The 63,893-nt window shown below is 38.4% G+C and overlaps 1 protein-coding gene across 2 annotated transcripts; it reads left to right on the forward strand.

The window, feature by feature from the left end:
* Nucleotides 1-6,626: 6,626 nt before the first annotated feature.
* Stam (signal transducing adaptor molecule) lies at nt 6,627-56,753 on the forward strand. 2 transcript variants are annotated; one of them, XM_069990444.1, is made up of 14 exons: nt 6,627-6,646; nt 20,049-20,133; nt 27,372-27,447; nt 27,528-27,623; nt 29,493-29,639; nt 32,643-32,733; nt 33,987-34,179; nt 35,762-35,856; nt 46,991-47,079; nt 49,410-49,497; nt 49,850-49,904; nt 50,424-50,574; nt 53,545-53,720; nt 55,488-56,753. In XM_069990444.1, the coding sequence occupies exons 2-14, from the start codon at nt 20,066-20,068 to the stop codon at nt 55,720-55,722; spliced, it is 1,560 nt and encodes a 519-aa protein (XP_069846545.1). In that variant the 5' UTR covers nt 6,627-6,646; nt 20,049-20,065; the 3' UTR covers nt 55,723-56,753. The 2 variants fall into 2 exon arrangements, with proteins under 2 accessions (XP_069846545.1, XP_069846544.1); XM_069990443.1 differs by lacking the exon at nt 6,627-6,646 and adding an exon at nt 6,722-6,834.
* The last annotated feature ends 7,140 nt before the right edge of the window (nt 56,754-63,893 follow it).

Raw genomic sequence — 63,893 nt, forward strand, 5'->3', positions numbered from 1 at the left:
CTTGACCTATTCTCTTTCATTGGTCTGTTCCTAAGTTATGTTGACTATAATAAACAAGTGGAAATAGTGTTGCCCTGAGTTCTGTGGGCCACTCTAGTAGATAATATAATCCAAGAAGTCAGTTATGGATCATCTGATTTGTAGCCACTCAGCCAGAAGCACAGGTGACAAGGAGTCATCTGAAATGAGGCGTCTAGTAGGAATATAGCATTTAACTTATGGAATTGGATGTTGTGTCCAGGTAGATAGTGTCAGAACTGAGTTCTTGGAGGATACCCAGGTGATGTTCAGAGAGGTGAAGAACTGCTTCGTGTGGAAAACAAAAAAGTGATCTGGGTACAGGGTGAGTATATAGAAGTATTCTTTTCCCTGTGCATCTCCTGAAATATCAGACTGGTCTCCCCCTTCCTTTCCTCTCTCCTCCCATTATGTGAGCGTCACATAATTCTAATACCTCTTGGGCCCTACACACACACACACACACACACACACACACACACACACACACACACACACACACACACACACACACACACACACACACACACACACACACACACACACACACACACACACACACACACACACACACACACACACACACACACACACACACAGCTGAGTTCATCTGCAGATCGCTAGTTCTCTCTCTGCCTTGCTAAACACTTCATGGCCTTGGGCTCCCAGTGACTTCTACTTCTGTTTCCCCATCTCAAAGAGACTGGGTATCAGAGCCACAGCATGGGAAATCTACCTAGGCACAAGCTAAGAGAATCATTGGACACACTTTATTTGTATCTCATCTCCTTATGGCCTGAGAACTGTTTTATACAATTGATCCAGAGTTCTGTTTCAGACAAGAGAACAAATCTAGTCTTTTTTACTCCATCTTGGCCAGAAGCAAAGGGCCCAACTCAGATTCTTTTGTATTTCAATTTTTTTCTTCCTTGTAGCACCAGCTAAGTGCCTTTACAGTACTGAATAGAGTATGAAAATGGGCATTCACCTACTGCTGCTTATCATAGACACACCTTTATCTTCTACCAACCACTAAGAAGGTAGCTAAGTTTTCTTGGAGATGCCCTTCACCTTAGTTTGCTAAGAGATGTTAATCACAAAGCTGTTGTATTTTGTCAAGTGCTTTTTTTTTACTTGAAGTCATCATCAAACAAGGTTACATTCTGTGTACAAGATGTATTGTGTTGATTGATTTTTCTTTTTTCTTAATTTACTTTGGGTCCAGTAGTGGGGCCTGAACTCTGGGCCTGGGCGCTGTCCCTCAGCTCTTCAGCTCAAGGCTAGTGCTCGCTCTCCCACTTGAGCCACAGTGCCACTTCCGGCTTTTTTTCTTTTTGTTTATGTGGTGCTGAGGAATCGAACCCAGGGCCTCATGCATGCAAGGCAAGTGCTCTATCACTGAGCCACCTTCCCAACCCCTTGATTGATTTTTCAAGTGTAACAGTAACTGTACATTCTTTGGTTAACTATCTGGTCTTGATGTAGTTAGTATTTTAAAATATATTTAATATTTAAATAATCATATATCTCAGGTCATGAGAGTTTGTTTTCTTATGTCTTTGATTTTGTCCTCTGTATCATGTGTGTTTGTGAAACTGAGTAGGGAATTATCCCCTCTTCCTATGTAGTTAAAAATGTTTTTACATATTTAATAGAATTTGTTGCTGAATTCATAGACTTGGAGATTATTGAGTTTTTTTTCAACTTGATTTGTACCTTTTCAGATTTGCTGCTTCATCTTGACCCATTTATGGCATTTGTTACATTGTCACGTATATTAGTATAAGCATCAAAAAAATTAGTTTTTTTCCTTTTGTATTGGGGATTTAAACCAGACTTGTGCATGCCAGGGAAGCACTCTACCACTGAGCTATATCTCCAGCCCTTGAAAACAACATTCTTTCCCCTCCTTTTGTTTAATACAGTTACGAAAACAGAGTAATGGGATATGGGTATTTATATCTGGAAAACAATTTTTTTTTTCATTAGTAGGTTTCAACTTTTTTTGACTAAAAAGTTTGAATGGTTGATATTAGTGTGATGTTTACAAAGAGTAATTATGATTACTAGTGTCATTGTAGTTTTCACTGTAATTTAGTGAAAGCTGTGTACAATATAGTTTGATCAATTTCACCCGTTACCCCAGTTTTTCAAATAGTATTTACTGAGTTTCATTATGCTATCTACACACACAAACACACACACACACACACACACACACACACACACACACACACACACATTGATCCATTAACCTTCTTCTTCCTTCTTCCATATTGCTGATTTCTCCACCCCACAATTTTTCTTTTATGCTCTTTCCCTAGCATCATCATCATCATCGTTTTAGAACTAGATTCCACAATATAAGCAAAAACATGAGGTTTGGGTTTTCTTGTTCATGATGATCTCCAGTTCTATCAATTTTCCTACAAACAATATAATTTAATTCTTCTTTATACCTAAAGAATATGCCATAGTGGACATGTACTAAATATTCCTTATCCATGTATTCTCCCATATATTGAATTGCACTCTTTCAGCTATATGCCCAAGAGTACTATTTTCCATAGTGGTTGTATTAATTTATATTCTCACCAACAGTATATAAGTATCCCTTTGTCCCTGCAAAACAATATTCTTTACTCATATTTGAATATTATTATAATATCTGTAGTTTAAATTCATCTTAGGCTGGGCGCAGTGGCTCACGCCTGTAATCCTAGCTACTCAGGGGACTGAGATCTGAGGATTGTGGTTGAAAGCCAGCCCAGGCAGGAAAGTCCATGAGACTCTTATCTCCAATAAACCACTAGAAAACTGGAAGTGGCGCTGTGGCTCAAGCGGTAGAGCACTCGCCTTGAGCTGAAGAGCTGAGGGACAGCGCCCAGGCCCAGAGTTCAAGCCCCATGATGGACCAAAAAAAAAAAAAAAATTGCATCTTAGGTATTGCCTATTTTTTGATTTTTAGAAGTTCCATTTGCTTTTTTAAAATTAAATCATTTGTCTTCTTTATAACCCCCTCTTTTCTCCCTATCCTGGGGCTTGAACTCTGGGCCTGGGAACTATCCCTGAGCTTTTGTGCTCAAGGCTAGTACTCTACCACTTGAGCTCCACTTCTGGCCTTTTTTTTTTCTTCTGTTGTTTTAGTGGAGATAAGAGTCTCAAAGATTTTCCTGCTTAGGTTGTCTTCAAACCACAATCATAAGATTTCAGCCTCCATTACAGGTTTGAGCCATCGGTGTACCCAGCCTCTATAACCATTTTTTGTAAACCTTTGAATGCAAACCCTGATTAAACCTGGTTACAGTTATACTAGCTTTGAGAATGTTTTTATGGTAGTTGAATCATCTTTTTCATTTCATGGTTTGTTTCTATTAGACTGATTAGACTATTTTCATTCCTTAAAATGTAGGCTATTGGTCACATTTCCTTTCCTGTCCAGTACTGGGGACTGAGATCCGAACCTTCCACATGCTAGGCAAGTGCTGTACCCATCTCTAAGTTTAAAATTTTTGAATGCTCATTTTTTTTCTTTTGGTGAGGGGGACTGCTACCGTTTAAGCATACCCCCTCCCCCCAACCCGTTACAAGCTTGTTCTCGAGTATCTAGCTTGGAAGTACTGGGAATCAGAGGACCCTTTAAGAGGTAGGGCCTAATGAGAGGTCTTTAGGCCATAGACTCAGCTTTTGAAGGAGATAGTAGGTCTCTTACCTCTTTTGCTCACTGGCCATGAGGTGAGTGGTTTTAATTTACTTCAGTAAAAGGTCATGGGCTGAAACCTCTATACTGTGAACCTAAATATATCCTTTTTTCTCTATAGATCAGTTATATCAGATATTTGTTAGGATCTTCTGGAATTGTCAGACTTACAACCATACAATATGCTAGGAGTTACAAAGGGGATATACAGGAAGTTTCTTTTAGGTGTCTGGCTGATAGCATCAATGTTTTAGCCAATGTGAGCATCAGACAAAATTAGCAACTTTTCAGATATTGTAGTCTTAGTTGTGGAGCAACCTACTGCTGACAGTGTTTATAAGAAAGCAATTGTCCCTGCTGAGCTCTGACCAAATTTCTGTTTGTAAGCAAAATAAATTATTATTTTTGCCTTAAGAGGTTAAGTTTGTTATGGTCTTTATGTGGTAATCAATATCTGGAACAGATATCATACCATTAAGTGCTGTGATAGAAGTGGCCAATCAGCCAATTATTTAACAAGTATTTAGAATGTACCTACTGCTGGTCAAGTACTGAGTCAGAAAATGCTAATTTAAGTTTGACTGTAAAGTTAGAGACCTAAGATTTATCTAAATAGAGCAAACAGTAATAGTTGCTTGTCAGAAGATATGGAAGGGACATTTGGGCATGTCAGTGGGCTCTCTCCCTGCCCCCACCCCCAAAAAAGAAAAACAACTAGAGAGTATGGGGAAAAAAGCTCTGGGGAGATAAGGCACTCAGGGACCAGTTCCTTAATTAAATATGTAATACTAAAGAATTAGGGTTTAATCCAGAAGGCAGGAGAGACTCTGTATTTGTAATCAAATACTTAATGACTAAGTCTTCCAATAAAGGTTTATACTCCAGTAAAAGTTAAATCACATAAGTCTCCTTATCCCTATGTCATTTCCAGAATCTAGACTAGATCCTGGGATGCAGGAGTTAATAAATATTTATATAGGCCATATAAAAATTTTAATATTGTATCAGATTTGTGTTAGATAAGCCATTCTTTTGTTGTTGTTGTTGCTCATGAGGCTTGCACTCAGGGCTTAAGGCACTGACTAGTGCTCTAGACTAGTGCTCAAGACTAGTGCTCTTCAACTGTGGAGCCACAGCTCTACTTCCAGCTTTTTGGTGGTTAATTGGAGATAAGAGTCTCAGGTACTTTCCTGCTGGGGCTGGCTTCAAACTGTGATCCTCAGATACTCAGGAGGATTTACAGCTGTGAGCCACTAGCACCCAACATGCTTGCAGTCATCTACAGAATTGTTCAGATATCTGTACTTGTGTTAGAGTAGTCTTCCACAACAAAAGACCAGACTGACTGAAATAGCACAAATTAATTATTTTACAGTAATGGAAGCTGGAGGTATAAGATCAAGATATGAGCAACATTGAGTTCTGGTGAGAACTCTTAATTGCTTGTAGATAGCTGCTTTTTCACTGTCTCACAACATAGAAAACAATGTGGTATCTCTTTTCACAAGGGCACCAATCTAGAGCCCCAAGCTTCATGACCTCATCTAAATCCAATTATCTCTCTTAGGACCCACCTCCAAATACCATCACACTGGGATGAAGGTTTCAATATAGGAATTTTGAGGTATACACTTAAAATTCCATAGCAGTGGACAAAGAGAAAATGTAATAGGAGATGAATGTTACTGTAATTTCTTCCACTCCCTTCACCCCTCCCCTCATATCCCAAGAAATCCAAGAGTGTCTGAAACTGTATATAATATTGAACCATGTAAGCCACACACGTGTGTATATAATATCTGCATCAAGTATTTTCTCTCCAATTGACCACCAAAAAGCTCAAGTGATAGAGCACTTGCCAGTGAGCACAAAGAAATTTCAGGGACAACACCTAAGCCTTGAGTTCAAACCCCTGAACAGGCAGGCAGGCAGGCACACACACATACACACACACACATCCCGACACGTACTTACCCTGTAAGCAAGCATTGTATAGTGATACTAATCCGACGGCTGGCATGCCAATATTGTTTTCCATGTTATGTCTGGAATTATGATTTGTTTATAGTTTACATGATGGCAATTTACATGAAAGAGGAGCTTCCAAAATTTGTGCAAAATCTCCAGCTGGTGTTCCTTAAAATTTCTACATAATAAAGGCTATTTAAAAAAATTACCCCTGTAACGTTATGAAATCGACATTTAGAATTGCTAGCCATCAACTGCTACTCCAGGTCTCAGTTTCCCCTTTCCTTTCTCAGGTTGGGGCGTCTAATCCCGGGCGGGGGAAACTCCTTCTCCTCTGCCCTGCACGCTGCCGGGTGACAGCACCGTGAGTCAGGAGGCGTCGACGCCCTGTCATCCGTGACTCGAGCTTCTGGGATCCCCAGTAAGCGCGGTGAGGTGACCTCGGCCCGACACCCCCTCTTTGGGGCCGTAGAGCCAATTCCTTCCTGTGCCCCCGGTCCCGAAATCACACTCCTCAAGGCCTTTTTACTCAGCACACCACCCCCAAAGACTTTCCATCTCCCCTTCCGAGGACTGCAAGGTTACACCAGCCGACCACAGTAAACAAGTAGGCGCGGGGTGCAACCCGGCGCTTGGCTGGACCCACACGAACCCTCCTCTCCCTTTCTCCTCCGTCGGAGTCACTCCGGGGGTCCTTAGACGGCTTAGGCGCGCCTGAAGGACCCTATCCCTCGGAGACTCCTGGCCCGAAGGAAAAACATTCCGTCGCGGTTACACGCACGAGCGACCAGAAGCGGAGTGGGGAAGGGGACCCGCTTGGGTGGGTCCGGAGCTGGTGGGGACGGGTTCTTGTCGGGTTTGTCTCCGGCAGAGCCGAGGTCGCCTGGGTTCCCGACATGCCCCGCGCCGGGGTCCTTGTTCGCTTTGCTGTTGCCGCCGCGGCCACCGAGGTTGCTCGGGGTGGGTGAGAGGTGGGGCTGCCGGGGCGTCTGAAGGAAATTGGCCCCGGGGGAGGGTGGGAGGGGGAGTCGTTGGTTTCCCTTCTTCTCACCCCGACTCGCGTGGTGTGGAGGGGGAGGCCCCGCGGGCCTCTCGGCACGCCGTGGACATGCCTCTCTTCGCCACCAATCCCTTCGACCAGGATGTGGGTGAGTGTCTGGCCGCTCCCGGTCCCCACCACCCCCCAGGGCCGCCAGCCCCCCCTCGGGCCGACGCCGGGGCCTTGGGGTCAGCTCTTCCCTTTCTCCTCCGAGGCTCTTTAAAGAGGAAAGCTTGGCGCTCCCCCCACCCCCTTTAATTTTGAGGATTGGGACCCCCCCCCGAGAAGCTCTGCGGGGGGGGGCTGGAGCTCGGGCCGGGCTGACCCCCCCAACTTCGGGGCCGGGGGGGAGTCGCTGGGACTTCGCCTCTGGAAGACCTGGGAAGGGCTGAGGAGTTTGTACCTCGGCTCGAGTAACCAGACTGCAAGCCCCGGAGCAAAAGTTGTTTATCCCTCCCCCCCCCCCCCCCCCCCCCGCCCCGGCCAGATGCAAAGAAGAAGGAGAAGAAGAAAAGCATTGGAAAGTAGCGGAATGGTTTCCGAGGACGTCCCTGCGTTTAGAGAGGTTTCCGATCTCCCTTGTTAACGGTCCCCGGAGGCTCGGAAGAGCGCGGCGCGGCGCCGGGGTGTAGGCTAGAAGGTTGGGAAAGACGAGATAACTTGGCCCCAGCTTGTGAGCACGGGGCGAGACTGACTCGTAAGACGCCTTTCTCTCAACGCTGGGTCTCGGTGCTTTTTGAAAGGAAGCGTGGAGGAGGAGGACTTTGAAGTCTCACCCAAGTGTTGTTGTCCGCAGTGCTGAGTCTTGGTTGTTTGGGGAATGAATCTTGGGTGTTAGGGACTGCTCGTAACCGATTCAACAGGTTAGCTTCTCGGTTGGCTGGTTTGTTGTGTTTTCCTGGCCCGAAGATAATCATTGTTGGATGTGAGTTTGAGGGTGACTCGAATGCACTTCGGGATCATCTTGACACGAAAGTGTGCAATAAAAGCCAGCCAAATGTCATATTCAGGTCCTGTGAGGCAGGATTTAACAGTTCCTATTATAACTAAAGAATATAGCAGTTTATGCATCTTTATTCTTTGTGCCGCTCCTGAGACTTGAACTTAGTCTGGGCGCTGTCCCTGAGCTTATTTGCTCAAGATAAGCACTCTGTCACTTGAGTCTCAGCTCCACTTCTGGCTTTTGGGCGATTAATTGAAGGTAAAGAGTTACACAGACTTTGCTGCTTGTGCCAGCTTCGAACTGCGATCCTCAGATCTCAGCTTCCTGAGTAGCTAGGATTACAGGCGTGAGCCACCAGTGCCTAGCTGCATCTTTATTTTGGTTGAGGTTTGGATTATCATTAGAAATGGTTCAATTCAGCCTCTGCTGTCTTATAACTTGCAAGGCAATGTAGACTCTTTGAGTTCCAGTGTTTCATCTTTAAGGAAGGGAAAACAATTTTGTTCTGTGATTTAATGAAATAGTATATGTAAGAGCCCTGACTACAGTGCCTTTATATAGCAGGTACTCCACAGATGCTTATTTTTGTTGTAGTTTGCATGTCTTGATCTTAGCAGTGGATGGAACTTCAGAAATCCCCAGTAATTCAAAATAAGAAATGAATTGGCAAATTATACATAATTAGTACTTGGCACACTACATAGTGCTCATTGATCTAAGAGACTTAAGACATATGATAAACAAGACCTGGCTGCTGCTCTTAGGCAGCTTTACAACTTACTACATCCATCTCGAGGGCAGATACTAAAATAAAACAACTTGGTACTTGCTGCACCTTACTTACTTCCAGCACCTTCAGTGTCATTTTGGGGCGGCTATACTAACTGGCTACCACCTAGCCAATTGCCTTTATAGCCTAATGACTTGGTTTGTTTTTATGATGCTATGAATTGAACCTAGGGCCTCATGCATGTTCCTACTGAGTTTTTTGAACACACATCTGCATTAGATTCATATAAATTTCTTTTTTTCTTTTTTGGGTCCGGTTGTGGGGCCTGAACTATGGGCCTGGGCGCTGTCTCCCTCAGCTCTTTAGCTCAAGGCTAGTGCTCCACCACTTGAGCCACAGCGCCACTTCCGGCTTTTTTCTTTTTTCTTATGTGGTGCTGAGGATCGAACCCAGGGCCTCATGCATGCAGGGCAAGCGCTCTACCACTGAGCCCCCTTCCCAGACCTCATATAAATTTCTCAATGTCAAACCTGTTCTGTATCTACACCACTCAATTCAAGTACAGGCTCCTTCTTGCTTTCCTGCTTTTGTTTCTTCTTTCTTTCTGCATATCCTTGTGTTTTAAGGCTACCTTGGAATCCAACTGGTTATACCTGAATTATTTCCTGATTATCCTAACCTGCAGTTTCTTAGTAGCAACATGATTGATAGGTCTACATAAATATCCTTGGGTTCAGGCCGGGAAAGATTGTGGTCTGTCCTTTACATTGTAGATTTTATGTGTTGATTCATCCTCGTCCTTAATAGATTTGTGTGGTGTCCCTACTGCCTGTCACTCAAGGTTTTAAAGGTTTGTCAAAATAGCTCCCAATTGAGAGCCGAGAGCCACTGCTATATAGTCTATTGTAATTTTCATGAAAACCAGTTTAGCAGGGTTTTTTGGTTTGTTTGTTTTTTGTCTTGAACTCAGGGCCTGGGAGCTATCCCTGAGCTCTTTAGCTCAAGGCTAGTGCTCTACTATGTTGAGCCACAGTGCCACTTTCGGTTTTCTGGTGATCAAAGTCTCACTGCCCATCTGGCTTTGAACTGTGATCCTCAGACCTCAGCCTTCCGAGTAGTTAGGATTAAAGGCATGAGCCACAAGTGCCGACTTTTATGTTTTGCTCCTTACTTTGGTGGCTACATAGTGGACTCTTTCTTCCTTCCCACAAGGGCCTGTGCTTGCTAGACAAGCACTCTGTTATTTGAGTAGAGCCCTAAGTCCATTCATAGAAGGTTTTAAATAAATGGTTGTTGTTTTGTTTTGTAGGTTGTAGGGCTTGAACTCAGGGCCTGGGCATTGTCCCTGAGCTCTTTTTGCTCAAGGCTAATGTTCTGATGCTTTGAGCCACAGCTCCACTTCCAGTTTTTGAGTGGATAGGGGAGGTGAGAGTCTCTTGGGGACTTTTCTGCTTGGGCTGGCTTTGAGCTGCAATCTTACAATCTCAGCCTCTGGAATAGCTAGGATTACAGGCATGAGCCACTGGCACCCTGCAAATCAGTTTTTTTGAGTAGAGAATATGTACATTGAAACTGCTAGATTTTTTTTTTCAATATTGAAGTTTGATCTCAGAGCTGTGTGCACTCTACTGTGAGCCATGCTTGTATAGCCCTTTCAGTTGCTGATTACTTATATAACAGGATCTTCTGTCTTGGAAATATGACTGGACCTTTATCTCCCTATTTTAGGCTTCCTATCATTGCTAAATGACAGCATGTTCCACCATGCAATTCTTACATGTTTTTCTCTGCCTTAGCTGTCCTCAAACCATAATCCTCTACTATCAGCTTCTCAGGTAGCTGTAGTTGTGAGCTGCTGACACTCAGCTGACTAACCTTCTTGAATATAGGAACACTGCTTTGTTCTAGAAAAACTTAGTCATTTGTGGATTGGGAGGCAGTTCTCATGTAGCTCAGGCTGGCCACAAACTCAAGATCTTCCTGCCTCAGCCTCAAAAATATGGAGACTATGGGTATGTATCACCATACCTAGCAGGGGAAAACTTGCTTTTTAAAGTTCATCAAACTTTGTTTATGTGGATCAATTCTCCTCATGATGTGTGTTTTGAAACATCCTGAAAGTTTATGTAAGAAGCCCCTTATACTTCCAGTTTATCCTTGGAAAGAATCCATAGTCTCCCATGTTCAGTTGTTTATAGAACTACATGTAAAATACAGTATGTAGAATACATTTTACCAATATTATTTTCCAATGTATCTGTCAATTAGTATGCCAGTTATAGTAAAGCATTCCATTTAACTCATTTGTTATTTTAAATCACTTAACATTGAGTACATTTTCATGTTTTCAAAATTTACTAACCTTATTTATATACAGAATCTGTTACTCAGAAATTGACTGATTTATATAATATAGTTTTTGTTGTCGTTTTATGGTTGTTTTTTTGGGGGGGAGGGGAGGGGGAGGGTTGGGTAGCAGTACTGAGGATTGAGCTTAGGGCCTTATGCTTGGTAGGCAAGTGCTCTGCCACTTGACCGTGTACATTCAGTCCTTTTGCCTTTAGTTTGTTTTTCAGATAGGGTCTCAAGCAAGCTTCTATCCTGGATGCTATCTGACTATCATCCTACTTCTACCTTCTTGAGTATCTGGGGCCATGGCATACATCTCCATACTTTTGACTAGGATACCACTGAACTTTATTCCTCTTAAGATCTCTACCTCCAGAGTAGTTGGATACAGTTGTATGCCACATGCCCAGCTAAACTTTTCTTAAATTAAGGCAGAATGCTAGCAGTAGCTTTTTCTTGAAGTAACACATAGACATAGGATTATATTTTTAGTTGTAGTACAAGGATTTTTGTTTCATTTGTTCCCTGCTGTACTTTAAGCATGTAGACTATGTCATCAAAAAATGTTTACTGAATAAATCTCATGTGGACATATTTCTTCTAAGTTATGAAGATAATTAAAAGTCTCATTTCATCAAGTTTTCATGTATAAGTCACTGCCAGGCACCAGTGGCTCACACCTGTAATTCTAGCTACTTAGGAGGCTAAGATCTGAAGATCATGGTTTGAAGCCAGTCTTGGCGGGAAAGTCCATGAGATGCTTATCTCCAATTAATCACAGAAAAAGCTGTCACTGTGGCTCGAGTGGTAGAGCTCAAGGCTACTTGAGCCAAAAGTAGCTCAGGGAGAGCGCCTAGGCCCAGAGTTCAAGCACCAGGACGGCCCAGAAAAAAAAAAAGTCACTACTGACCTACATCTTATCAAATGAATTTTTCACCTATTTCTTTGTGGGTCACTTAAATAGTTCTCTTCAATATACTCTATTCCTGGGTTTTCAGTGCCCCAACTGCCTTCTGTTATGCTATTACCTTTTTATTTGCTGCTTCTTACAGTGTCTGAGTATATATTGGTGTTCAGTTCACAAGCTCTTCAGCACTTTTTGCTCTTGGAGTTTTGGGAGACAACTTCTTGTTAGGAATTCAGCCCTGGAATGACATGGCTTGAGTTCAAATCACAGGCTTACTCTTTCTCAGCTGTGTGCTTTAGGCTGGCTAGATAGCTATTCTGTACCTTTGCTTCCTCATTTTTAATATTAGGTATAGACAGGGACAGTAACAGTTCTTACCTTGGAGGGTTGCAAAGTGAGTTGAGTAGGTAGTTGTGAAGCATTTAGATTTTTTTTATTTTTGCTTTTCATTTATGCATTAAATTTTAAGGAAAAAAACTTACAGTCATTTTTTAAATGCCAAGAATAGTTGGGTGACTCCTAAATTTATGTACTCAGTCATAATCTGAGTTCCAGATTGAGACATCTGTCTTTTCAGCATTTCCACTTGAATTCTGGTAAGAGTCTAAAAAATTCAATTCTTAGTTCCTTTCTCCCAACCTTATGCCTTCATCCTTGATCCTTACCCAGTTCAGTAAATGACACCATGAACACTCCTTGCTAGTCAGTTCTAATGTCTAGAATTTATTAATTTCTTTTTCCTTCACACTTCACAGATATTCTGTCATTAAGAACTTTTGCTTTACTTAAAAAATATATTTAGGCCACTTACGGTGGCTCTAGTCTATAATCTAGTTTCTTGAGAGGCAGAGATTAGGAAGGTCACTATTTGGGGCCAGCCCTGACAATGTTATCAAGACCCAGTCTCAACTGTGCACCTGTCATCCAGCTGCATTGGAAGTTTTAAATAGGAGACCTTATTTGAAAAGTACCTGAAGTAAAAAGTCTGGGTGTGTGCCTTAAAAAGTAGGCCTAGCAAATTCAAACCCTGAGTTCAAAACCCCAGTACTTCCAGAATCTCTTAGTCTCTTTCTGACCCTATGGCAAGTGCTTTCCAGTAAGATTCTGTGTTGCTACAAGTCAGTTTTCATTTACAAAGGCCATTGATCTTTACAAAATCGTGAATAAAGATCACTGACATGCTCATACCCCTCTAGTAGCTTCCCATACAATGTAAAGAAAAATACAGGTTCTTTATTGTGGGCAACAGTCTGGCAATCTCCTTTCTGACTCTGTGATTGTGATCTCCATACTCTTTCTGTCATGCCAACCAGGCTTCTTGAAGAAGAAACAAGCACTCCAGGCTCATTTTGCTCTGCAGCTGTCATATGCCATTTTCTTTGCCTAAGTTACTGTTTCCCTGAGTAATGTTTTGATTTTTTTTTTTTTTTGGAGGATAGGATTTCACATTTTGCTGAGGGCAACCTTGAACTTTGCTACTCCTACCTGCACAGCTGGGATTACAGGAATTTGGCAACCTGTTTGGCGCCTCCCTAGGTATTTTAAGGCTACAGTGTCTGTCAGATTGCTCAGGACTCACTTTGTAAGAGAGGCTTTTGCTACTTTCTGTTAGAGAGAAATCCATCTTTTACTCACTCACTGCTTCCTTGCTCCATTTTATTTTTATTTATAGCCCTTGACCATCTGACATTAAATTGATTGTCCCTTGTATGGGATGTGAATTCCATAAACATGAAAACTTTTTCATTTTGATCCATAACAATTTGGAGACAATGCTTGGTAAACAGTAAGCACTCATTATTCAGTAATGAATTTATTGAACTTTCTCTAGATTATTAAAGTTGTTTCTTTTCATGGTTCTGTTACTTGAAAGATTAAAATATCAGAAAACTGAGTGTATCTTTCCTAGTCTGGTTTTTCTTTGGTAGATTTCTACTTATCTTGACATAAAATTCAAGAGATATATTTTCCCTCTTTTTTTTTTTTTTTTTTTTGAGTGGTAGGTATTGAAGACAGGACTTTCCATATGCTAGGCAAGCAGTCTACTACTCAGCTTTATCTCCAGACCTTGGCCTTGGGGTTTCGTTAGAGTCTGGTCTAGAACTTGATTTTCCTGCCTTCTTCTAAACAAATGCTGGGATTACAGGAACACACCACTGAGCCTGTTAACAAGAGGTGTCTGAATCATTCACCTGTTCATGCTAAATTAGTCTTTACTTTTATAATAGTAAATTTGTATTTTGAGTCAAACTATTTCAGTCAGGATAAAAATATCTCACTCCTGGGTTGTTATGTGGATTATTTGTAGAAACATTTGACATTCCAACTTTTTATTGCAGGGGATATGTCTCAAAGTCCTGGAACTGGCCATGTTCAAAGTATTTTGAAACTTTCCCCCTCTACTCTTTGGTGACTGGTACATTAATTGTTTACTTAATCACAATAAAGTCTGGGGGTCATCTTGATGTCTATAGTTTTTAATTCTTTACATTCCAAGCAACAAATAAATATTGTGTACTGTGTTCTCTGTGCCAGACATTCTGAATATTCCCCTCAGGGATTCTAGCTTGCTGAAGTCTGTAAGGTCTATCTTCCTATTGAATCCATCCCTCTATGCAACTGCTTGATGGGTATCTAGCATTGTACTCTTAAACTAGTGCAGAAGTCTTTAACTGTTCTTTTCCACCTGTATTCTGGGTGGCAGATAGTTACATATTAAGATTAAAATAACTAGATTCTGAAGCTTTCACAGTAATTTCAAATTCTTAGAGTCGTTTATAATTTAAAAAGTTCTAAAATGAGTTTCATTTCTGATTTATATTGGCATTTGAATCCGATAGCAATTTCTGTTTGTGCATACAGAAGCAAAGCATGTAAATTCATGGATGTTCAGGTATTTGCTAACCACTATCATACATTCCTGGATATGTATTTGGTTCAGTAACTATGAGATTATAATTAAGGTAACAGTCAGTTTATACAGGAGACTGAGGTAGGAGGCCAGTCAGGGTTACATAGTGTTCAGAACTAATCTGAGCTATATGGCAAGATCCTGTCTCAAAAGAACAAAAGGAAACAAAATGGAGATTAATAAGAAAAGTATGACAAATTTATTTGACCATAAATTTTACCTGGCAGGGGAACCATTAGAGCTCAGACTCAGGGTAAGCTATCCAATTTCATGGTTAGATTTGATGAAACATGGACAGCCATGTAGGTATAAGTTAATGATTTGACTGAGGAAGCCCTGCAAGTTGTGTCTGTTGATTCTCATTGGACCCTTTAATTGTATTATTTTTTCTGAGTATGAGATAAGACTTCTCTGGATTGAGGATCTTAATTTCTTTATGGCCAGCTCCTAGTTAGAAATCATCATCATTGTAGTAATTACCATTTTTCTAGTTTTTGTGGCCCACCTTAGGGAAGAGCAATTCTTTTTTATAGCTTACTCTTTTTTTTTGGTACTTTTTTTATTGTAAAAATTCTGTGTAGAGGAGTTACAGTTACATGAGCAAGCTAATGAGTACATTTCCTATTGAGTATTTTTGCCTCCTCCTTTGTTTTCCCATACCATCCCTTCCCTCCCACCTCCACAACTACCCCCCCACCCCTGCCACAGTTGCAAAGTTCGTTTTCAACATAGTGTTTTGTACATCTCGTTGTTACAATGAGTCAGCCTGTATTGTTATTTAAGCATTTTGTTTTATCTCTTCCCCTCCCCAAATTAGAGAAGTGTATATACAAGATGCAGGGCACTGACATCAATCAAATACTGTGGACATAGGGGTTATACCGCGGGGGGTGGGGGGGCCACATACAAAGAAACAAAAAAAATCACATTATAAATACATTAGAAACAATGGCAACAAAGAAAAAAGATATTTGTGTACCTATCTTGGGGTTCATTTTGCTTAACATCATCTTATATGGTCATATGTACATAGCTTTTGGCCTTTTCTGATTGTCCTACACATGTACTAGTTATTGCAAATAAGGGAAACCAGGGGACCTGTGTTTCTTTGAGCTTGGCTTACTTCACTTAATATAATTTTTTCCAAGTCTTTCCATTTCCTAACAAATGGGGCAATGTCATTCTTTCTGATGGAGGCATTGAATTCCAGTGTATATATATACCACATTTTCTTGATCCCTTCATCTACTGAGGGGCATCTGGGTTGGTTCCATATCTTAGCTATGGTAAATAATGCTGAGATAAACATAGTTGTGCCAGTAGCCTTAGTATGGCCTTGTTTGTGATTGTTTGGGTAAATGCCCAAAAGTGGGATTGCTGGGTCATAGGGGAGCTCTATGTGGAGTCTTTTGAGGAGCCTCCATACTACTTTACAAAGTGCTGAACAAGTTTACACTCCACCAACAATGCAGTAGGGTTCTAGTTTACTCTTTTTATGGCTTGTGCTTGAGCTAATGAGCAACAAGAGACAAAAGGCCAGGGGAAAAAATCAGAGAGGAACTGCTTTATTTGAGGTTTCTTTTTTTGAGCCCCAGCTCTGAAATCACAAATATTTTAGATGTTTTGTATTCTTACAAAAGGGATTCATTGTGTGAACAACTTGCTTTTGTAATCTTCTATATTAGAAGATTGTAAATGCCGCTATGATTTGAAAACATTGTGAGCATGTCCTTCAGGGGTTCATGGGAGAAAACTTGCCATGGTCACTATACAAGGTAGTGCACCCATTTATTAGGAAATGGAAAGACTAGGAAACTTGGAAAAAATCATATTAAGTGAAGTAAGCCAGATCCACAGAAATACAGGTCCCATGGTTTCCCTCATTTGCAATAATTAGTATATGTCTAGGATAATTTTAATTTTATTAAATGAGCAGAGAAGCTCAAAAGCTATGTACATATGACCATATAAGATAATGCTAAGTGAAATGAACCCTAAGATATGGACACAAGAAGTCTTTCTTTGTTGTTTTTAGTGTAGTTTATGTTTTTTTTTTGTTTCCTTTGTATGCTCTTCTCCCTATGGTATATCCTCTGTGGTCACTGTACTTGATTTTGGTACCCTACATCTTGTATATATATTTGTCATATTTGGGGAGGGGCAGGGGAATAACAAAACCTTGAAACAAGGACACAGGATGACCCATTGCAACAATAATACTCGTTTTTTGTTTTTGTTTTTGTTTTTGTTTTTTTTGGGTCCAGTCGTGGGGCCTGAACTCTGGGCTTGGGCACTGTCCCTCAGCTCTTCAGCTCAAGGCTAGTGCTCTACCACTTGAGCCACAGCACCACTTCCGGCTTTTTTCTTTTTTCTTATGTGGTGCTGAGGATTCAAACCCAGGCCTCATGCATGCAAGGAAAGCGCTCTACCACTGAGCCAACTTCCCAGCCCCGCAACAATAATACTCCTAAGAAACTATGTTGAAAATGAACTTTACAACTTTGGGGAGGGAAGTAGAATAAAAACAAAGGAGGGAGTAACAATGTTCCACAAAAAGTGTACTCATTCCTTATTCATATAACTGTAACCCCTCTGTACAGCATCTTTACAATAAAATAAAATTTAAAAAAGAAAAAAAAGAGATAATGCAACAGTTAAGAGACCTAGTGGAAGGCAGTTAGGTCATTGAGAGGAGCTTCATCATTGGACATAATTAATTGTATTTCTCTAGGACCCTGGTTAGAGAGTAGACTGGAGTGAGCCTAGTGCCTAAATCCCTCTGGCTTTCTGTTTTATATGCACTCTGTTCTCTTCCATGTTCACTCTGACCATTGTGCCATATACCATGAGTTCCTCATTGGAGGCCAAGAAGATGGATTTGCCTCATCTTGGACATATTATCTACACACACACACACACACACACACACACTTCTTTTTACATCAGAAATCTTAGCATATTAATCATAGTTTAAAACATTCTGGGTCTGACAATTCCAATACTGCTGCCATATATCAATCTGATTCTGCTGCTTACCCTGTCTTTCAAACTGCTCTTTTGCCTTTTAGACTGACTTGTTTTTTTTAAAACCAAAAGTCTGCATTACAGAAGAGGAAATCTTTAAGTAGGCTTTGATAATTTGATAATAAAGTATAGTGGGAGGTGAAGCATATTATAGTCCTATGGGTCTGTGGTTAGGGCTCAGTCTTTTTAGTGTTGTTTTCCTTTTTCTTTGACACAGTTTCACTATATAGCCTCAAATTCACCGTTGTCCTTCCTGCCACTACCTCTGGAGTTTTAGGATTATAGGTGTGTATCACCACACCCTATTAGCTGGGTATCAGTCTTGTAATAAGCCTGGGCCTTTTGGACTATTAACTTCACAAATATTTCTCAGTGTTTCCCCGACTTAGATGAGATAGTCTGACTAGAGTGAACTACAGTTGGGTATTTCTTTTCCTTAGGTAGAAGGCTCCAGGATTTTGGAACTAGGAGAAGAGTTTATTTCTGACAAAACTGTTGATTAAACATTAGTAGATTAGTAGAACAATTAAAAGGCCAGTTCTTGTAAAGAAGAGTGGAGTTCTACCAGTGTGGTTCAGAATACTTTCTTTTCTCCTCTCCTACCACTTATATACAGAGGGATTTTTCATCTTTGCACTGTGAGAAACTACTGTACGCCCTGAAGTAGACAGCATAGCAGTGTAGGGTTCCTCTGTGATTTGGTTCCAGTAGAACCGAACTCTCACCCTTGTCCTCATTGATCCTTCAGCAAGCAATCTGTCGTTTATATTTGCATTGTCCATCTGGGCCTTGATTCCAGGAGAGATTTCTGCTTATAGTAAATGTGATTCTTTCTAATATGTCTGTTTGTTAAATTTGAGGTCAGCAGTTTGCCCTGAGAACTTTCTCTGTGTGTGTGTGTGTGTATTTTGGTAGTGGGGCTTGAACTTAGGGCTTGGGCTGAGCTTTTTCGCCCAAGCCTATTGCTCTACCACTTTAAGCCACAGTGCCACTTCCAGTTGTCTGGAAGTTAATTGGAGATAAGAGTCCCACAGACTTTCCAGTCAGGGCTGGTTGTGAAGCTCATTGAGTAGCTAGGATTTACAGGCATGAGCCACCAGTAGTGCCCCGAGAGAACTTTCTTCTCTGAAATATTTGAACAGTTATTTTTCAGTTAACAGCCTTTTTATTTGTTTAGATTGGAGTAATGACTTCTAAGTCCCTATTAAATGCTGAATTGGAAACAAAAAGTACTTGCTGTATTTTTTGTTGATTCTGTGTACCCAGTATCTACTAGTCCAGAAAAGCTTTGCATGACCTCTAAAAAACAAAGCTTCAGTCTTACGCTTCATTGTGAAGAGGTCCTTGTCAGTACCCTTGAGCAAGAAAGGCAAAGCAGTGACCTACCTACATTTCTTGCAGCCTTGTCCATTCTCTTAATTGCAAGTCCTCTTCCTTTATTTTCACTTCCATACTTCTGTGCATTCAGTGTATACAAGAGGCTTATTCCTAAGCACTTTTTCTTACTCCTTTGATTCTCCTTTCTTGAGTCTTCTATGTGTATATATGTATGTGTATACGATATATGTATATATATTATATATGTGTATATATTATATATGTGTTTATAAAGCCTTTGAGATACTGTAGCTATTATCATGTTTACCTTGTCTATGTATAAAAATCCTTTTAAATTAAGGGAAGGCACTTAAGAGTTTAAGTTAGATGATTTAACTCAGTCTGTCATACCTCTATGGTGAGGCCAAGTTTTTAAGGCAAATGCACAAACCTTGTTTGTTTTTTGTTATTGTTTCTGTAGCCTCAACTAAAGCAACAAAACTGGATAATTGATTATCTGAAACATTCTAATAGAGATTGGCAACTAAAGCTAAGAATTTTTTGAAAATGAAAATAGTTCTTACTCTAGTATATTTGCAGATGGGATAGACTTCACTATAACAATTATTTATTTATTTATTTATTTATTTACTTACTTACTTACTTACTTACTTACTTATTATGGGTCCAGTCGTGGGGCCTGAACTCTGGGCCTGGGCGCTGCACTGTCCCTCAGCTCTTTAGCTCAAGGCTAGTGCTCTACCACTTGAGCCACAGCGCCACTTGCAGCTTTTTTCTTTTTTTGCTTATGTGGTGCTGAGGAATCGAACCCAGGGCCTCAGGCATGCAACACAAACACTACCACTGAGCCACCTTCCCAGCCCCAAACTTTTTTTTTAATAATGGAAAACCAATGGCAGATATTTTATGCTAAATAACTGAAAGGTGACTGGGGAACAGTTTTGTGACATATTAAGGTTTTACCTTCATCTTTTAAAAATGGATATGAAAATCTTATAAAGTGTTGACAATTGTTGGGACTTGATTTGAGACTTGATTAAGTTACAGGTTGGTGATTTGAATGTGATTACATAACATGATTTTTACAGTCATGTTTCTGCAATTCCTTTTACAATCTACAGAGAAAGCAACCAGTGAGATGAACACTGCTGAAGACTGGGGCCTCATCTTGGATATTTGTGATAAGGTTGGCCAGTCACGCACTGGGTAAGTGCTGAAAGTTTCAAGAATGTTTTATTCATCCTGTTTATAAAAATGAAGGACTGGGGGCTGGGAAGGTGGCTCAGTAGTAGAATGCTTGTCTTGCATGCATAAGGCCCTGGGTTCGATTCCTCAGCACCACATAAGCAGAAAAAGCCAGAAGAGGCGCTGTGGCTCAAGTGGTAGAGTGCTGGCCTTGAGCTGAAGAGCTGAGGGGCAGCACCCAGGCCCAGAGTTCAGGACCTATGACCGACAAAAAAATAAAATAAAAAATGAAGGACTGGGAGATGATGTGACTGGTATAAAGTTGATACTTCATTCCATTCTATTATTTTTCTTCTGAAATCTAGATTTTCCCACTGACTTTAGAATCATAGTGATTTCTCAGTTTCCAGGGTTCATGATTATGTCTGAGTTGTTTTCTTTGTCATGCCTGTAATGTTCTGTTGAACTGATCAGTGATTTAATCAGATTAAAAGAGATAAGGGGAATAAAAACTTAAAGTTTTTGCCCATTTGTAGAGCTTTCCATACACTTGAACAGATTAACTGGAGTGCATATGAATAATTTTTCTAATCCCTATACTGATAACATAATCAGTGTTAGTGTCTTATTTGTGTACTTTTTTGTTTTTTGTGCCAGTCCTGGGGTTTGATTTCAGGGCCTGGGTGTTGTCCCTGTACTGCTTTCTTTCTTTTTTCTTTTTTTTTTTGGTCGGTCATGGAGCTTGAACTCTGGGCCTGGGTGCTGTCCCTCAGCGCTTCAGCTCAAGGCCTAGTACTCTGCCAATTGAGCCACAGTGCTACTTCCGGTTTTCTGGAGTTTATTGGAGATAAGAGTCTCAGGGACTTTCCTGCCCGGATTGGCTTTGCACCATGATCCTCAGATCTCAGCCTTCTGAGTAGCTAGGATTACAGTCGTGATCCACCAGCACCCAGCTTCCCTGAGTTTTTTTGCTCAAGGCTTGTACTAGTACTCTACCACTTGAACCACAGAAGCTCTACTTCTGGCTTTTTGGTAGTTCATTGGAAATGAGAGTCTCACAGACTTTCCTGCCTGTGCTGGGATCACTGGTGTCCCAGCTTATTTGTATACACTTGCTTTATGCTCCATTCCTTAACTGGGGATCTAAACCCTCTGGAACTGCCTTAGGCTCTTCCTTTCCCCTTAAACACAGATGTTCCTTATGTTTTTCTTATTTTTCTTCACTTTCGAAAATTTCAACTATCAGGTATCTATCTGGGTGAAATCTATTTTTATCTCTGATTCTTTTTATCCAAGCACTAGTTCTATTGACACAGCATTGTGTTGACATATCATACTACATAACCCTCTGTCTCACTATGTAGAAGCCTGACTCTGAATCCTTTTTGCTTCTGTTAGTGACAAATTGATTCTTTGCTTGAACTTTAAATACCAGAGTCACGCTGAGTGGGCACCGGTAGCACACGCCTTTAATCCTAGCTGCTCAGGAGGCCGGGATCTGTGTTCAAAGCCAGCTCGGGCAGAAAGGTCTATGAGACTTACCTCCAATAAACCACTTAGAAAACGGGAAGTGGCTCTGTGGCTCAAGTGGTAGAGTGCTAGCCTTGAGCTAAAGAGCTGAGGGACAGTGCCCAGGCCCAGAGTTCAAGCCCCACGACCTACCAAAAAAAAAAAACCAAAACCAACCAACAACAATAAATTCACATTTATTTTGTTACTACCAAGTTCTATATTATTCTACATATATATTTTTTTAATTTATTTTTTTGGTGGTGGTGGTGGGGCCTGAACTCTGGGTCTGGGCACTGTCCCTCAGCTCTTCAGCTCAAGACTAGTACTCTACCACTGAGCAGCAATGCCATTTCTTAACTGGTCACTTTTCTTTTCCTGTGCTGTACTCTAGCTGGTGATCCCTTGCCTCCTTCCCTCCCTAGGACTGGGCTACAACCCTTCATTTCTTTGCACTCCATTGGTTTTTATTTATTCTTTTGTGTTATATTTGCAGATACTTTATAATTGGTCAGCTACTTAAGCTCAAAAGACACTCCCTTTTATTACTAGAAATATTCTCTCATTTTAAATTGGAAACCTATTAGAAATTTTGTGTGATATATGATGACGGTGTAGAGGTCAATTTGTTTTTCTTTATATGAGCATTATATATCAGAAGTATTTATTAGATATTTTTGTTTTCTCACATACTTGAAATGTAATGATCTCTAGGATTTTTGTTTTTTTTGCTTTTTTACATATTCTCTCATATGTAGAATCTGGACTTAAAAAGACTAATACAAATATAAAACAGAGACTTTTTGGCGATAGAAATCAGTGAGAGAGCAGGGAAAAAAGGAGAGTGCTAAAGGGGTTGAATATGATTGAAATATTTTTTTTTTTTGGTTGGTCATGAGGCTTGCACTCTGGACCTGGGCGCTGTTCCTCAGCTCTTTAGCTCAAGACGAGTACTCTACCACTTAAGCCACAGCACCATTTCCGTGCGCGCGCGTGCACGCGTGCGTGTGTGCGTACGTGCGTGCGTGTGTGCGTGTGTGCGTGTGTGTGTGTGTGTGTGTGTGTGTGTGTGTGGTTTATTGGAGATAAGAGTCTCAGGGACTTTCCTACCCGGGCTGGCTTTGAATTGTGATCCTCAGATCTCAGCCTCCTGAATAACTAGGATTACAGGTATGAGCCACTGGCACTCAGGTGAGTGAAATACTTTTATCGTATATTTGATAATACAATCAACTTGTTAAAGATAGATTTTTGGGAGGGGGGAGGGTGAGGGGATCATAGGGCTTGAACTTGGAACCTGGGTGCTGTCCTAAGCTCTTTTGCTCACTCCACCATTTTGAGCTTCAGCACCACTTCTGGTTTTCGGGTGGTTACTTGGGGATGAGAGTCTCTTGGACTTTCCTGCCCAACCTGGCTTCACACTGGGATCCTCAGATCTCAGCCTCCTGAGTACTTAGTTAGGTTTACAGGTGAGAACCACCAGCACCTGAGAAAGATTGATTTTTTACAAGGACCATGATTCAAGTGGTAGAGCGTTTACTTAGAAATACAGAGTCCTGAGTTTGAACCCCAGAACCAGGTCTTCAGTATGGTTAAAGTCATAGAACTTTCCTAGCAAACCTAAGACTGAGTCCAATACCATCAAACTCCAGTACCACCAAACCTTAGAAAGTTAGGTGGGTGATCCCTAGTTTTAAGAGAGTTTCCTATTGGATTTTGTTTTTACTTTTGTCAAGTCAAAGTACAAGTTCATTTTTTTACTTTTTAAAATTTAGTCCATGTGCTTTCTCTCAGGATATTTCTCAATATTTGAGTTACTGTTTGGGGATTTTAATTGAAATAACACTGAATCCAACCCCAACCCCATTTAGGAAATATTGTCAACTTTAGTAAGTTCATGATAGGTAGTTTTAGTTGTTCTTTAATCAGTTTCCTTCCCTCATTCTCATTCTCTTCTTTCAACCCTCCACAATCCTTAAGTTCTTTTATATCCTAATTTCCATGCATTTATTAGTTAATCTGCATGTATAACTCTTCATAGGTATTGTTAATAAAGAGTTGTTTTAAAAGGATTAAATAAAAATTGGTACCATTTTAATATTACTGAAAAATTTAAAAATGTTAGGTGCTCAGTAGCTTCTCATGTATAAGGTTTTTTTCTTAAGGATATTTTTACATACACAGTTGTGTTGTTCCTTTCTTGCTGTACTTAGATATTGTTATATAGGAGATGGTGGGTACTTATGGAATCATTCCTAATATGACTTGCTATTCTTATTATGGTATGCTATGTATAAAATAGAACTTACCCTAAGCACTGGTAAGTGAGCTGTTCAATGGCATTAAGTACCTTCATACTGTGACCACTGCACAGTAACTCATTCTACCCACCCAGCAGCTGCTCCTAACACTTATATTTGCTTTCATTCTTTTAAATCATCTAATGAGTAGTTGCAGAAGAATTTCTGAGGTCTGGTTTATGTTATTAGGAATGTAAATAATTTTGTTTAGAAATGTGTTGCTGGTGGTAGCATAAGAATATAGAAAAATGTTGTAGTTTGTCAGTGAGATATTCTTTGTGTTGGTGGTGGTGTCTGCCCGTGAGCTTGAACTTTGTCCCTAAGCTATTGTGGTTAAGGCTTGCACTCTACTACTTTAGTCATAGCTGTACTTTTAGCTTTTTTAGTGTTTAAATTGGAGATAAGAGTGTCACAAACCTTACTGCTTAGTCTGGTTTCCAGATTTCAGCCTCCTGAGTAGCTAGGATTTCAGGTATGAGTGACTAGTGCCCAACCAATGAGATATTTTTGAGGGTCGATGTAGTGTCGTAAAGACTGGTAGATGTAATTTGATGAGAAGGAATAGAGAACATGAGTCCTAATGATACAGATTCATATCAAGTTGTTTAAAGTAGAGAAAATATATGTATTAGAATGCAGTGTACAAAGTGATTGTGTATTAGACAACAATCTGGATTTTTAAGGATTCAGATTTGTTACCATTTGGTATTACCCTACAATTTTATCAAATGTAGAGAATAGAATAGGGTTGGTTGGGAAAAAGCATTTATATTTCAGTAATTCTCTGTGTTTTTCAATTAAAATGATTTCCTAGTAGTATATAGTAGAATTACTTAAAGCATGAATGGAATAATGTATTTTATTTTAAACATGTTTTTCTCCTCCCTTGCTTCCAGATTTCTATGAAACCATTTGTCTTATAATTGTATTTCAGAAAATCTCATGTTTTCAGAGGGAAAAGGGCGATTGTTGTGAAATTTACTTGGGTAAAACTGTGATTCAGAAATGTGGCTTGCAATGATGTGAAAAAATTCTCCTAATTTGTTAGGATTTTGAGACAAGGTCTCAATGTGTAGCTTAAGCTGTCCTAGCATTTTGATCCTTTTGCCTCAGTCTCCTAAGTGTGATGGTTTACAGTGTGTGCTCTCATGCTGTTTCTACCACTATGTCCGATAGGCAGTAACTTTTGCTTTTGTATGTTTCCATTGTTCCATTACATAAAGATGTTTTCTGTTCATATATAACTATCATACTCTATATACTGTTTTGCATTCATATCCTGTCACTCTTAAAAAATGTGTTTCATTTATGCCTATTAGTATTGGACAAACTTAGAAATCATTTTGTAGTTTAGCATCAGTTTTGGTTAGTTATATATAGAATATTTGGCACACTTCAATAATTAAACTATTAAATAAAAATTATTTCATAATTTTAATTATTATATAAATCTCAGGTAGCTGAGTAGATCCAGCCCTCTTTGCTTTAGATAGGAAAATCCATATTTTATTATACTGGACTTAAAACTCGTAAAAACCCTGAAAAATTTCAGGCTTGTCAAGATAGTCATATGGTTGTTAGTGTGCCGTTCCAGTTATGAGTAAGTAGTGAAGAATGCCAATTAGGTCATATGATAAATTGGTCTGTTTAGAAATCAAGAGAACTTTTAGACTAACAGCAGTTTTCTTTATCAAGTGTTACAATAAATTTCTTTTTTTCTGTTAATGTTGATTGTGTCTACATATGTAATGTAGTGTGGTAGTTGAATTAAGATTTATAATTGACTTCTGAATTAAATTGTGCTATTATTTTATATGTTTATTGCTGTTCCTTAGCTTTAGCTAAAGATAGTTGACCAAAAGTAGAAAGCACAATGTAACTATTTTCTTGGCTGATGGATATATTTTGGTAGTAAATCCTTGACTTTAATAGTATTTGAAGAATAAAATGATAATAGTTACTGATTATTATTTTTTTTGTGTGCTGATCCTGGACTTGAAGTCTGGGCCTGGGCACTGTTCCTGAGCTTTTTTGCTCATGGCTGGTACTCTACCCCTTGAGCTACACCTTCACTTTTGGCTTTTTGGTGGTTAATTGGAGACAAGAGTTTCACAGATTTTCCTACCTGGACTGGCTTTGAAACACAACCCACAGATCTCAGCCTCCTGAATAGCTAGGATTACAAATGTGAGCCACTGGCGTTTGGCTAATTTTCAGAGGTATCAGTCCTTCATGGCAGAGGAGGAACTGCAAAGCACAGCAGCTTGCATCGTAGAGGTCAAAAAGCAGCGATAATGACTGCTAATAAACTTTCTCTGTTTACCATTTTCATTCCATTTGGGCCCTACCGTATGGGATGGTGCCATCCATTTTCAGGCTTCCTGAATTTTGATTTCTTTCTACTCAGTTTATTGATATTACTTACTCTCTTCTTGGGATCACCATCCTTTCACTGTGATTTGCAGTTAGGTAGTGAGTATACACTAATATAGGAAGGAGGTTGAGACAACCCTATAGTTTAATTAATGTGTCTTCTTCCTTGGGGAATTTTTCAACAGTACTGCCTATGGCCTAATGTCTAACATTTGTGTGTGTGTGTAAATTTGTTAAATGTGATTATTATGTATAGTATATTACAACTGTTACATCAGATTTATTTTCCTTTAAAGGAAATTGACAGCAATATCATTTGACTTCTGACTTAAAGCCAGAAGAGATGTACCTTCCCTGGTTCTAAGATGTGGGCAGGTGGGGAGTGAGCTTAGAGGAATAGGTTGGAAATTGGACCAGCAGTCAGAAGCCACTGAGGAAGATACAACATGGGAAACTTCCACAGTGTTTTGTCCTTATCAAGAAGGAATGTCTTAATTATACTCTTGCATCCCTGTAAACAGTCTCCATATGGGTGCAATGTCCTTGAGTGTCAGATTTCTTGAGTGCCTGACTGGCATATTCCACTCCATGGGTTTCCCTCTCCCGTGGTGGTTGTAGAACAGCGGCTGACCCACTGTAGCCAGCTCCTGGAGGTGATCAGGCATGGCTTAGGCCCAGAGAAAGCTGGGCCTACTACTGTGGGACACATTTGTCCATATATATTTAAAACTTATTTTCTCAGTTTTCTAATTGTACAGCAGGAATATAAATTTGGTCACATTAATTCCATCACAGCTGGAGCTGTAAGTCTTGGGCCTACCAAGGCCTATTTTTAAAACCCTTCCATGTACAATTAGCTTGAAATGTCTAAACTATGATTAGTAAGCAAGAGAGTTAATTTTATTTGAAAAATTTGAAAGGAACTAGTTAGTGTACAGTTTTTTAAACATATCATTAATAAAAATTAGACTACTCTACCATATCATTACTTTTGTATAGTAGTCTATTGGCTGCCAAAACTTAAGGAGGAGGGGAAGGCTAGATATATTATTAACCATTATGTTTCTCATTTTGCAGTCCTAAAGATTGTCTCCGGTCTATTATGAGGCGAGTGAACCATAAAGACCCCCATGTTGCTATGCAAGCTCTGACTGTAAGTCGTTTCATTTTAAGCTGTACTGGAAGGTATTTGCCAGAATTGAGCCTCTTTAACCTCTGATTTTATGTTTCTAGCTTCTAGGAGCATGTGTATCAAACTGTGGCAAAATTTTTCATTTAGAAGTATGTTCACGAGATTTTGCTAGTGAAGTAAGCAACGTATTAAATAAGGTATGTAGTGTTATTTTTGGAAATTAAGATAGTCTTCTTCATGTATTCTAATGTTCTGCTCTATACATTTCCAATCACAAAGGACTATTCTGTGTGTTTCCTAGGCCATGTTGCAACTATATGTCTGTTCTATGCTTTCCATATTAATTTGAGAGTTGATTTTTTTTTCTTTTTTTGGCCAGTCCTGGGGCTTGAACTCAGGGCCTAGGCACTGTCCCAAGGCTAGCATTCTACTACTAAGCCACATTCCCAGCCTGAGAGTTGATTTTTTTCAAGCCACAATAAAGTGAGTTTTAACTTTTCCCATCTTCATTTCTTTCATCTAAGAAAACATATTTCTTTATCTAATTAAATAATACCCATGTATTTTAGGCATAGTTTTTGTGATCATTTTTTTTGTAGCCACAGAACTATTTTTCTAATGTTGACCTCTTTAGAAAAGACTGCCAGAATATGAGGCATTGTTGAATTTTCATCATACATGATAGTCATTACAGGATTTTAGTGCTGTATATATTTTAGTATTATAATGCTATCATTATCATGTCAGCCAAAATTTTCAGTTGCCCCAAAAGTGGTGGCTGGGAATTTTCTTCCAGCGATTGTCCCAAACCATCCTTAGATGGGCCACTATGATTCCAAAGGGAGAAGCACTGATTGTTTCAAAGCATTTGTCACATTGACTTCTGTACGTTGGCTGGCAGTGCTCTTCTGATGACATTGAGAAAAGGACGTTCTGTTTAGTTCTGTCTTGAATGAGGTGGTCAGGACATGGAGTTTCTATGAGGGTTTAAGAAATTTACCTCAGACAAGGCAAGTGTTTGTTTACCAACATCTTTGATCTTTCAGTGTTTCATACAACAACTTGGATAATTTTTATCCATGCCTGGGAATGTTTAGGGTCCTTGTTTGGGTGCAAGTCTGTAGAAGAAAATAGGTAGCTGGCCAGACCACACAGAGGTCAAAATCCTCTGTGTTTCTCCAGGACACAGAAACACAGTAGGGGAACCTGGGTGGCCTTGAAATTGCCAACTTATTTGCATGTGAGACCAAAACTTCAGTTCTACAATTCAGGGAATTAAAAAAAAATTAGTAAGTAATAGGAGTTTTCTTAGTAAACATTTGTTCTAGCTACTTGGGAAGTGGGGAGGCAGAGATTGGGAGAATCATGATACAATGGCAACCCAGGCCAAATCAAAAACCAAACAAAAACTCAAATTCTTGAGACCCTATCATAACTAATAAAAGCTGGGTATGACAATACATTTCTGTCATCCCATTAGCAAGAAGCTAAATAGGAATGTCATATTCTAGGATGGCCTAAACATAAACAGGAAACCTTATTTGAAAAATAACTAAAGCAAAAGGGATGAAGTCGTGGGCTCAAGGGTTAGAGTACCTAATTTAAAAAGGTGTGGCCCTGAGCTCAAATCCCAGTATGGCCAAGAAAAAAAAGGAATTGAGGAAGTGTACCAGTAATTCTGTCCCTGACAGTTTTCCATTGGTCTTCAAAAAGCAAGAAAAAAAAAAAACCAATTTATCTTTCTGATGTGTAAAGTATATTTTAGTTGCAGAATTCTCTAAAAATCCATGTCTTTCTGATTTTCATAATTAAGCTATTGCATATCTAATGTTGAATTTTGAAGTGATTCAGATATAATTTTATATATATGTTAAACAACATTTCTAATAATTGCATTTTCTTATTTTCACATGGATCTATAGGAGTAAATTATGATTCAGAAAGATATATATATGACTTCTCTATTTCAAATATTTGAAATAAATAATTTATAATTTTCTAACATTTCTGTATTAAATGTCTAGTGAAGAAATAGGTACTTTATGTTCTTTTTCCCTATTTCTTAGGGTCATCCTAAAGTTTGTGAGAAATTAAAGGCGCTAATGGTGGAGTGGACAGATGAATTTAAGAATGACCCTCAGCTTAGCCTAATATCAGCAATGATTAAAAACCTTAAGGAACAAGGAGTTACCTTCCCAGCTATTGGCTCTCAGGTATTTTGAAAGTCTCTTGTGTTATGGTTTGCATTTCCATAGTAGCATGTTTGTTTGACATTTTCTTTACTGCATTCCTGCTACTTTTATGTTAGTCTTAAATTCAGAGGTGTCTAAAATGCCATAGTGGAATATGCCATTGTCCCATCTTCATCTCCCACTATTTCACCTTTATAAATCAAGTGGCTTGCAAGTGCAAACCTTTTAACATAGTTTAACATAGTTAAAATCAGAATTACTTTTTTAAATCAGGTAGTCCTAACGATCTCTCAGTAAATTTTCATAATGCTATAATTTTATCTACAAAGAATGACAGCTCAGATATCCACGTATCTTTAAACTTTAGGGATGAGTTTATAAGATGTTTTTACTAGGAAATTATATTAAAAATGAAAAGGAGATAGGAGGAAGAAATGAAAGAGATGCATACAAAACTGCTTTTCCTTAATAAGAACTGACCAGAATATAAGTCCTCTTCTTCTTGCTCAACTGGTATGATTGAACTGGTTTACTCCTCCCCCACCCCAGCATTGTTGATTTAATGGGATCAATCTTTGATTTATGTCATATAGGAAAAAGATGAAGTGATACCTTCTGTATTTGTTTTCTAGATACCATCCTTTAGGATGCCCAACTGATGTGTAGCTGGCTAAAAATGTTTGGTATTTAATGTAGTGCCTGTCTTTTAGTGTCTGGATCAGGACAAATGTTGAGTGGTGTGAAATAATGACGGGAACACCCTCTCTATGAAGGACTTGCCATCTCAGTACTTGAAGGAGTCTTGTAGATTACTGCTTTCACCCACAGATACCTAGATTTTCTTTCTACAGCATTTCCATTTTGGAGTGCTCTTAAGATGGTGAAAATCTAGGAATATATCTGAGAGAGCATGGAAGCAAAGGACATTTTTCTCTTATGGGAAAAAATCAGTTTATGATTAATTTTATAGTGCTTTGAGGCATTTTCATGCATAATTGTTAGTTGGCGTTTACTAAGAATAATTTTGAAATCTATAATTAAGGGACAGTTTTATTCAGTGTAATCCAAAATATGTTGATACCAGAAACAATGTGTATTTATGTAACAGTTGATTGACTTCAGAGAACCAGACAATTCAGATACTTGATAGAATTGCATTTTTTATACCTATTCTAGAACTTGTTATACAAAATGTAATTCATCGATAAGCCTTATGAGGATAATACAGTTAAAAAGTAGTGGAAATGGGATTTGAAACCATGTTTGCCTGACTCCAAAACTTGGCTTTTTAATCACCATTTCATCATGCCTTGTTTGACAGTGTTATTAGAGGAACACAGAAGAGAATGTATAATTACAGAGTTTAGGAGAAAGTGATGTTTTTAGCTGCCTGCTGATTGGTGAGTTGACTAAAGAGTTGACTAACCAGTGATATAACTAGAGGAGGAAGAACACTGTAAGTAGGAGTAAATGGGGTATAGGCCAGTACATTGGCTGCTCAGGAGCTGCTAGCAGCTTCTAGTGTCTGGTAGAATGGTTGAAATGAACCTGGCAAAACAAGCTGAATTTTGATTTGGAGTGAATGTATGCAAAAAATGAGAAGCTTGTCATTCTAGACATGTGAATCACATTGTATGTGTACTTACTGTAATTATCTTATTTATATAAGATATTATATTTATTTTTATTATAAGATATATAACTATTCTTACTTATATAAGTTATGTTTAATTTGACCAGTAGTATACTGTCAAAATTTTAGTTTATAATAGCATTTTAGGCCACTTCAGGTTGTTCATAAAGAGATAACTACTGAAGTAAGTGTTTTGAACTACTTGTTTTTAAAATAATCATCTGCTTCCATCTTCTAACCTCTCAGTTTAACCTTGTACGCAAAAAGAGTTTTTCACTTTTTTTTCTTTAGTTGATCATGGGGCTTGAACTCAGGGCCTGGGTGCTGTCCCTGAGCTCTTTTTTTTTTCTTTTTAGTATTTCTACCTTTCAGTATCAAATTTATTAAATATAATTCTGCTTAATACTTAACATTTAAGTAAAACAAATTATTTCTCCCAAAATAATAAAATTACTTTTATTATTTTATTGAAATAAAATTCTACCTTTTAAAAGTACAATTGGATAAATTCATCAATGGAAACTTTTAACCTAAGCATACTACAAATATCATCACAAGGAAGATAACAAATATCATTATTGCTCCCGTGCTTTTGATAGTTAGTTGCTCAGTCATTTGCAATCCTTAAGTATTTACTATTTTTGATGCTGACATTATTGTTTAGTATAAATTGCTGATTATCTGTTCAAGTATATAAGAATACAGTTGGTCTTTGTAGTAATTGTAAGAATACAGTTGGTCTTTGTAGTAATTAAACTCCCTACTCCTCGGTTTTTGTAGGTTTCATAAGATTTATTTTCTCTATACTGTTCCATCTTCTATTTGTAAAAACGTGTTTTTTTTTTCTTCTTTTCAGATCTGAGTAATTTTATTTGATTTTCTTGTATTGCTTGGATACAATTGGCAGTAGAGTGTTATTGTAAAAGCAAAAACATTTCCCTGTGAGTGGAGCAGAAACACACAGCTCTTTTGCTCAAGCCAACATTCTACCACTTTGAGTTTTCTTGTGGTTAATTGGAGAAAGAGTCTCATGGACTTTGCTGCCCAGGCTGGCTTCCAACCATGATCCTCAGATTTCAGTCTCCTGAGTAGCTAGGGATACAGGTGTGAGGCACTGGCACCAAGCTTGCTTTTCACTTTTAAGTGTCCAGATGCTTTTTATTCTCTTTTTCCTGATTTTGACTGTTCCCTCTCCTTTGTAAGGTGGAATATTTTTCAGATTGGATTCTTCTTTTAGAAATCTATAGTAGTCTGATGAAAGTAGTAGATGGATACAAGTTCTTAGACTAGGTATTGGTTGGAGAATTTAAGAGAACTCTCAAATATTGTGTTCTTTGTGTGTGTGTGTGTGTGTGTGTGTGTGTGTGTGTGTATGTGTGTGTGTGTGTCAGGCTGCAGAACAAGCAAAAGCAAGTCCAGCTTTAGCAGCCAAGGATCCGGGAACTGCGGCCAACAAAAAGGAAGAAGAAGACTTAGCAAAAGGTACGTCCCTAGATATGTTAAGAAAACTAAGCAGCTTCTCTTGTTGTTATATTGTGGTGAGGGTGGTGTTGGGGCTTGAATTTAGGGCCTTGTGTGGTGCTCTACACTAAGCCATGCCTCTGGCCATAGATTTTCCTTTAGACATTAAAAGAAAATTACAACTAAAGCAGAAATATATCCTACTCCCTCTTCGGTGCCATTTCTTTCCTCTTCAGGGGCAACTACTATCATGTATGTACTTTCAGTCTGTTTTTGTATTTTCATTACACTGTATATCCAAAAACCAATATCACATACTTTTGTTGCTCACCAAATTCTTTTTTTTAATAAGCAGTACTTTAGAAGTACCACATGCAACTTGATTTTTTTTATTATGTTTGAAATCTGTTTATGATAAGACCCTATAAGTTAATTTGTTTTAATATTTAATAATTCCAATGAAGTAGCATATTATATCCTTTCTGATCTCTACTGGTAGGCATTTGTGTTCTTTCTGTTTTTTTTTTTTTTCACACTGACAGTGTGTGGTAAATGTTCATCTACATGTTTTCTTGCACATATGTATATAATACTATGGATGACTAAGTGATATTGTTGGATAATGGAAGAGATGTGTTTTCAACTTTGCTAAATGTTTGAATGATTTTATTTCTCCATACACAATGTATTGAGGCTTAATTCTGAATATTTATAATTTCCTAAAAACAGTTGATACTGGCACAAGTTTAATTTTTGTGACTGATGGGTTTGAAGTAACAATAAGTTCTAGGTTCTTAGATACCACCTACGAGACTGTTTAAGTCTGCAGTGAAACTTGAAACACTTAAATTTTCCAGGTGATTTTGATGATCATTTTGAGAACTTAAAATATTAAATATCTGTTACTAAACATTTTTTAAAAGTATATTTTTATTGTCCAGCATAATTAAAACTTTTCTCTTTTTCAGTAAAAGTAATAGTCAGGGCCTGGCTGAGTGGCTGAAGAGGTAGAGTGCTTGCTTAGCAAGCATGAAGACCTGAGTTCAAATCATAGTCTCCCATGGCCAAAATAGTCATGAACAGTTTTTTAAGATTTATCTTTATATTTTCACTTGTGAGTGAATGAACATAATTGACATAATGATTTGTGTTCACTATGTGAACTTTGGTCCTGTTTTTTTTCTATACTGTGAGGAAAAAAATGTTACTTGTTCGTGAGTTATGTTTTGTACCTTTTGAGATTGTCGGGGTCTTTAAAACTCATTATTTTCCAGCCATTGAGCTGTCCCTCAAGGAGCAAAGGCAGCAGTCAACTACCCTTTCCAGTTTGTACCCAAGCACCTCCAGTCTTCTAACTAATCACCAACATGAAGGCCGAAAAGTTCGGGCCATCTATGACTTTGAAGCTGCTGAAGATAATGAACTTACGTTTAAAGCTGGAGAAATTATTACAGTTCTTGATGACAGGTAGTGATTAGTTATAAGTTACAATTTTATAATTCTTGTGAAAATATAAGCAATACTTTTGTGTTTCACATTATTACTCTTTAATGCAGTTACCAGATGTAATCAAAATATTAACCAGATATTTAGATGATAATTTATTTGCTTCTCTGTCTTTTATATATTCTTATTTTGTAGCTTAGGGTTTTGTCTCATTTTTTAAGATTTTATATTTTTTTGTAAGCCTATTTGTGGTTCCACTTAAAAATACAGATGGTTAAATCATTTAAAACATTTTAGAAAATACATAGACTTTAGAAAATACACTAGTTTTGAGCGCTGGTGGCTCATGTCTGTAATCCTAGCTACTCAGGAGGCTGAGATCTGAGGATTGAAGTTCAAAGCTAGCTGGGGCAGGAAAGTCCATGAGATGCTTATTGGAGATGCTTATCTCCAATAAACTAGAAAACCAGAAGTGGTGCTGTGTGTGGCTCAGGTGGTAGAGCACTTGCCTTGAGCTGAAGAGCACAGGGACAGCTCCAAAGCCCAGAGTTCAAGCCCCATGACCGACAGAGCAAAAAAGAAAATATACTAGTTTTGTAAGAAGTTCCTAATTTCTTGATTTTACTTATGCAGAACAATATCCATGTGGAACAAAATGATTTTATGCTACATTAACAGAGAAGTGCATCATTTTTTCAAACTACAGCTAGATGATGATTTAAGTGACAATCAGTACTAGTAGAATTTGCAAATGGTTTTTTAAAAATAAGTTGAGATTGATTTAGGGTTATCTCTGTATTGTCATTGACTAGCCATTTTTGTTGCCATAATAAACCACTGTGGTCTGGGTGACTTAAATAACAAATTCATTTCTTATAGTTGTAAAGGAAGAAAAGTACAGATCCCCCAGAGTCCATTGTTCCTCTTATTACAAGTAGGGAATAAGATTTTACCAATCCCATTCCAGACTTTCTCCATATTACCTAATCCTCTTCTAAAGACCCCCTCTATCACCATGGAGATTAGGATTTCAAAAGACAAATTTTAGATCAGATTGTAACATTTGTATTTTGACATTTTCATGTAGACAGAAAACTGTAAAATTTGATACTTAGAATGACACAAAACTTGAGTTTTTTAGTGACCACATACTTGCTTTCTAAGTAGTGAGCATGGAGAAATATATGGTGTTTGTGTTTAGATACTGAAAGTGTGCTCTTTGTGAAGTATTGTACTCTGGGAGGTATGGTGTAGCTTGCTAATGAGTACTAGTAAGAACAATGGTTTAGTGTGAATTAGTCTACCTTTATATCTTACGATCAACAGTCTGGAGCCCTTGAGCCACCTAAAATTGAGTTTTTAAGCAGTAGGATGATAGGGTTCATAGTTTTTCATTAGATTCTCAAAGTATTCACTGATCTTTAAAAAGATGCAGACCTGCAGAGATTGTTTCAGGCCTCATTTCTTATTGGTAGTGAAGATCCATTCATTGGTTTCTTTACTAGATTGTTGTGGGATTCCAATCTAGCAGTAAGTTAAATAGTATAAAAGATAAAAAATTATAGAGATGAAAATATAGTAAAGCATTCTTTTTTGTTCATAGTGATCCTAACTGGTGGAAAGGTGAAACTCATCAAGGCATAGGATTGTTTCCCTCTAATTTTGTGACTGCTGATCTCACTGCTGAGCCAGAAATGAGTAAGTGTTTTTCAGTCTGTCCACCAATGATAGATAATCCACAGTCTTCTCAATGAAAGTTGGGTTAAAGTCAACTGTCTGGAGCAGTGACTTTTCAAATGCTAGTGGACTAGAAGGCGTTCGTTGAAAATTGCAAAAATAGGGCTGGGAAGGTGGCTCAGTGGTAGAGTGCTTGCCTTGCATGCATGAGGCCCTGGGTTCAATTCCTCAGCACCACATAAGCAGAAAAAGCCGGAAGTGGTGCTGTGGCTCAAGAGGTAGAGCACTAGCCTTGAGCTGAAGAGCTGAGGGACAGCGCCCAGGCCCAGAGTTGAGGCCTCACAACCAGAAAAATAAATGAATGAATGAATGAATGAATGAATGCAGAAATAACCTGTAAAAATTGAAGTCCTTTAATCTGTCAAGATTATTTCCAGACAGAATATAGGCTTTTTAATAGCATCTGTAACCATTTGTATAAATGTGATTATAAAAGAACAAGTCATTAAGAAGTGTTCTTTTCAGCTAAAGAGTGCCAAAACAGTGTGACCTCTTAAAGGGCAGGGCAGCTTTCTGGTTTCTAGCCCTAGACTTGACAGCAATAGCCTCTGAGCCACCAAACAATCCTATGTCCCCAGGTCAGGAATACTGAAGGAGCCATATAACTGTGGTATTTAACTAATATATAATGATTATTTTGTTGTATTCTCAAACCTTTGATGATGAGGAGAAAAGAACTAGAATGTGAGGCCATGGAGGAAAAGCAGTTTTCAAGGCAGCTATAATAGTTGCAGGAGATATAATTGCCAGTATTCTGTCAGAGTATTGGGGTACATTTCTTGGTGACACTGAATTTCATAGTGAATTTGAGCCATCAAGTTTAAGCTTCTGTTACTTAAGAAAACATGTGTTCAGGCCTGGGAAAGCTTTCTATTAGTGACTGCAAGACTTAAAATTTCTACATTTTCTATGTAAGTTTGTAACCTGCAGTCTCCAGCTATATACCTTTTTGTCTTCCAAAGAAAGTGACAAGCTATAACATCCCTAGTTGTTTTTTAGTTCACAGGAATTTTATGACTTTTTGTCTTCGCATCTTTATTTTTCTCCCATTTGCACTGGATCTTACCTACAATGTATGTTACATACATATTTATAGAATAAATAATGTGTAAATAACATGTGTTAACAGTGAATATATACTTCACTTCTCTTTGAAGAGAGAGTTTTAACCTCTCGCAGTTACTGCCAGCTTATCTTGTTTCACTTTTTTTTTTTTGGTCGGTCATGGGCCTGAACCCTGGGCCTGAGTGCTGTTCCTCAGCTCTTCAGCTCTAAGCTAACGCTCTACCACTTGAGCCACAGCGCCACTTCAGGCTTTTGCTGCTTATGTGGTGCTGAGGAATCGAACCCAGGATCTCATGCATGCAAGGCAAGCACTCTACCACTGAGCCAACTTCCTAGCCCCTTGTATCACTTTTGTAGCACAGATTTCAGTCACGTTCTTTTTTGCTATTACTAAAAACATGTGATGATTTATTTCAATGGCATTGTATAGTATTCTTTTTAATAACTTGGGCAGGTTGTATTGTTCTTTGGGTATTGCGGTTTTATTTTGTTTTAGTGTACCGGTGTTAGAAAGATTAAAATGGTTTTGGACTTTTCTTCAAGACAATTTAAGATGTCATGCATTAATGTGAGTCATGTCTGTCTCAATTTTTTTCAATTGTATGGCAGAGCAACTTTATTATGAGCTTTCTAGTATTTTGTGTCACTGGACAATGAAAAGAGAAACAGAAGGATCCAAGCTCGTGTAATTTAATTGTGATTTTCAAACTTGAAAAATGGTTGCTATATGATCCACATTTTTTCTACTTAGTTGTCTTGGAGTTATAGTTTGATACTGTGAAAATGATATATATATATATATATATATATATATACACACACACACACACACACACACACACACATATATATATATATATATGAAAGCAATATTTTTACAGTCCACACATATAGTATTGGAAGCTGTGTGGAAGAAGGCTCCAAACTGCATTGTCAGCTGTATTCTCTTATGAGTAAGAGCCAATGCAGTGCTTTCTCAGCTTCCTATTTGTTAATAACTTACAGTGTAAAACACAAAAGTGTCTGTAAGCAGATGTCTCTTTTCCCTTGTGGGAAAATGAACCTGCTGAAGTTTTTTTGTTTGTAGAATTTTGGTTTATAGTACTTTGAATGGAGTGAGCATGTTCTTCATGTTGGAAATCCAAGTGTTCCTATTTTATGTAAAGGCACACAACACAAAATTCAGTGTTGGTTAAGACTTATTTTCAGAATAAAATCACAAGCCAGACCCCACTGGTTTGCTAAGAGAACAAGATGGATTGACAGTCAAATCCAGGCATTGCTATTTATTAGGTTTGCTCTTCTAGTTTCTCATTTGATCTTTCTAAAACACCTTTCTTAAAAAATGGGCTTATCATATAGATTTGTTTTGGAGAGTCATTGAGGAATAATATATTCCATCAACATTGAATAGTTTATTTTCCTTTTGTTCTGGTTTGCCATCTCTCTTTCACTTTGGATTCTTAGTATTTTTATGATTTCTGAATGATCTTACTGCTGGAAGGATGAAAAATACAAATTCTTTAGAAACCATATGTGCCTTTTAGTATTATTTGGAGAAGTTGCCATTTTAATAGTTCTATTTACTAAATTATATTTTTTCTTGCTTTTTGGATTTTGTCGTTGGGTTCTTTTTTCAAGATAGGCTCTTATTGTGTAGCAAGCATGACCCTTGAGGTTGAGGTTCTCCTACCTCCACTTAATTTATTTATTTATTTATGTATTTATGTATTTATTTATTTATTTGGGTCCGGTCGTGGGGCCTGAACTTTGGACCTGGGCGCTGTCCCTCAGCTCTTCAGCTCAAGGCTAGCGCTCTACCACTTGAGCCACAGCGCCACTTCTGGCTTTTTTTCTTTTTCCTTATTTGGTGCTGAGGAATTGAACCCAGGGCCTCATGCATGCAAGGCAAGAGCTCTACCACTGAGCCACCTTCCCAGCCCCGCTACCTCTACTTTCTGAAAGCTGGAATTAAAAGTGTATTATCGAGGAGGGGGGACCAAGATGGCGACGGGGCAGTAGGGAAACGCCACAGCTCTCTCCAACCAAAAAGAGAGTTCGAGTTCCAACGCTTAATCTCCCCAAGAGACCGACAACAACAAAAAGACGAACACTCAGAGAAAAACCAGAGGCGGAGAATAACAAAAAAAGAAAGAGAGGAAAAGAATTTCAAAACAGAGAAAAGCAAAGACCCCTCCCCCAACCTTTACTGGCTGCGCGGCAGTGCGCCAAGCCGCCAGCCAGCCGGCCCGGCGGGGGCTGGGGGAGCCCCAGAGAAACAGCAGAGACACAGGGGGCCACTTTCAGAACATCAGGTACTGGTTTGCAGAACAGCAGATCGCCAGGAACAGAGAAACCTACCAGCCGGGAGTCTCCACGAGGATCCCACCCCCACCCCTCACTCTCCACCCGAGCAGAGAGGCTCCATCCCACCAAAGCCGCTCGGCATCAGCAGAGTGACAAAAGGACCTGCAGCAGACCACCCGGCCCGCCTGATCGCGATCGCAACGATCCAGCACTCTCCACCCGAGCAGAGAGGTTCCATCCCGCCAAAGCCGCTCGGCGCAACAAAGGGTCCTGTCTGCAGACCACCCGCCCGCCCGATCACGATCACAACAACCCGGCGGGGTCACTTGGGCCCCAGAGGTACCGAGAAGAAGCTGCCTGAGCGTGGACACTCTTGACCCAACAGCTTCGACAGAGGCAGAGACAGAAAAGAATCACACAGAGCCACCACCGCCCAACCCAGCGCGGATTGCAACAACAACTGACGACCTACACCACACAGAAACAACCAGCTCCAGGGTGAGTACCCCACAGGGGAAGTGTATCCCTCAAGGGAGACCAGAGCTGGAGGGAATCCCCAGACCCTGACCTAGACTCCCTACCCCAGCACCCGGACCACAGGACCCACTAAAACTGGGAACTGTTTGAGAGCTCCACCAGCCCGTGGAGCACACTCAGCTGGCCAGGCTAGAGCAAGAGCACCCCTGGAAGGGAGCTTAAATGCCCAAGCCAGGAACAGCGCCCCTGGGTCAAGACTACCAACAGTAGAAGAAATTTGAACTGTGTCCCCCAGGCTGTATAACCTAGGTGGTATACACATCAGCACAGGCCTAACGAGTGCGCTCCAGGCTGCATAACCTAGGTGGTACACACATCAGCACAGGCCTAACAAGCGCGCTCCAGGCTGGGGCCGGAACCAGGCCCGGGGATCCGGCACCTGAACAACACAACCAACTCCTCCCAATTGAAGTAAAAAGCTGAGCATACGCCTCAACAGAGGGGAGAAAACCAGGAAACAACACTCCCCCGGGAAGCACGCCTGTGACAACAAAAGACCTGGAGGCCCAGGACAAGAGAAGCCCAAACCCCACCAAAACTCCACCCATATACCCTAGACTGGGAATTGGGCAACACAGGCTGCCAGCACCTGATAGTAAGCAGGAGCTCAGACTGTTAAGGCGGCTCAGCAATAGAGTGATAGTCTTGGATGTATGAGGCCCTGCATCTGATTCCTCAGCATCACAAAAGCAAAAAGGGTCAGAAGTGGTGCTGTGGCTCAAACGGTAGGGTGCCAGCCTTGAGCTGAAAAGCTGAGGGACAGCACCCAAACCTAGAGTTCAAGCCCACAACCAGCCCAAAACAAATAAACAAAAACACATCAGGAGCCCATAGCAGACTCCAGCATTTGGGAGAGTGCATCCAGAGCATCTGTTCTTCACAAGAGCACCCGTAGGAGCAAACACAAGCAGTCTAGGCTGCTCAACCCCTCCAAAGGCGGGAACTGCCAGCAATCTACAGCAGAGAGCTGAGAATCCTAAGTAAGTCAGAATAGCAGCTGGAAATAGGCTCCCAACAGAACCCAGATCAGGCACAGACTCTCTCTACCAATACAGAATCAGCAACCAAGCAAAGACAGACACACCAAAACAAAATTGAAGAGCAGTCTCCTGAACCTCCATGCGAAAATCACAGAGAAAAATCACAAGGTTTACTACCACCCAGGACAGCAAGCTCACCTCAAAAGCCAGCAGCCACACAGGGGAGAGCCCCAGTGGGAGCAAAGCAGGAATGGAAGACAAAGGCTACTTCCAAGGGTTGCTGGAGGCAATGACTCAAGAAATAAAGCGAGAAATTGATCAGAAATTGAAAGAGCACAAGGATGAACTATCCAAAGAGATACAGGGTATCAAACAAGAGATGCATGCAAAAATAGAAGCTGCACAAACCTCAGTAAGAAGTGAGATAAACGCCAAATTAGAGGTAATGCATACCTCATTGAGAGGTGAGATCAGTACTCTGAGAACCAACATTGAATCCATAAAGGGATCCATTTCCTCCATGCAAACCACAATAGAAGCCACTGTCAACAGAGTGAATGAAATGGAAGGTCGAGTGTCAGATACAGAAGACAGAATACACCAACTGGACCAAAAAGTGACAGATATGGAAAAATTACTCAAATTAAACCAAAGGGATATTCAAGAGCAAGCAGATAATGCTAAAAAATTTAACCTTCGCATAATTGGAGTGGACGAAGGTGAGGAATTCCAGAGCAAGGGAATGCACCACCTATTTAACAATATAATCAATGAAAATTTTCCCCACCTCAAAAACGACCATCTTAACTACATCACAAAAGCTTATCGAACACCCAACAAGCAAGACCCCAGGAGAAACACTTCTAGACACATTATAGTAAAAATGATAGATCTGAATAATAAGGAAACAATCCTGCACGCAGCAAAAATGAAGAAGGAGCTATACTACAATGGGAAAAAAATAAGAATTACTGCAGATCTCTCCACACAAACAATGAATGCAAGAAAAGCCTGGGAAAGCACCATACGAGCCCTGAGAGCCAATAACTGCCAACCCAGACTGATCTACCCGGCAAAGCTAGCATTCACATTTGATGGAGAACTGAAAACTTTTAATAGCAAAGAAAAACTAAATGAATACATAAACATTAAGCCAGCATTACAAAGAATTCTAAGAGGGGGGACACAACCTGAAGAAAGCAGCCAGGAACTGGGGCCTGCCCCAAACAGGCGTTACTCAAAGTCTAACTGAGCAAGCACAGGAGGAAAGGAAAAAAGAAAAACTTAGGAAAACGGAATGGCAGGGACAACAATGCATCTCTCTATACTTTCTCTTAATATAAATGGGCTGAATTCGCCAATTAAAAGAAAACGAACTGAGGACTGGATAAGAAAACAAGACCCATCCATCTGTTGCCTTCAGGAGACCCACCTCTCAGCCAAACATACAAACAAACTCAGAGTGAAGGGGTGGAAAAGGATCTACCAATCAAACGCCCCCAGTAAGAAAGCAGGTGTAGCTATCCTGATATCTGACAAAATAAACTTTTCATTAAAATCAGTACAGAAAGACAAGGACGGACACTACATATTAATAAAGGGAACAATCCAAGAGGAGGATATAACCATCATCAACTTATATGCCCCAAATATTGGTGCACCCAGATATGTCAAACAAATGCTCTCAAACTTACAGAATAAAATAGATCCCAATACGATAATACTAGGAGACTTTAACACACCACTCTCACCAAAGGACAGGTCTACCAACCAGAGGATTGGCAAAGAAGCTACCGAATTAAGAGAGGCCATACTGCAAGCGGAATTAACTGACATCTACCGAGTATTTCACCCTAAAACAACACAGTACACATTCTTCTCAGCAGCTCACGGAACTTTCTCCAAAATAGACCATATCATAGTTCATGCAAGGAACTTAAGCAAATACAAAGGGATCGACATAATCCCCTGTATCCTATCTGACCACAGTGGAATCAAGCTAGCTCTCAATAACAAAGCATACCGCAGAAATTTCTCCAATACATGGAAATTGAACAGCACACTCCTTAACAATGCCTGGATAACAGAAGAGATCAGAGAAGAAATAAAGCATTTCCTACAACTCAATGAAAATGAAAACACCTCACAAAGAAACTTGTGGGACACAGCAAAAGCAGGCCTGAGGGGCAAATTTATTGCCCTCAGTGCCCACATCAAGAGAATGGAGACAGACCAAGTAAATAATCTCATGTTGCAATTAAAACAGCTAGAAAAACAGGAAAAAATGGGACCTAAAGCTACTAGAAGAAGCCAGATAACCAAATTAAAAGCAGAGATTAACCAATTAGAAAATCAGAAAACCATAACCAAAATAAACCAAACAAAAAGTTGGTTCTTTGAAAAAATAAACAAAATTGATGGCCCATTGGCTAGATTAATTAAAAAAAGAAGAGAGGAAACCCATATTAATAGGATTAGGGATGCCACGGGAAACATCACCACACATACCCAAGATATCCACACAATTCTAACAGACTACTTTCAAAAGCTATACTCTCTAAAGGAAGAAAATCGGGCAGAAATGGATGCATTTTTAGAGAAATACAAGTTGCCCAAACTGAGCAAAGAAGAAGTTAACCAATTAAATAAGCCAATATCCTATAATGAGATACAGGAAGCTATCAAAAGTCTTCCAACAAAAAAAAGCCCAGGACCAGATGGATTCACAGCAGAATTCTATAAGACCTTCAAACAAGAACTAATACCCATACTCCTCAAGCTCTTCAGAGAAACAGAGAAGGAAGGAGCTATCCCAAACTCATTCTACGAAGCCAATATCACACTCATCCCCAAACCAGGCAAAGACCCAACCAAAAAGGAGAATTACAGGCCAATCTCCTTGATGAACACAGATGCAAAGATCCTTAACAAGATTCTAGCTAACAGAATCCAGAAACACATAAAAAAAATAATTCACTATGACCAGGTAGGCTTCATCCCAGAGACACAGGGATGGTTTAACATACGTAAGTCAATAAATGTAATCCAACATATCAACAGAGCCAAGGTCAAGAATCACATGATTATCGCTACAGATGCAGAAAAGGCCTTTGACAAAATTCAACATTCATTCATGCTAAAAGCTCTGGAGAAAATAGGAATAGAAGGAACATTTCTAAAAACAATAAAAGCCATTTATGACAGACCAATAGCCAATATTATACTTAATGGGGAAAAGCTACAACCAATTCTCCTAAAATCAGGAACAAGGCAAGGATGCCCACTGTCTCCACTCCTCTTCAATATAGTCCTAGAACCCTTAGCCAGGGCAATAAGGCAAGAAAAAGACATTAAAGGGATCCGCATAGGAAAAGAAGAAGTTAAACTATCCCTTTTTGCAGACGACATGATACTATACCTCCAAGATCCCAAAAACTCCATCCCCAAACTCTTAGAAATCATAAATCACTTTGGCAAAATAGCAGGATACAAAATAAACCCACAAAAATCAGTTGCCTTCCTATACACTGATAATGTACAGGAAGAGAGGGAAATAAAGGGAGCAACCCCATTCACAATAACCTCCCGAAAAATAAAATATTTAGGAATTAACCTAACCAAAGATGTAAAAGAACTATTTAATGAGAACTATAAAAAGTTAAAGAAAGAAATTGCAGAAGACACTAGGAAATGGAAAGACCTCCCATGCTCCTGGATAGGCCGACTTAATATAGTAAAGATGGTAATACTTCCAAAACTAATATACAAATTCAACGCAATTCCTATTAAAATCCCAATGACGTACATCTCTGAAATACAGAAAACAGTCCAAAAATTCATATGGAACAACAAAAGACCTAGAATAGCCAAAACAATTCTAGGGGATAAAGACAATATGGGAGGGCTATCCATGCCGAACTTCAAACTCTACTACAGAGCTATAATAACAAAGACAGCATGGTACTGGCACAAAAACAGACCTGAAGACCAATGGAACAGAATAGAAGATCCAGAAATAAATCCACAGGCCTACAGCCAGCTGATATTCGACAAAGGAGCCAAAGACATACAATGGAAGAAACACAGCCTCTTCAACCGCTGGTGCTGGGAAAACTGGGTAGCCACATGCAGAAAACTAAAAGTGGACCCCAGCCTATCACCATGCACCAACATCAACTCAAAATGGATTAAAGACCTTAACATTAAACCTGAATCTCTGAAACTACTGCAGGACAGAGTAGGAGAGACACTTGAACTAATAGGCACAGGAAGGAACTTCCTGAACAGAGTCCCAGGGTCACAACAAATTGGAGAGAGACTCGACAAATGGGACTACCTTAAAATAAAAAGCTTCTGCACAGATAAAGCTATTGCAACCAAGCTAGAAAGACAACCAACTAATTGGGAAAAAATATTTACCAGCAATATATCAGACAAGGGGTTAACATCCTGTATATACAGGGAACTCAAGAAACTAATCCCTCCCAAACCCAACAAACCAATTACTAAATGGGCAAGGGAACTAAAGAGGGACTTCTCAAATGAAGAAATAAAAATGGCAAAGAAACACATGAGGAAATGTTCATCATCCCTGGTGGTGAAGGAAATGCAAATAAAGACAACCCTGAGATACCACCTTACCCCAGTCAGAATGTCCCACATCCACAAATCAGCCAACGACAAATGCTAGAGGGGATGTGGAGAACGAGGAACGCTATTACACTGCTGGTGGGAATGTACACTCATACAACCACTTTGGAAAGCAGTCTGGAGGGTCCTTAGAAAGCTAAAGATTGACCTCCCTTACGACCCAGTCATACCACTTCTAGGCATCTACCCTGAACAACAGGAACCAATATACAAAGACACATGTACCTCCATGTTTATTGCAGCACTGTTCGCAATAGCTAGGATATGGAAACAACCTAGATGCCCCACCACAGATGAATGGATCCAAAAATTGTGGTATCTATACACAATGGAATATTATGCAGCCATTAGAAATGACAAAATAATGGCATTTGCAGGGAAATGGATGGAGCTAGAAGGAATCATGTTGAGCGAGGTAAGCCAAGAACGAAGAGACAAACAGTACATGGTCTCCCTGATAAGTGGATGCTAAATCCAAAATGTTAGGTGATATGACAAAACTAACAGGACTTAAGAAACAAAGAACTCCCACTCATCTGGTTGAACCACTACTAAATATCCCCATGCTGCTGATCACATATATGGTATATAACATATGAGCACCGTTATATATTACAGACTGTGATAGACAATTTGCTCCAGGAAAGTTAGAATGAACTTGTGACTTTAAATGAGCAACATTATTCCACAATACTGTGAATTTCCGGAAATTAAGTAATCACTTAATCACGATCAAAAAAAAAAAAAAAAAAAAAACCTTGGGGAAGGGAGGGAGGGAGGGGATGGTAGGGGGAAAACAATGGAGGGGGTAACAATGTTCAAGAGGAAGTGGAAGTGTACTCATTACCTCACTCATGTAACTGTAACCCTCTGTATAGTATCTCTACAATAAAAAAATTAAAAAAAAAAAGTGTATTATCATACCTAACAGTGTTAAAGATTGCTTTTGGTGAGCATAAAAAAGTGCTCTGTCCAATGACAACTTTTTCTTATATAGATGAATGTAACTAGAAAACACAGGCTTAAATTGCTGGTAAATTAAGATCTCTGCCAAGGCCATATACAAAGTTCTTCACTGACCTGGATGTTGTTACGTTGGCAGAGTGCTGGAGCACATATAGCTGACTTTCAAACTTAGTATGTTGAAGAAGAGTGTTTTTGTTTTTTTTTTTTCTTCAAGTGAGACTTTTCTTTTAGGAAGATTGTTAATTTAGAAAGAGGATTTATTTAAAGTTGCAGAATTCATTTATGCTATTGTTAAATTTCACTTTTTCTAGCAATTTACTGAGCTCTTTAGAGGGTGATTTATATTTGTTTTTGAAACATAACTACTTTAATGAAGTTTCTTATAGAAAGCATGAAGTCTTTATAAGAGAGAATTAAGAAATCTTTATGGAATTTCATAATGTTCTGCTGTTGTTTCTCAAATCTGCATTCCAGTCATTTCTTAAATTGAGTCTTAGCTTGATGGGAAGAAGAGATCAATTCTTAATTTTACCTTATTACTTAAAACTTTAAATACATTCAGGATATATTATTTTAAATGTATTTTACAGTTAAAACAGAGAAGAAGACAGTACAATTTAGTGATGAAGTTCAGATAGAGACAATAGAACCAGAGCCAGAGCCAGCCTTTATTGATGAAGTAAGTAATTTTCTTGGTAATGTATTTTGTACTTTGTACTAAAGTTGGAATGCTTGTTTTCTTTTTAAAATAGTTGATGGCAAGTATACTTCATATTTTCTTACTGTAAAAAGTCAATATAGACAAAGCAGAGATAATTGTTGAAACTTTTTCTCTTAATTGTGCTTTTGCCCTATGAAGACCTCATTATTTTAAATTCTCATTTAGGGGACTGAGCATGCTCCAATAAGATGGAGTCATTAGGATTTTTCTGTTCAGGTTGGAGTTCAACCATGATCCTCCCTGTCTCAGACTATTAAGTAGCTAGTCTTACAAGCATGAGCCTTCAGCACATGGCAATTTTATACATTATTTTAATTGTAAGGAAACTTAACAGAGTTAGACTTGAAAGTGTATTATCTAAGGGTAAAAAATTTTGGAAGTACAGTGAGATCAAGAAGAGAGAGGAATAATTTGAAATTCTGGGCAGACTTTGTTTTTGTTTTTGATTTGGGGCTGGAGATATAACCCAGGGCGAAGCAAGTGCTCTACCAAACTTCATCTCTGGCCTATGTTTTACAAAATGGTAATGTTGATTACAAATTGCTTTGGTATTTGAAATCCTCTGAATATATTTAAAAGAATGAAGTTTTTGTTTTACATTGTCAATACATAATGTCCTAGAAAATTATATATCCTCTGTAACATTTTAAACAGGAAAAATCATCTTTGAGATATGTAAAAGAATCTATAAGTTTTGACATTATTTTGGAAAGACAGAAGCAGACAATTTGCAAAGTGCTCTTCGAGAAAAACATTGTAGAAGACTGTTTAGAGCCAAGGAATCAGCTAAGTCAAGAAAAAGCTGTATTTGGTGAAATTGCATTACAGAGAGTCTGAATATAGTCAGACTAGTGGTCTGTATAGAAACCCCATTTCTTTGATAGTAAGTCATATTAACCAGTGTGTAGTACTTTTAAACAAGAAAAAAAAGATTTACATGTTAATTGACTCACTTTACCTTTCTGGGATACAGGGCTGTAGCCTGATATGTGCTATCTTTATTTTAGACTTCTTTTTCCTCTTGATTTTTTGGTTTATTTTCTCATATTTTTGAGGTTTGGACCTAGTATAGGGTAGGCAACATACTACCACTGAGTTACATCTCCAGCTTCTTTTTTAGACTTTAATCTTAAAAGGAAAACTGTGACTCTTTTACATTGAAAAATAGTATTCATATCAAAGTATATAATTTATTTGACTTGAGAAGAGTTTTTAATACATTGGATCACCTTCACTCTGAAGATTAGTTCATTACAACTGTGTTCCTTTCTTCCTTTTTTTTTTTTTGTCAATCATGGGGCTTGAACTCTGTGCCTGGGCTCTGTCCCTCAGCTCTTCAGCTCAAGGCGAGTGCTCTACCACTTGAGCCACAACACCACTTCTGGTTTTCAGGTGGTTTATTGGAGATAGGAATCTCACGGACTTTCCTGCCTGGGCTGGCTTTGAACCTCAATCCGCAGATTTCAGCTTCCTGAGTAGCTAGGATTACAGGCATGAGCCACCAGCACCCGGCTTAACTGTGTTCCTTTCTAGAACAGAGTTTTTATTTTAAATAACTGCTTTAGGGTTAGTGGTCTTTAAATTACTTGGCCCTGTGTACTTGTGAATAGTAGTAGTATAACTTCATAAGAACTGTTCATGGAATAAGGTTTGTAATAAACTGTTTTTTTTGGTAGATTAGAAATACCTATGTACTTACATAATATATATAGATGTTTTTGTGTAATGATGATTTATTTGTTCCATTGGTTCATAACAGCAGCATGTTTCAAAATAGAGGTGTGCCATTGGCTTAAGATACTGTCCAGTCTTTCCTTCACAGGAGAATGGAAACTACAGTTTCCTCTTTATGACAAACTAGAACACTGGTAGAAAGAAGATGGAGTAAATCTTTAGAGCTCCATTTACGAGAGTAGAAGCTGTAATGGATCTGAGTTTGGCCTTACTGAATCAGCTGCTGTATTCATTGTGGACAAGAAATAATGACTGAGTTGTTAGTCATAGCAAGCCATCTTGAGAAGGACATCACCCCTGTCACATGGCTAAGTTAACAGCTGCTCCAAAGTGAAAGCTCATGTTTTAACATGGTAGTCCTATTTCTTCTAATTTGAGAGAAGATCTGTTAGCAGTTTTAAAATATGTAAGAATACAAACAGTGCTGACACAGAAAGAAAATTACTGCCCATAACTGAATTACAAGTCTTTAATTCATTATCTAGGCTGGGAGGTGAGAACAAAGTATTTCACAGATTGGTTGCATTTTTTCACTATTAATTAAATTCCTGTAGGATAAGATGGACCAGCTGCTACAGATGTTGCAGAGTACAGACCCCAGTGATAATCAGCCAGACCTCCCAGAGCTCCTTCATCTGGAAGGTGAGTCTGGTTTTCTGTTTGCCTTGGAAACAAAGAATAATTAGAGGTAGAGGTAATATCTAGTGTTCTGTATTTCAGAGTGGTTTTGGACAAGTGATCTTTAAAATGTATTGTTTCTTCTTAGACATACCATTTAAACCTTAAGTAGGGTTTGTACGCATTTAACATCATAGAGTCTTTTAATTAAGCTGTCACCATCATACTTTTAAGAAAACCAATGTTGGTTTATGGTATGTGAAATTACCATAATTTTTATTATTCCAAATTAAACTTTTATTCCTCTATGAATATTCAAAAGTTCACTTTCTTTTGTTGTGTTTTTTCCTTGTTTCTTCAAATACTGTCATCTTAGCAATGTGTCATCAGATGGGACCACTCATTGATGAGAAGCTGGAAGATATTGATAGGTAAGAGAATCCTGGACTGTATTTGCATTGTACATCTTTGCTGAGACTGTCTCTGTAAGTTGCAGGGTGGGCTTTGTCTGCCTTTTCACAAAGATAAAGGAACCATTCCTTAGTCACTTGTTTTCAACTTGATATAAAAATTGGACTTACTTATCCTTATGTAAAAGTGAAGATGTAATTGATCTTCCCTGTCTTACTAATCTTTTTAAAAATAAGAGTTGGCTAGTATAATAATGCTTCCTAAAGTGGTGTTGCCAGAGCCCACAGGTAAGCCATCTGTTAATAACAGCAAGCCTAGATACTTTAAGGTTTAGACAAGTAGAATAAACCAGAACTTCCTCGGCATAGTACCTAACCTTAAGTAATTCTGATTGCTTTAAGACCAGAACCCAAGATTTTTTGTCACAAGATAAATTCTTAATTATGTCTGCTGGTATTCTCACTATTTTGATGTATTCTTACTTAAAACGTATTATTTAAGCAACAAATTATGTTTCAACTTATTGCATAATTTTTCAGAAAACATTCAGAACTCTCAGAACTTAATGTTAAAGTGATGGAGGCACTCTCATTATATACGAAGTTAATGAACGAAGATCCAATGTATTCCATGTATGCGAAACTGCAGAATCAGCAGTATTATATGCAGCCAGGTGTTTCTAGTTCTCAGGTATGCCATAAGCTCAAGTCTGTGTTTTAAAATTTTCTTAATACATTTGAGATTATTTGTAATCTAGTGTTGCAAAATATGAAACTTTCTTTCCTTTTTGTGTGTATGTTGGTCCTAGAGCTTGAACTCAGATCCTGGGCACTGTTCCTGCTTAAGCCTAGAGCTCTACCATTTGAGTCATAGCTTCACTTCCGTTTTTTTGTTGGCTAATTGGAGATATGAGTCTCAACAGACTTTTCTGCCTGGGCTGGCTTCAAATCTCAATCATCAGATCTCAGTCTCCTGAGTACCAAGGATTATACTTCAGAGCTGCTAGCACTCAGCTATAATGCTTTAAAGCAAGCTTTTTTTTTTTTTTTTTTTTTTTTTGAGATAATGTCTCATTACTTTGCTCAAACTGGCCTTGAACTTGTGACCCTCCTGTCTCAGTCTCCAGAATGCTGCATTTATACATGTACTTCCACCATACCTGGCTAAAATATAAACCTTTCTAATTGTAATGACTAAAATGAAAATAAAGCTTAGTAGAAATTTTCTTTTATTCAAGAAATATGTTCTAACATAGTAAATGTACTAACGGTTTTTTATTGCTTTAGTGCAAGGACAGGCAGCAGAATTCCCTATCAAGGTTCTTCCCTTTCCTTATGGTGATAGGTGATACTTGGGCCTTGTACTACCCTTGTTTTATTGAATCAGAATCTCTCCAGTTGAGGCTTTTGTTTTACATATTTTAAAGCTTGATATTTAATTATCTGAGTAGTAACTTCAGTGTCATTTATGTTGAATTTCTTGTTAGTACTAAATTCTTCTGAGTATAGTTTTTGTCTTACAGGGACTGATTATATATGAAATGTTTTTAACACACAAAATAGTGTGAGAGGAAACATAGATTGGTGGATGTGTTTATTATGTGGATTATGGTGATGTTTCAAGGGTATATTTATCTCCAGATCATTAAGTTGGATTCACTAAATATGTACAGCTTTTGGTATATCTGTCATATCTTAATAAAATATTTGGTAGAAAGTGTCCAAATTAAAACATACCATTTCAATGATTGGAAAACTGTTTTAAACATCTAACAAATATCTACTTATCCTGAAAAAGAAAGTTTAAATGCAGTGGGGAAAACTGTTGCAAAGCTATTATTAAAACCAACAAAGCAAAGATTTCTTTGAGTTTTTTTTTTTGTTTGTTTGTTTTGTTTTTTGGTTGGTCGTAGAGCTTGAACTCTGGGCCTGGCCACTGTCCCTGAGGTCTACCACTTGAGCCACAGCATCACTTCCGGTTTTCTGTGGTTTATTGGAGATAAGAGTCTCATGGACTTTCCTGCCCAGGCTGGCTTTGAACCATGATCCTCAGATTTCAGCCTCCTGAATAGCTAGGATTACAGGTGAGCCATTGGCTCACCCAGCTTTATGAAATTTTTAATAGCTGCCTTAATGGATATCCCCTCCTCCCTTTCACATTAGTATGCATTCATTCCTTGAAGATGTGGTTCAGTAGTAGAGCAGTTGCCTAGCCTTTGGTTCAATTCTTAGCACCATGAAAACAAAACATTAGAGTGTTTATATTATAATACAAAGTACTTTTTTCTCTCTTGACTTCAAACAACTGTTTAAGAGGCCCTTTTCCTATGTCCTGGGTATAACAAGAGCAATTAACCAGATACTGTTCTGTTCATAGAATGTTCACAGTGTTTGCTCAGATTAATTTTTTACATGGCCTCTTTCACCTGAAATGAGTGGCCAGCACTTACTAGATGAGCAGCAAGGCCTGAGAATTCACATGAGGCTAGGTGACATCTGTCAGGAGTCTTCACAGCATTTTGAGTCAAACGAGCAAGTAATATTTGCATTCAGTTTACAATGAACAGTGAACTATAGTCATTAAGGCAGGCAGGCAGGCATAGCTATATTTATAATGAAGACTTTTTGGATTCTGAGAGCTAATATCATTCATGTGGCTTAACTGAAATTCATGATTGTGGCCCTCATCTCTTGGTCACATGTTACCATAGTCTTACCACATAGGCAATAGCTCTCATTTCAAACATTTAAAATACATGCTATCGAAAATAAAAACATGCTGAATGAAGACTTTGGGTGTTTAATACCTTAGTCTCTTTTTTCAAAAATTACAACTTTTAGAAATAGAAATCAGATCTAGGCTGCTGCCGATTCTTGAGAAACTTCTATGGAACACAGCAACTCTTAATTTCTTCGTCATCCAGCTGCATTCTACCTCTGCAAAATTGAGCTGTTTTGACAGATCATGTGGCTCACAAAGCCTAAAGTATTCACTTTGTGGCCCTTTAACAGGAAAGTTTGTTGGCCCCTGCTTGAGAAAATTAGTTTACTTTACATTCATTAAATTGCAATTTAGAAAATGTGAATTATAAATTCAGTCATGACTATAAATCAGTGAACACAAATACATTTCCCTAAATGTCACTTTAAAATAAATCAGTGTGGGGGCTGGGAAGGTGGCTCAGTGGTAGGGCCCTTGCCTTGCATGCCTGAGGCCCTGGGTTCGATTCCTCAGCACCACATAAGCAAAAAGAAAAAAGCTGGAAGTGGTGCTGTGGCTCAAGTGGTAGAGTGCTAGCCGTGAGCTGAAGAGCTGAGGGACAGTGCCCAGGCCCAGAGTTCAGGCCCCGTGACCGGACCCCCCCCCAAAAAAAAAAAAAAATCAGTGTAAAAAACATTAAATAAATTTAAAAGATGATACTAGCATGAAGTTTCAAGGTAAAATTTTTATGCTTCTGTGGGCAAGATAAGCATACACTAGCCAATGTTTTAGTTCAGAAACAGTCTACTGGAAGTATTTTACAAAATGCCTCTTGACAGATAACTTGTAAGGTTCCAAAGGAATAATTTGTATTCATGTTGTAAATGCCTCTGCAGAGAAAGCTTGAAATGCACACTGAAGTTTTATAGCTTGGGTGTGTTTCTGCATTAATGGTTACAGGTATATACAGGGACGCCTACCAGTGGTGCTTACCTGGTGGCAGGAAGTGCACAGATGAGCCATCTCCAGAGCTACAGTCTTCCCCCAGAGCAGCTGTCTTCTCTCAGCCAAGGAGCCGGTCCACCATCTGCAAGTCCTGCACTTCCTAGTCAACAGACCCAGGCTTCTTACCCCACGTAATTTGATTATCAATGCTTACTTATGGTTAATGGTGTAAACATTCTTAATTGCCTGCAATGCTCCATAAACAAAGATGTGGATAGGAAAAATTGATGATTGATCCACATACCACTGCCACCAGACACCATTGTGGCATTCACATAAGACCTCCTGTGGTAGTCCAGTGCTAGCCACAAGCCAGTTCTCTGAGCCACTGAACTGCATTTTAGTTATAGCTTTGTATGTTTACTATAGTGCAGCATGGTAGTTTATTACTAATACAAATACTAGCACAAATTTTAGGTTTATATCTTACTGTGCAGCACATTTGGAATGACAGTGGTGGTATATATAGCACAGTGTTAGGCACACACAGGACAGCCCACAAATATTATCTCTTGCTGTAATCATTCTCATAGTAGACCAAGTTTATTTTCTCAACTTCCAGTTCCATCACCCAGTTTACAGTTTCATCCTTTAATATTTTCTTTTACCTGTGCTATCCATTACCTCCCTACCACATCACCCAGTATGCAGTCATTTGCTTATCTCCTAAGTAAATTTTCCCCACTAATATTGTATCATATACTTTTTCAATTGGCCACAGCTGTTGTTTCTTAGTTTTCCATCTAACTGCTACTCTTCAGGTTCCCTTTTTTAGGGCTTCTTATTCTTTCTGACTTTAAGAAGTCTAGGGTTCCCTGAATAGACTTGTTTTTTCTCCTCAGTCCCTCCCTAGAATTTCATGTAGCCCATGTGCTTATGACTCCCAAATGTTTTTTTTCTACTCACAACCTCCCCACTTGACTGGAGGTGAATAGCTGACTGACTATGCATTATCTTCTGTATTTCTATTTGATAGGTCCCAAGAAATATTTGATTTCTACTCTTCTGTTTCTTTACACTCCTATCCATAATCTGTTTTTTCACTAAATAGCCACTTTGCCAGGTTGTTTTTTTGTCGGTCATGGGGTTTGAACTCTGGGCCTGGCGCTGTCCCTCAGCTCTTCAGCTTAAGGCTAGTGTTCTGCCACTTCCCGTTTTCTGGTGGTTAATTGGAAATAAGAATCTCACGGACTTTCTTCCCGGGGCTGGCTTTGAACTACGATCCTCAGATCTGAGCCTCCTGAGTAGCTAGGATACAGGTATGAGCCACGGGCGCCTGGCAGGTTTTTTTTTGTTTTTGTTTTTGTTTTTTAACCAGTTATAAAAAGCCAATTTTCCTTGTCTACTCTATCCATTGTCAGATTTTGGTGACACTTCAATATTTGTCGTCAATCTGACCCTTAAGTCCTGTCAGGCTCAGGATGTAGCTCTGTGCCCATTGTGCACAGTGCCTTGGATTTGATCCCCTTCACCAAAAAAGAACAAAATCTTCTTGTTCAGAACAGTATCTTTCCATCTTATTTACAGTTAAGCCAGAATCCTTACTGCTTTCAAGGCACTATATATTCTAAGCCCTAAGGGACTTCACCTACCACACTATGAACTAGCCATTCCCCAGATACATTTGGTCCTCCCTACCAGGCTGTTCTTCATAGCATTTATAACACATTGACATAAACTGCTTTATTGTTTTTCTCTTATTAGAATGTAATAGAGAAGTATTTTTCCTTGTCTTTTTTAGCATCCTGTGAGCCCAGTGAAGTGTTGGACACATTATAAATATTTAATAAAATTACCAAATGAATTTAAATGAATGAGTTCAATAAGTAGATTTCCTTATTTGTCTCAAAATGGCTCTATAATTGAATATTTACTTAATTATTTTTTTTCCTCCACAGCGCAATGGTCAGTTCTGTTCAAGGAAATGCATATACCAGCCAGGCTGCTATGTATAGTCCTCCTCCTGCTGCTGCCGCCGCTGCACCTGCTGATGTCACCATTTACCAGAATGCTGGAGCTAATATGTCCCAGGTGCCAAGTTACACACTCACAGCGCCGACCCTGCCTCCAGCAGGAGGCAGCCAGCAGCCAGCTCAGCCACAGCAGTCATATTCCCAGCAGGCTCTGCTATAGGACCTGGTGTTCTTCTTGGTGGCACAGCTGCTAAATGCCACTGACAATGTTAGGAGATCCATTAATACCCTAAGATTTGTTCATTGTCAACTTAAAGGAATCTATCTTGATGGACAAGGTCAAATACTCCAGAAGGTAGAACTCTTCAATTTGCACTGACTTCCTAGAGGTTCACCTGTCCCCTTCCCCAGAGGAATGAAACTACTTACAACATTTAATTCCTTTTGTAATACGAAGAATCAGAATCATTACAAGCTTATTGTCTTGTAAAATGACCTGGTCAACAAACTGTTGTGACAAAGGGTCTGTATATATTAATATGTAACTTCAGTAGTGGCCATTTGAATTGCAATGGTGATCATGTGAATATATTTAACACTGTGTTAAATTAATTTACATTGCTATTTTAATCATGAACAGTTACCACATTTCCTAATGTGTGTAAATTTAAGATAAGTACACTATTAAACTACAGAAGAGCAAAGTGTGTATAGTATATTTACGGGAAGGTGTTGCTGACCCCAGTTTCAGTTTTGCAGTATTGGTTGTGAGCTAACCTCGTGCGTTAATGTGTGTGTTTCTGTAACCTCTGTATACCAGGAGCTATCAGTATGCCAGCTTAGCTAAACTGTGGGTGCAGTTAGAGCAGATGAGAATGTGCCCTCTTCAACTGTTAAATTTCGGCATGATGTTTCAGCTATGTGGGACCACGAGACAAAATTAAATAGGATCACATTTTTATACCTAACTTCTAAAGAAATAATGTCATTTCGCTTTTTTCCTAGTTGGATAGTAAGTAGGTTTCTAGGCTGTTTCTGTGTTCATTGGTGGCAATGACACCAAAAACAGGCCGTAGATAGAAATGTTTGAACTGGAAAGAAAACACGAATTACACTACATTTTCAAAGTCTCTTGTAATTGTTTAGAACATAATCAGAATTTGATTCATCTGTCTTACCCCATTACTAGTCTTTTAAATGTCTTTAACACATTGTATTCTTTAATTCTTCATTAAAGTGGATATAAGTGGATGCTTCAAAGTAATTTATATTCCTGGCTTCGTTTAACAGTTTATTTATTGCTGTCTTTCAAGCTGGAGTTTTCTTCAGTTTCTTTCTCTATCTCATTTAAATTTCTAATGGAATTATTTTGTTTTTTTTTTAATTCAGGAATATATTTGAAGGAATACTTTTAATCCAGACAAGTGTTTTCCACTGACACTTTGATAGTAATTTTACTATTTCACTGGTGTAACTGCTACAATTTAACACTGTTAGTTAACTGAACATTTGTGTCAAATTCCATGTTTAATGAATTGATTTAACAAGTTCATTCTATCAGTGTCAGTTTGGTTTGTGTTTTCTAAGGCTGTTGTCATAAAGAAGCTTGTATGCATCTTTAGGTAGCTGACTCCATCTTAGGCAGATAATTATGGCTTATCTCCAGATTCAGATTGACAGCCTATCTTCAAGTCATGTCTCACTGTGCTGTTAGATTTTCCTTGGTTTAGAGTGTGCTGCCCTAAATAGTAGTTTTAAAATTTCACTTCGGGCTTTCTACCGTAAATATTTTTCCTAAGTTTTTTTTTGTTTTTTTTTTGTTTTGTTTTGTTTTGTTTTGGCACTGTCCCTGAGGCTTGAACTTAGTTCCTGGGCACTGGCCCTGAGCTTTTTGCTCAAGACTAGCTAGCTAGCACTCTACTACTTGAGCCACAGGTCAACTTTTGGTGGTTAATTAGAAAGAAGCGTCTCACAGGCTTTCCTTCCTGTGTTGGCCTCAAACACTGATCCTTAGATTTCAGCCTCCTAAGTAGTTAGGATTGTAGGTGTGAGCCACCAGCTCAATGGTAAGCATTATTGAAGTGATTATAATCTTTTTCATTCGAATTTGAATATGGTGTTTTAACTGATAGACTTTTCCCAAGTCATGTTTTATCTTGACTAGCTAGCACTCTACTACTTGAGCCACAGTTCTACTTTTTGTTGGTTAATTAGAAAGAAGCGTCTCACAGGCTTTCCTTCCTGGGTTGGCCTCAAACACTGATCCTTAGATTTCAGCCTCCTGAATAGTTAGGATTGTAGATGTGAGCCACCAGCTCAATGGTAAGCATTATTGAAGTGATTATAGTCTTTTTCATTCGAATTTGAATATGGTGTTTTAACTGATATACTTTCCCAAGTCATATTTTATCTTTTCTTGCCTTATTATAAATTTCTATTTACAGCTCTATCCTTTTCCCATTTTAATTTTGATATTCTTTGTGCTGTAAAATCACTTCAGTATTCAGTAATCAATTCAGTATTCAGTATACATTTTGCGCTATAAAAGTCAGACCAGTGGATGAGGGAATTTCCCCCCTCCCCATATATATATATATATATATATATATATATATATATATATATATATATATATATATATATATATATATATATATATACACACACACACACACACACATTTTTCATTACCTTTTAGATGATTAAGTTTATAAAGATTCAGATGGTGAGTACTTGAAACTGATAATATCTTTGTGCCTTTTGCTTACTAAGAATGAAAATTACAGGTAGGTAACTTTTAAATGGAAAGAATGGAGATATGAAGGGGCCAGTTAGACTCCCAGATAGTTTTTGTTTTGAAACCTGTGTGTATATGTGTACGTGTATAGTATTTTCAAGAAATCTTTTATTAATTAGCTTATTGTGAAAGAGTACAATTATTTATAAAAATTAGCTAACTATAATGTAAACTTATTTTCCAAGTTTATTTTTTTTTGTGACGTTTTAGATGTGTTACCATAAAAGTGATAACTAACTAGTAACAAAATTCAGTCCATTACTATGCAGCATAAATAGCCAATCGACTGTGGCTAATCGGATATGATTACATACCAGTAATACACACTTAATATTTCTGTGGTCCTTTTTCACTATTTCCTATCTCCTGCTCAATGGAGGACCTTCTTATGTGCCTAGAGATTCCCTTCCCCTTCCTATTAACTACTTAAGGAAATTTTTGTCTTTACCTCAGCTTTTATACTTCAAATGCTTGTAATAGATCAGTCCTGCTCATTTCTGGTAGATTTGGCTTTTATATGTGGCATATAACATTGAGCTTGAAAAATCTTTTTTTTTTTTTTTTTGGTGGTCATGGGGCTTGAACTCTAGGCCTGGGCGCTGTCCCCAAGCTCTTCAGCTCAAGGCTAGCACTCTACCACTTGAGCCACAGTGCCACTTCTGGCCTTTTCTGTTTATGTGGTGCTGAGGAATCGAACCCAGGGCCTCATGCATGTGAGGCAAGCACTCTACCACTGAGCTACCTTCCCAGCCCCTTTTGAAAAATCTTCAGTCCAAAGTTTCAGGTTTGTATAAGACAACTTAATGCCCTACAAAATAAAATCTGCAACTATAAAAATTGTAGCAATTACTTTACAAACGAGTCTTTATCAGAATAATTAGTTAAATTGTCATCCTATTTACAATTAAAATCACTACTTTTTCTCAGCTGTTTCATTTACTACTAGTTGGACTGGTTAGGATAACTTTCTATTAGATTACTTTTAAAATACCAATCACAAAACCACAGTTTTAATTCATCACTCTTGTATCATTTTCTGATTACATCAATCATTTGTTTGATTTTGGTTGATAACTGCTTATACTCCCTTATTATAATTATAATTATAAAATTTATTTTTTATTTCAGAAAGGGAGTAAGAATTACTAAATCGGCCCCTTGAATTAAATATGCTTTTTCTATGAACTATAAGTGGTGCTTTTTTCCAAGAATTTTCCTTATTAATATGCAGACCAGAGATATACTCAATGATAAATACATGGAGCATCTAAATATTGTTCATTTAGATTCACTCATTAGCAATTGTTTATCTACTTATGCTTGTTTACATACATGTTTGTATAGATGTGTTCATATACCCATACATGTATTGTGTAAATTGGCAAGTCTTCTATACACTTGAGTACTTCATCATGCATCTTGTAAGGGATGAGGACAGTAACCCTCTATTTAAAATCGTGATTACATCTATATACTATATTACTAGCAAATATGCCCCTAATTGACTTTTTAATACATGAGTATATGAGTGTGTGATATTTAAATCTTTAATATATGTATGTGTGTATTCTTAGATCCAGGATCCATGCAGGAATATATATATGTATATATATACATATATATATACATATATATATACATATATATATATACATATATATATATCACCTTTTTAAAAAAAGTTTATTGTCAAGGTGATGTATAGAGGTATTACAGTTACATAAGTATGGTAGTGATTACATTTCTTGTCTAACTTGCTACCCCTTCCCTCGTTTTTCCCCATTTTCCCCCACTTTCCCCCCAGGTTCTGCTGATCATTTCCAACATATTGTCTTGGGAGTATCGCTGTTGCATAGGTTCCTCCCTTGTTCTTTGTCTCACCATTTTGTTGTTCCCCTTCCCTTCCCAAGTTCAGATAAATGTATATACAATACCCAGGGTACCAAAATTGAATGGAGTAACAACCGGTAATAAACCATAGGAGGGAAACAAAAGAAAAGAAATCATGTGGCACATTGAGAACAACAAATAGACACTTTTTTTCTAAATGACGCTTAATTCTCTTAATCTGGATTGATCTCCATGCTATCCCCTTCTCCCCCATGACATTGACTTTTGAAAAATTATCTTACAAATTATTGTTTTTGGTTCTGCACATTTTATTTCCCTGATTATGATTTTTTTAACTTGATGTTCATTCTTACTAGAATATTATTTACTTCTAAAACAATTATAATCAGAACTGTGACTTGCAGTATGGAGTGATAAAACTAATTTTCAAGATCAGAAACTGTTTACAAATTGCACATGCTTAGCTTTATGGTCTACACTGTTTAAAAAAAAAAAGATTATAGCATTTAGGTCATTGAGGCTGCTGACAGCTTGAGTGTAGTTTTTATTTTTCTCTGTTTTAGGTGAATCCAGAGTAACTGAAGGACACACTGCCTCCATTTTCTCCCATTCAAACCCACATCAGCGAGTCTTCATTCATTTACAGGTTACCTTTGGAATACAGAAATGTTAACAAGTTTGTTTTAAAAGATTGATAGTCCATACTTATTAAGATGTTGAAATTGCTGAAAGAATGAAAGGCCTTTTTTTAAAAAGTTCTTAAAATTATTTCTAATTGCTACTTTATTTCTTCAAGTTTACCAAATTGGAAACAAATTGAGTAAAATAAAAAAGTTGGAAACACAAGTTACAATATACCTCTCTAGATTATCAAATAGCTTGTTTAGGACCTCATATTGTTTGAGTTGATTAATTACTTTTTAAAACATAAAATGTTTGTAATCTGTTCTTTTTTCCATAGCGGGATTTATAAGGATTATTAGCTGTGGGACCATAATATATCTTGTTCTGTTTAAAACAAAATATGGTATGTTAACAGTTGATAAGATTTTCATTCAAATTAATTATATGTCATATTACCTGTTATGTAGTTAGTTATAAGTTGCCAAATAGGAAAGTTTGTGTAAGATGTCCTTATAGTATGACTATTTGCTGAACCAAAAAGCACAGAAAAATATGTTCTACTGTTCTAGAATTTGTGTTCTTTAGACAAAAGATTTTAGTATAAGTCTCTGATATTATGTAAAGAAAGTGCTGTTTGGTTGTGGTAGCATTTTAAGTTGAAGATAGGAATCAATTAAATATTCTAGTCCATTCTACTATTAAGTGTAAATTTTAATTCACTGCCTTAGAAATTCAGAGAACTGGATTTTAAGCCAGGTTGACTTCTTTTCAAAGGAGTCTCTTGGTAGATATGCAGTGTTGGGCAGCTCTGTGAGTCTCTGTGAGCTACCTTTTACTTATTTGTAATTTGTGGGGTTAAAGTAACTAGTCTATAGGAATCAAGTGCTTTAAAGCCTCTACTTTTGTCTGTTTGAAATACCTCTACCATTGACCCTGAACAGCTTATGACTCCAAACTTACCTGGGGTAGTTTAGAAGAGGAAAAAGGGTGGTGTGTCTTTGGATGCTGTGGTACTGAAACCTAAGAACATAACACAACCATAACAATTTACTGCTGAAAATAATCTGAAGTTGCTTTTTCCCCCCCACAAGAAGCAGACGTGCCTTTTGTTTCTGTTTGAATTGCTGCACCAGGAACAACTATACTTTGGGCAGACGTGCTTTCCTTGGTAGTACTTTGACTTTCATTGGTACTGGTTTGGAAAAATAAATAAAGATATTGCAGCTCTGGATATATTGTATTTGTATGCTGCTTTAAATCAAAGGAAGTGGGTTGTATTAGACCATATGGAATTGTACTATTCTTGACGTTCTGGTAGACAAAATAATCCTGTTTGTCTAGAAACAAAAATGGGACAAGCAGTGCAGTTCAATTATCATCCTTTAGCTATTTATTAGGTATATTGGTAAAAATAATAGATTACTATGGAAATGGTTTCTTTTTTTCATAGTTTTTTTTTTATTGTGGAAATACTGTACAGAGGGGTTACAATTACATGGGCAAGATAATGAGTTCATTTCTTATCAAGCATTGTAGCTTCCTTTGTTTCCCCTTCCCATCCCTTCCCTTACTCCCCCCACCCTCCCACCCAATCCCCCCCCCCACCAAAGTTGTAAGGTTCATTTTCGACATAACGACTTGTACATCTCATTGTTGCAATGGGTCCACCTGTATCCCTATTTAAACGATTTGTTTTTTCCCTTCCCCTCCACAAATTACACTGACATCAAATACAGTGAAAGCAGGGGTTATACTGTGGGGGAAGGACATACAAAGCAACAAAGAAATAATCTTATAAAGTGTTAGAAACAATTGCATGAAAGAAAAAAATACATTTGAATACGTATCTTAGGGTTCATTTCCCTGACATCACCTTACCTGACCTTTTCTGCTTGTCTCAGACATATACTAGATATTGCAAATAAGGGAAATCATGAGACCTATGTTTCTTTGGGCCTGGCTTACTTTACTTAATACAATTTTTTCCAAGTCTTTCTATTTCCTAACAAGTGGGACAGTGTTGTTCTTTCTGATGGAGGCATAGAATTCCATTGTGTATATATACCACATTTTCTTGATCCATTCAGCTACTGAGGGGCATCTGGGTTGGTTCCATATCTTAGCTATAGTAAATAATGCTGCAATAAACATAGTCGTGCTGGTAGCTTTAGTGTGGTCTTGTTTGTGAACCTTTGGGTAAATGCCCAAAAGTGGGATTGCTGGGTCATAGGGGAGCTCTATGTGGAGTCTTTTGAGGAAACTCCATACTACTTTCCAAAGTGGTTGAACAAGTTTATACTCCCACCAACAATGCAGTAAGGTTCCCTTCTGTCCACATTCCCTCCAGCATCTGTTGTTATTAGAGTTCTTGATTTTTGCCATTCTAACTGGGGTGAGGTGGTATCTCAATGTTGTTTTGATTTGCATTTCTTTTATGGCTAGGGAGGTTGAGCATATTTTAGCATATCTTCATGTGTCTATTGGCTATCCTTTCCTCTTCAGAGAAGTTTCTCTTTAAGTCTTTAGCCCACTTATTTATTGGGCAGTTGTTTCTTTGAAGATTTGTTGTTGGAGGATTTAACTTTTTGAGTTCCAGGTATATTTTAGATATGAGACCCTTGTCCATTGTATGGCTAGTGAAGATCTTCTCCCAATCCGTGGGCTTTCTATTGATCTTGCTAGCTATGTCCTTTGCCATGCAGAAGCTCTGCAATTTTATTCAATCCCATTTGTACAACCTTTCTTTGATTTGTTGTGTTTCTGGGTCTCTATTAAGAAAATTTCAGCATGTGCCAAGGAGACCTAGGGTTTCTCCTATTCCATCCTGTAATGTTTTCAGAGTGTCTGCTTTGACTCTGAGGTCTTTGATCCATTTGGAGTTGATTCTGGTGCAGGCTGATATATAAGGATCTAGCTTTAGTTTTCTACAAGTAGTTAACCAATTTTGCCAGTACCATTTACTGAAGAGGGTGTCTTTCTTCCATTTTATTTTTTTAGCTCCCTTATCGAAGATTAGATGGCTCTAGGTCTATAGGTTCATTTCTGGGTTTTCAATTCTATTTACTATGGAAATGGTTTCTGTCTCTGCTGATAGTTAAGAAATTGTTGGCTTATTTGTT

This window comes from Dipodomys merriami, unplaced genomic scaffold (assembly GCF_024711535.1).
Source record: "Dipodomys merriami isolate MVZ:Mamm:240054 unplaced genomic scaffold, mDipMer1.0.p SCAF_4, whole genome shotgun sequence".
Lineage (NCBI taxonomy): Eukaryota > Metazoa > Chordata > Mammalia > Rodentia > Heteromyidae > Dipodomys > Dipodomys merriami.

Coding starts and splice junctions, on each gene's coding strand:
- Stam (XM_069990443.1), top strand. CDS start 6,795: ATGCCTCTCTTCGCCACCAATCCCTTCGACCAGGATGTGG. Junction 34,180..35,761: donor ATTACAGTTCTTGATGACAG/GTAGTGATTAGT, acceptor TTTTGTTCATAG/TGATCCTAACTGGTGGAAAG. Junction 50,575..53,544: donor CAGGTGTTTCTAGTTCTCAG/GTATGCCATAAG, acceptor TAATGGTTACAG/GTATATACAGGGACGCCTAC.